This window comes from Lepisma saccharinum, chromosome 30 (assembly GCF_977018435.1).
Source record: "Lepisma saccharinum chromosome 30, izLepSacc3.1, whole genome shotgun sequence".
In the NCBI taxonomy this organism is placed as follows: Eukaryota; Metazoa; Arthropoda; class Insecta; order Zygentoma; family Lepismatidae; genus Lepisma; species Lepisma saccharinum.
Genome location: NC_139258.1, coordinates 37,217,776 through 37,289,864, shown reverse-complemented (window position 1 = coordinate 37,289,864; position 72,089 = coordinate 37,217,776). Strand labels below are relative to the sequence as shown.

Below are 72,089 nucleotides of genomic sequence, written 5' to 3'. Positions count from 1 at the left end.
TTAGGGGCGAACGTCCACCATGCCAAATTGCCCCCCACACCATCACACTGATGCCGCCATATTTCACCCTCTGCTTGACAAATCTGTCATCCAGCTGGCTCAAGGCAGGCCTCCACACCCAAATCCTCCCGCTATCACTGAATTGGCAATACAGGCTTTCATCAGAGAAGTTGAAAGTTCGCCAAAAGTTGTCGCCGTGCGATGTCATGCCCTTTGCCCACTTGCAACGTCTGTTGCTTAGGAATTTTGTGAGCGGTGTTTTCTTTTTTGTCACTCGTTTATAAAGCCCCTCCCTATGGAGATATCGCTGAATTGTTATTTTCGGAAGTTGTGCCGCTTGCGCGACGTCCGCCACACTGATTCCTGGATTTCTGAAGACGTCTCACTATCGCTCGTCTGACACGCGTCGATGGCCCTGGTCGGTCGGGTTTGTGCTATACACTTGTCTTAATGTCCTTTTTAAATTGTACAATCACCCTGTCACTGTTGCCAATGATATGGCCAAAGACGTACTAATCTGTCGTTGAGGTGCGCCACGGTCCCATTGCCCAATGATGCGCCCTCGTGTAAAGTCGCTAATATCCTTGGCGCCTGTCACACGTGGCATGGTCGACAGTCTCACTTCCTTCCTTCCTTCCTGATGTTTGCTCGAACTTGGAATGGAAAACATCATCAGTTTGAAGCACCATTGTGGTGACGACGTTCTGTCAGCAGGTGTCTATTTTATTCTGTCACCCTAGTGTATGTACCTTAAACAGGAAAATGTCAACGAATTATACAACTGACAGATTTTGCATAAGTTTTATGTAACATGTTTTTACATATTTGCCAGGATATTACATATTTTACATATTTGCTAATTTACTTTACATAAAACAACATATCTCGGCAATTTTTTTACCCATCTTTGATGTTTTTCCTTTGTTCTCGATCTCTGAAACATGATGAAGAAATTTTGTAGCTCATATGATGTCATATTTTCTAATCAATGAGACACATAGTGCTTACGTTCATCTAATATTGACTGCCAATTCGACAGACAGGCTGATAAAAAAAATGCGGGAACTGTTATTTATCGAAAGATGCTGGAGTCCTCCCCCCCTTTCTTCTGGTTATATATTTTCGTTTCCCTTTTGGGTTTAGGCTAAGCACCTAGAAACTTGACATCGGTGGACAACAAAGCTACTTTTCTGTACGTAACGAGTTACCCTTGTACAAAAGTAGCTATGTATTTTCATTCGATTGCTCTTTCTGTAGGTGCTTCTTTTTACAATTTGTTTCGAAAGTTACAAAGAGCTCTTACATATTACATATTATGCAATAATTTGCGATGTGAAAAGTAGAGAGAGAGAGAGAGAGAGAGAGAGAGAGAGAGAGAGAGAGAGAGAGAGAGAGAGAGAATAGTTGACAAAATTGGTTTCTTAAATATGTACCCATTGCTGTGCTTTTTTGAGTTTATAAATTTGATACAAATTTTAATTTGAACAACTTATGTCCTTACAATTAAGTTTAATATGTTAAAATAAAATAAATATCTAGCAGAATTCTTGAAATTGCTTGGATACTAGATTATTATTCTATGATACTACATATTTAGGTACATATTTTATCAATTATTGTTACATATTTATGTACATATTTTGTACTTTGATATTACATAAAAATCCGGGGTCCAGTTATCACTTCAGCACAGGCTTTCCTATCATTGTGGGGATATTTATACTATTTAAATAATGAAAGTACACAATTGAAAATCAATATTGGTAGAGGATACCCATCACTAACAAATGTAATAAAATGCAAGGCTATCACTAACAAATGTAATAAAATGCAAGGCTATCACTAACAAATGTAATAAAATACAAGGCTATCACTAACAAATGTAATAAAATACAAGGCTATCAGTAACAAATGTAATAAAATACAAGGCTATCACTAACAAATGTAATTAAATACAAGGCTATCACTAACAAATGTAATAAAATGCAAGGCTATCACTAACAAATGTAATAAAATACAAGGCTATCACTAACAAATGTAATTAAATACAAGGCTATCACTAACAAATGTAATTAAATACAAGGCTATCACTAACAAATGTAATAAAATACAAGGCTATCATTAACAAATGTAATTAAATACAAGGCTATCACTAACAAATGTAATAAAATACAAGGCTATCATTAACAAATGTAATTAAATACAAGGCTATCACTAACAAATGTAATAAAATACAAGGCTATCATTAACAAATGTAATTAAATACAAGGCTATCACTAACAAATGTAATAAAATACAAGGCTATCATTAACAAATGTAATAAAATAAAAGGCTATCACTAACAAATGTAATAAAATACAAGGCTATCATTAACAAATGTAATTAAGTACAAGGCTATCACTAACAAATGTAATAAAATACAAGGCTATCATTAACAAATGTAATAAAATACAAGGCTAACACTACCAAATGTAATAAAATACAACGCTACAAGTAATATCGACCGAAACTCTTTTATTAAATAAATCTGTTGGTTCAGTATTTCCATGTTTTCATTACTTCATAAAATCTAATATGTAACTTGATAGTTTATATCAATTTAAACTATATGGTTCCGGCTATGAGATGCAATTTGTAGAGGAGCTCTATGAGTTTTATGTAGTAAAAAACGTGTATTATTATTGTAAACAATATCACATTGTTTTGGAAAGTGAGAGCGGGGCATCAAAGAAAAAAACGATTCCCCGTACAATTTTTTGACGCGGATATTATTTTCATTATTTTAATGGTAGTTTCTACATGTGTTAAATGTTTGAGGACATGTTTGGAAGTACCCAGGCACTTTTGACACCCTCCGTGAGCACGCCTATGTCGTAGACTATCAGGAAACAAGGTTGTTTGTAAAAAAGAAACATTAGGGGAAGCAGGAAAAACATTTTTCACAAACACAGTTTTGGACAACTGGTTGGGTATAATGAGGTTCTCATAGGACACAATGTAAATTCGAGGTCTTTTTTTATAAATTTTGGCTAATTTGCGAAGATGGAGGCAAGTGATGATATGATGAAATTGATGAATGGACACTCACAAACATCCATGCCTAGGCCGGGATTCGAATCCGGGAAATCCGAGGTCTGATACAAAATTTTGTTACAAAATATTTTTGAAAGGTCAAAAGTCAAGTTGACCTTGAAAAATGCAATAAAATTACAAGATAGGAAGTAATTTTGTCTTTTTTGTTTTTAAAACGTCTACACTAACAATATAATCTCTCATACACAATTTAAAAACTTAATAAACAACATGTCACAGATTTGTCAACTAAACAACAATAATTGAAAACTGCTTTATAATAGTCTTCTATAACCATGAAATTGAAATGCGTGATATTGAAAATAGCAAGACAGCTAGTTCACAGTTCAAAATCAGAACAGAAGTTTGACAGACCCATCTATAGTAGGTAGTTTGGTGTTTTAAGTCCACTTTGTGCACAGTAAGGCTAATCGGGACTGGACCTACAGTTTATAGTGGGATCCGAACCACTATGTGCCTCCACCGGGTATCGAACCCGGGACCCCTTGATCACAAGGCGACGACGCTACCACTGCGCCATCGCGGAGGCTATAGTAGGTAGTTGTGTGATTATCAACGTCCATAGTACTTAAGAGTTAAGCCATGCATTTCTTTAGGAATCAACTTTGAAAATTGGACTTGTATGATAATCACATAAGAATTCCCCACCCTGAGGCCGTGTTACGTAGCAATTTTCATTTTCGCGCCGCGGCTGAACTTCGCCGCTCGGAAGACCCCATCGTGACACGAGGCAGTCAATGAAGATGAGGAATGGCCGGTGAAAGTATGTTAAGATCTTCTGTTCGTGACGGAACAATGAGAAAACTTGTTACGCAAACGCCGAACATAAAAGGTGTCAAACGAAGGAAAATATTTGCGAGGAGGGCGAGACGATTCGTTTGACACCCGCCGCCTTTGCGAATCGCAATGTTGCGTTATCAAACCGTCTGAAGAGGAAGATAACATTCTGTGGTGTGTGTACATTCACTTCCACTGGTAACTCAGTCCCTGGCCTTCCTTGCTTTCTCCTTCGCATTCATTTTTTTGTTTCCCAATTTGCTGCCTGTTGAATAATTTTCTTTTCAAGGCTTGAGTGAATGCTGCTACATTTAAAGTGCGTTTCCTCGTCGTTACAGGCTAGGCAAAGACTACTGTGAGATGTCGCCACAAATACAGGGTGATAAAAAATTACGCAACCTAGATTTTGCTCATTAGTAACCCGAAAATTTAAATTGATAATCAAAGAGTAAAAGTCAGTGTAAATTTGTGATTTCAGAAGTTTAGTTGTTATATCTTGGACCAGGGACGTATCTAGAAATATGTTTCAGGGGGGCGGGTTAGAACCAAGTGTTATCAGGAATAATAATAATAATATTTAAATTAAAATAATTATTAATCATATTAAATCAAATTAATACAATTACAATACATAAATTAATATTATATTATTATTAAACGATTAGGTAAAAAGACTATATAAGAATAGAGATATAACAGCACATATTCATTACGTAGCTTGCCTGTAGTTAAGATCGAATAATTTACATAAAAACAAGTGCCCTGGCAATGAAATTAATGTCAAATAGATTAATAATTAAACTCAACTCCAACCAACTCTCCAAAAGTTAATTCTGAATTCTGCAAGTGATTCGAATTGCAACATCGGTCATGAACTTTCAAAGAAATGGCCACATGCAGTTGGATTGCTACAGGTCTGAGCAAGATGCATATTCAAACAATTTACACTTCTTTGAATTCATGTTTCGAATGTTAGATGAGTTTGACTCCCAACAATTTTTAGAATCCACCACTTCTGAAGGTAGAAGGAGGGGCTCGAACTTCCAAATCCCCCTCCTCCAGTTAAGGCTATCATAGAGTCAGCTTAAACTCACCCCATGCAATTTCTGTATTAAAAGATTATCTGCTCCATTTCTCCAAACCACGATCTCACCACCTTAGGGTCCAATTTCGAGTTTTGGTCTGGGTGTTTCTTTGTGGGTCTATCTTATCTTCCATCATCATTAGTCGACATTGTAGCTATTAGTCGAAAGTGGCAGGACACTAACGTACTATAGGATATGTACAAATATAAGCTTAAAAATCATTAGAGTAGAGATTAGACTGTCTAAATTTGTCAAGTCAAGTCAGTGTCTTGGCTGGTTTGTTTGTATTCGAGTGTCAGCCTGTCACGGACGTAATGGCAGTGACACGATGCGCCGCAACCAAAACAATAACTACGCCACCCAAATATACTGTAGACAAATGAGGCACAGGCGAAGAAAAACGCACAACCACTGATCGGTCGCACGGCAGCTGCTTAACTGGACGCGACGAACGTCTCGACGCTACTGTCAACTCAACCTCTTTCACAGCGAGCGCGGCTCTGCTCGTCTTACCTACCTGCGAGACTTACTATGGCCGTTACGCGCGCTTATTCACGCATGAGGGTTGACCTTAGCTTAATGTAAGACGCAATTCATCTGCGTAACATATATATATGTATGTTCATATAACTATAACTGTGTGTTATTTCTCTCTCCACTATAGATAACCTTTCAGTAACACACACACACAGAGAGCTGCAAGTTATGGTAATCCTAGCCTGCCTCAATCTTCCAAATACCTTATGTTCTAATTTCACCTCGGCTAAAACTCAGGCGGCTAAATGGGATACTCTGACTCCTCTCAGGTACGGGCTTGGTGAATAAAGCATTGAGAACTTAAAGGTGTTGTTGGTGAATCATGAAATAAATGAACGACTATTCTCAAATTTTAAGATTGGCAACTGCATCTTCTGGGAGGTTACTTTGACCTTCTTTTTCATTCATTTTTATCCAGGAGATGGTTTATTTCCAATACATACGAAAGCTTACATTACACTCAAGTTACAATTTACAGTCCATGAATATCCTTAAATTTAAAAGAAATACAGAATCCCCTGTTCGTTAATATTCGATTCGATGAATCCAGAATTCTAATTTGCTGCATGTCTCCACGGGAAAAATCCAAATATGTATATGTGCAGGGAATAGTTACTTGTGTATGTGCGTCGCTAGGAGGAAGCCGTACCAGGGAAGAGAACCCTGTCGTTTTTGCAACCGTAGACGAAGCTTACGGCCTACCATTCAGTAGCAGACAAAAACTTTCGTACGTGCCCCTTCCTACAGTATTGCGACCAAAATGTGTCACGAGTGTCGATGTTAATACGGGCAGGATTTAAGCAGAATAGAATCTACTGGGCACCACTGAGCACTTGGGATCGAGAAACGTTAATAGGCAGAGCTTGCATCATGATACACGCCAATGATGACATTTCCATTGAAAAACGAGACATATTGCATTGCATGTCTAGTTTTGCTTCCTTGCCCAAATATGTCTACGTTGAATAAATTTTGAAGAAGGCCAAAATAAAGTTCGGAGATCTGAAATTCTATCATTTATCCGTAAGAATGAGAGTATATGGGTCAACAGTGACAAATACATGTCCAATAGGCAGGCGTCATTAACCTCAAAGGATTTCGGCCTATCCTAACCTGTCGTCCCATAACATTATAAATTTCGGAGTATAAATTGTGCTTGGCGAAATACAGGTATCTTTATTCCCAAGTGTCATTAGATGTTCATATCGTAGAGCCGACGCTGATGGAATGCGTGCAAACTAAGCTCCGCATTTACTTATATACCTTTCCAATCGATGCTCACTTGTTAAGCATTACATAATTTGCACAGCGCGACTTGCGACATTTCCAAAAACTAAATACTCATCAATGTCTATATTCACAATCTCAATATCAAAGTTGAACTAATTTCCACGTTGCAGCAAAACCAAATAAAATTGTATAAGGGGAACGATTCGCTTCTGTTAATAAAGACTAAACTCGAATCATTCCCCGTTGCAACTTGAACCTTATTGAATACATTAAACTTAAAAGAACAGATTCGATCTTCCCATTGTTGTTAAACGAAATCTATGTCAATCTAAATCATAAACATTTTTCTGCCGTGAAAGAACACAGATTTACATATTCAATATTAAAGATTCGGTCAGAAAATTAACATATAGATTATTACATTAGGCTGCGTTTACACTTATTGTTACAATAAAGAAAATATTAGTGGATTATATAAGTCTAGTAATAATCTTTCTATTTATCAAAAATTATGAAATATGAAATATTAAATATCAAATAATAAGAATTAACTAATATAAAATAACCCAGAATAATTAACGGCACATGGATATGAGCCGTGAGGTTCATATCAAGCCCTTCTTGGGCTCTGACTCATTACTTTCATTGCACTGACGACATTGCAGGATTTTCTTTATGTTATTTTCCTCCTCGCAACTGTTGCGGATTGAATTTCCTTGTTTTACACCTCATGGCAGGATGAGATGTAGCGATTCTAGATGTTCTTTTATTAGTCGTCCATCTTTGGCAGCTTATATATGTATTGCCGTGGATTTTGCAATCCAGTTTCACCAATGGTCGCATTGGGATGGTGTGGCTGAAGTGTCCAGAACTTTAGTTTGATTCGACGCATGAAGTCGAAGAGTGTTTCCTCTCTGATTTCAACGTTTGGAGTATATATGACTGTCACAGTAATAATCCTCAGTGTCTTGTTTTGTCAGGTCAGGACAGGAGTAATTATGGCGATTTTGTATTTTTGTTGATGTTTCGGGAATATTAGTTGCCCTGCCTTCCAGTTTTATTATTTGTGACCTTTTCCCCAGTCTTGGTTGCTTTATTTTGATATTTTCTCCTTTCGGCACTACTGTTGTGCTAATAGGGCATTGAGCATTGTATTACATTGTAGGAGTTATACAAGAATTAGATTTTTTAAATTTTGATTTGATGTTTAAGTCCACTTTATGCACAGTAAGGCAAATCGGACTGGACATGCAGTTTAAAGTGGGATCCGAAAAACTATGTGCTTCCACCGGGTATCGAATCCGGTACCCCTTGATTACAAGGCAACGACGCTACCACTGCGCCATCGGGGAGGCCCTATACTAGAATTAGAAAAAGTAGCTAGACCCGATCATTTCTATTATGTTGTATATATTTGCTTTTGTCTTTCTTCTGCCTTTGTCCTAAGCGGTTTACTCAATTTAGTGTGTATTGAACCTGATATTACGACGGCAACCCATCCAGAAAGATTTCGAATTGTTGTGCATTGAACGAGTGCTCCCTGGGCGATGGCAACAATGAGGGATTCAAATGGAACAATTAAAAGCTAAAACTATCGAGGCCTCGGTGGCGTAGGTGGCTCTGGTTGATCCCGTGCATGCTCTTGGGTGCAGCTTGCTTGTCCCGCGTGATAGCTACGTGCTTGACGGCGACTTGCCTACGCCCGGACACACGGAGGATCCCTCTGACTTGGAATTCGTCATCCGATGGCGGGCCTCACAAAGTTTTTCATTCATTATGTGAGGATGGATTGGCTCAGGATCTAGAGACAAAACTATGAACGGCAATTATTTCCGCCGAGGTCCAGGGTTCGAATCCCGGCCTGGGCTTGGATACTTTTTTTTTTTTTTTTTTTTTTTTTTTTTTTTTTTTTTTTTACAGATTCTCATTTTTCGTGTTCGTGAGGGTATTATTTATATTACAATAACTGCACCGTTAATACAGATTGTCTGCAAAGTACTCCTTCGTTAACATAAGACAGACACTGGATATTTTCGGAAAACAAAATCCATTTAATAAAATCAATACACAGGACAAAACTGGACAATGCTGGTCTCAGAAATATGGTTCATAAACTAATAATAATATTAATCCATGTCTCGACAACCCTGGAAGGGCCTGGGCCTATCTCCCGACTTTCAGTCTCCCTCCCATAGTCCTGCCTAGAGATGTGGAGTACTTGAACCGGTAATGGGGTGACATGTGGTCAGCACGTCGAACCCTCAGCCGTTATAGGAGATTTCTCAGACCGGATTACACTACTCACTCGACGATGGTGGGTTACCTCCGGTCCTATACACAGGCCGAGAACCCAGAGACTGAACCCAGGCTGTCTCGAATCACCCATGCCGTCCCTCAGTTGGGGTCCAAAGCACAGCGCCTTAGACCGCACGGCCACTGAGGAGGAGGACTGGTTCATAAATTATTGGTTATGAAATGCTGTGGCAAGAACTGACTGTACTTTCAGACATGTCTGCAACGTTGAAACAGAGAGACTCAGTTATTTTTCTGACAGGATATCCCTATTTAACACTAAACAGAGAAGATTTTCAGATTTTAACTTGAAATTTTGAAAACAAACAAGACTAAATAGATTGTAAAAGAAAAACGTAAGCCAGTAGTTCTTCACCCAAAATCTAACAGAGGAGTTTTCGTGCAGTGAAAACAAAACGATGAAGAAAATATCATCAAGTATTTTGTTGCGTTTCCTTACCTGTAATCATCTAGGTACTATCTTTACACATTCATGTACAAGGGTTGGATAAAAAGTTATGGCAACACTGGTATAATTGGTACTTGACTGTATTGGCAGAGAAGCACGTGTTACATTCCTTCAAAGTAATCGCCCCTCATCTCTACGACCTTCTGTCACACGTATGGAAGGCGTCGTACACCGTCAGCGCGTCCATCTCTGTCGATGTCCCGCAGTGACCGCCCTATAGCACGTATGATGGCTTCGCGCGTGTCGTAATCACACGGTCTCATACCGGTGAATACGGCGGATGTTCCAGTACCTCCCACTACCAGTTATGCAGGAGCGCCGTCACATTGTTCGCAGTGTGACACCTTGCATTGTCAAGCAGGATGATGGGACACCGTGCCGTCGCTTCCTTCTTAATGCGAGACGAAGGTGGTGTTGCAAGAAGGTGCAGAAGTAGGCTGCATTGACCGTCTGCCTGAGAGACATTGTTCTTCTTGCCTAAACATATTGTTAGGGTGCTTGCACTCTCGTCCTCTGCTTCAGAGCACTGCTGTTTTTGACTGAATAACATACAATCGCTCCCACTCACTATACTTCCTTGTCTGACATTCCTTTATCAGCCACGAAACGCTTGTGGCGCTGTAACTCACCCCTTTCACGGGACAGCAGTGTTGCCATTACTTTTTATCCAACCCTTGTATATACAAATAATTCTAGTCCAATAATACATACCATTAAAACAAACACAGATCAGTTACCCACATGCAGTATCATTCTTGGCCAGGTTGATCGGAAGAGTATTGGAAGGTTACGAACAATATATATATTTATCTATCTATCTATATATGTAATAGAATATAATAATACATAATAATCTATATGATTACAGGTTAGGAAATGCATCATCAAAATGCTAACACTGTTGTTTCCATGTTAAGAAAACATTCAAATGCTGACCAAGGAAAAATTTATTGTATAAAAAATATACACTAAAATCGTAATGTTTCCAGCCTTGAACAGGGTCTTCTTCAAACAAAGATTCACAGTAAATTCAATATTGTTAGAGGGTGGAAACGTTACGTTTCTAGTGTATATTTTTATACAAGAAAAAATTGTTTTATCAAAATGCTTGTTCATTTTTTCTTTATCATATATATGTAAAACTGTAAAAGAAAGAAGTAGTAGGTGAACATAAAGGTTTGCTTATGAGTTTTCAAATTAATAACAGGATTTTTAAATCACATCTTGAAATATACTGTGATTCATGTGATAAACACGTCAAAAAATATTGTTCAAGGTGCAGACTAATTTCCTGGTTCAGGTGACAGAGCAGCACCATTTGAAAATGGAGCAGACGTTTCCTGCGCGTTGCATTGGTAGAGATGATGCAATTGCTGAGGTCCTCTGAAGTCACAGTCACTGACATTTCTTGGTTGTAACGATTCTATTGACAAGCATTCTATCGAGATATTCTTATAGAGGAGAAAATATCCTTTTGCAGGATTCGTTGGAAGCAAACGTGCTAAAGGTAAAACGGAAAAATTATGGAAAGCATAAAATTTGGAAAAACTTGTGGTTCTTGTTGTTGTCCTAGATATCGAGTGTAAAAATGAATTAAAATTAGCTAGTACATTCTACGAATTAATGACCCACCCGAGAATGATTCTACACTTAAAATGGAAAAACGCAATTGATATTTTTCTTTAATATAATTAGTAGACAATTCGAAGCTTCTTAGGAGATGAATTTTCGCTATTGTTAATATGTCTCAGTAAACAATGCAGAGCCATCTATCCGAGAATGTTTGAATCATTGTTGCATGATACTCTGAAATTCATAAAGTACCTTATGCTCCCGAATAGGCACCACAGCAAAGTATTATCCAGTGGCACAGGAACGTTTTGCATTTGGGCTCTTCAAAGTTGAATTTCTGTGTGGGGTGTGTTTCTATGGATTTCAATTTAAACTGTATGCTTGTAGAAAGTAGACAAGTGAACTTGAAACAAATAAACACTGGCCATTTTATTTTAGAATAACTGAAAATTTTCAAAATAATATTTTCATAACTTTGTATTGCCAATAAAAAAAATACCGTATTACAAAGTAATTTTGAAAATTTAAACGGTTTTTTCATTGTACAAGGAATAGTCAAATGATTATATTAATTAGGTTTTGATTGATTTGGTGTTTTAATTCCAGTTTATGCACAATAAGGCTTATCGGAACTGGACCTACAGTTTAAAGTGGGTTCCGAACCACTGTGCAATGTGCCTCCACACGGTATCGAACCCGGAACCTCTTGATTACAAGGCGACGGCGCTACCACTGTAGTTTTTCGTATGTAGCGTTGCACAAGTTTGCTGCATTTTAACACAGACCTATCGATTTTCAACTTTGAGTTAATGCCTGTATACCTCAAGAAGAATAAGTCTTTGGGATCCATGTGCAATCACTTATGAGCCACTGCAAAGACCTTTCCACCCATCTTCTTGCGTGCTGAAGCCATTGTCGAACTTTCCCCTCCATTAGTAAACTTGATGGTGTGGTAAGCATGCACAGAGATATTGCATTTTCATTTGCCGAGACATTTCTGTCAGTTTTAGGCTGATAGAGTGCAAGAAATCACCCCTCTTCACTGATGCAAGTTAGGGATGGCAATATCCGGATTTTTTAAATTCCGGAATACGGATAGTAAAATCGGAGAATTCGGATTTCGAAGGGAATCCGGATTTTGAATGGAATTCGGATTTCGAATTCGATCCATCCTGGCTCACGCTTATTTTAAATGTTTAAATGTTTAAAAAGCACGTAACTAAGTCTACTGAATATGTTTGCAGCTAATCCCAACCTGAGAAATAGTTGGCTAACTGAAAAGCAATGTGATCAGTGTTGTTGCAGCAGTATTGTACAAAGTTCTTTGTTTCGGCCAAACATGCCCTCATTGCGCGATGTACCGTGCGTCCATTTCGATCTGCAGCCGAGAGATCGGGAGAAGCGTGGCGGGCGGCACTGACGGAGATGCCGACATTTGCGGCCTGAAATGCCCGCTTATTTTTATGGACATATGCAGACATTTATATAAATATTGCAAAACGAGCACTAACCTGTGTTATAAGAGTATGGTTTTAATTTTAGTAGCTTAGTGACTGTATGTGCCGATGATTTTGACACGCCCACCTCTTGTGAAACACGGCGTAGAGGTTTGTTTGGAGAACGTTCTAACGCTGCACCAATATCATCGAGTTTTGCTTCGGTTAGAATCCGTCGTTTTTGCTTAGGTGTTTTAAAATTTAACAATACAGTTTCTCGTAATTTAAGGACAAGATGTCTAACCGTATCTCTGTGTGGAGTTGAAACGCATGGGAATTTCTGTACAAATTACCTACACACGTCTCGACACGAGTTTGTTTTCACGTAGGTACGTGTCATACATAAAAAAATCTTTGTTCTAACGTGAATCTTGCGGCTGGCATTCCAGTCGTCTCACTGACACGTCACACATACACACTACAATAACACAAACAAGTAACTGCAAGTAACCAAGAATAACACTCTTGCGCACAGTACGAAATTAACACGCTCTTGGTTTACATTGCTCGCCACTATATTTACAACTCTGTCTTCATCTAGTCGCGAAGGAACAAAAAACTCGAGCTCGGAGATTTCGGATTGCAAGGAAGCTCACGAACACTATTGACTTTTAACGGTTTCTTCTACAACGTAATCTTGATACAGTGTTGCACATTCAAAACCTCCAAACGATTCCCATCGCTACAAAACTCTTTCAAGGATATAAACTTAAGCAGGACGTTACTGGTCAAAACTATGATTAAAATGTTTCATTATCTGTGGCTCTTAACATCGTTTCTAAAGCGTATTTTTTTGTGTATATAAGAGCAGAACTTGGATGAATTACAGAAGAACTTTTGCGTGTTATAACACAGGTTAGTGCTCGTTTTGCAATATTTATATAAATGTCTGCATATGTCTATAAAAATAAGCGGGCATTACAGGCCGCAAATGTCGGCATCTCCGTCAGCGCCGCCCGCCACGCTTCTCCCGATCTCTCGGCTGCAGATCGAAATGAACGCACGGTAGTAGTCTGTCGTAGCAGTTGCACAAGAGAGATATTTTGATAGATTGGACAATTTCGCTCTTCAGTTAATGCGCAAGCACTGTCTGACGCCGAAATGATATAATCATTTGCATCTGCTTCCTGAGATTACATGCTTCGGAGCTCAAACAATGAAATCGTATACAACATAAAATGTCATATACGTATATTTCTGCTTTCGACCAAACTTTTCTTGCTCTCATGCATGGATGGCGCGGGGAAGAAAGTGCGAAGGGGTTTTTCAGCACCCCTTAATTTTCGTCCGCACTAAAACTTTGTCGTCACTTTGAAGTAACACCGCTGTCATCGTAGACAACAGACATTGATCGTAATCTCAAAGAGAACCCACATTTGCTTGCCTCCATTAGAGGGAGGGGGAGGAGTCTCTACAATTATTTGTGACTGTTGTCTTTCTTCCACCATTATTATCATTTTTTTGTTAAAAAATTATTTTTCTCTTTTAAGACACAATATATGGTCATTGGCCTGCATAAACAAGCTTTGTTTGTTTAAAATGACAAAACATGCTCTTGTAGTGGCCAAAACAAACAAAACTGAAACACGTCACTAGTTGTCTTCAGTTTCATTGGCATATTTTCATAAAAGCCTATTAAATATTCATTGGTATTTGATGTAATTGTTAAAGAATGCATATTTTCTTTATTTTCAACATCACACCCCCAAGATTTCATTCCACTCACCCTCAGTACAACTACATGATTAACACTGGCGTCGCCGCTGCTCTCGTATCATATGTAAGTACAAAAAAAATATTCAGATTACATCTGATTGTTGCGGAACTGATCTCAAGTACCAACTTTTTGTTAACCTGTACCAATTATTTTATGGACAAAAATGGAAACATAAAGTAGTGCAATAATTTCATAAAAGAAGGGAAATCTACTAAATCTATATTACTAAGCGCAGTCGGCTTCTTTCATGCTGGGCGCCAGAAAATTTTGACCGGCTGGGCAGGAGCCAAGTACTGATATTCTGATAGGGTTGACAGATATAAAGTTTGAGTTTCACACACAGATATTCCCTTGCACTCTCCCGAATTCCTTTGTATTTCTTTCACCTTTTCTCATTGCTGTTGTACGTCTTATTTTTTCCTTACACCATTTTCTCCCCCCTCTCTCTGTGTTTTAAAAGACACATCTGCGTGCACGGATAATCCTTTCACCAAATCTGATTAAAATTCTCTCCATCCCCTCCAGTATAGAAAAAAATAGCGAAAGTAACAGATGTCGTCACCTGTTGTAAAGCCTCTTGGCTATCATTCCTATCTTTCCTGTCGGATCCCACTTTAAACTGTAGATCCAGTCCCGATTAGCCTTACTGTGCATAAAGTGGACTTAAAACACCAACTGAATCAATCTATCTTTCCTATGTGAATCTTGATATGGCCTCCCTACTTCCCTCATGTACGTGCGCCGTTCAGGTCAATCGGGGACTTTTTTTTTCCAGGTTTAAATAGACGCCTAGGCTGGAGGTTTTGTATGCAGTAGGAACTGGCAACTGTGTGCTGTTACTGGTAGGCGGCGCTCATTTCCCGCGTTTCTGCATAGATCGTTATTCAAGATGGCGGACAACAGTGTGAATGTCTACATGGAACAGCGTGTTGTGATGAAGTTTTTAGTGAACGAGGACAGAAAACCTGCAGAAATTTACAGAAGACTTCAGGCTCAGTACGGTGATGAGACACTCTGTCGCAGTAAGACATTTGAATGGTGTAAGCGCTTCAAAGATGGCCGTATCTCTATTACTGACGATCCCGGTCGTGGTGGATCATAGCCCACGGCAATCATTCCTGGAAACATTCAGCGCGTGGAGCAGCTGATCCTGGACAATCGTCGCATAACCTGTCGTGAAATTGCAAGGGTGTGTAATCTGTCGTTAGGAACAGTGAACACAATAATTCATGATCATTTGTTGTTCCGAAAAGTGAGTGCACGGTGGGTCCCAAAGCAGCTGTCCGCTTTTGACCGACACAGAAGAGTTGAAGTCTGCAGAGAACTCAAGGACCGCTATGACATGGAAGGCCAGGATTTTCTGAATCGCATCATGACATGTGATGAAACATGGGTTCACCATTTCACTCCAGAATCCAAAAGAGCATCGATGCAGTGGAAGCATACGGAATCACCACCTCCCAAGAAATTTCGAACAGTTGCGTGTGCTGGTAAAGTGATGGCAAGTGTCTTTTGGGATAAACAGGGGATTATTCACGTTGATTTTTTACCCCATGGTGTCACTATCAACAGTGAGTATTACTGCCGTGTTCTGCGTGATGTGCATAAGAGTTTACGGAAGAAACGTCCGGGTTTCTTCACAAAGGGTGTTCTCTTTTTGCAAGACAATGCACGACCGCATACCGCTCAACACACATTCCAAACATTCCAGGAAATCGGCTGGGAGATATTACCACCCCACCTATAGTCCTGACTTAGCGCCAATTGATTTTCACCTGTTTGGACCCCTGAAGGAATTCCTTGGAGGAAAACATTTCAACACTGATGATGAAGTGAAGAATGCTGTCCTACAATGGTTCCGCCGTAGTGATAAATCTTTCTATGCTGAAGCATTCCAGTCGTTAGTTAAACGCTGGGATGAGTGTATAACTGTAGCAGGAGGTTATGTGGAAAAATAAATCCAGTTACCACACTTTGAAATTTGTTCTTCTATTTTTTTTAAAAAAAAGTCCCCGATTGACTTGAACGACCTAGTATGTGTCCCTTCCCTGATGCCCTTCAATTGGTCAGCATGTACTTCGATTTGTACGCACAGGGGATATTTTATATTATCCCTTTAAATTAAGAAGAAATTTATCCTAGTCCATATTTTATTAGTTAAACGACATAATTGATTTTATTTATTTGTTGTATTTCACTTAACTTTTCTTTCACTTTTGGATAATCACAAAGATGACGATGAATTGTGTGATAAGATGAAGCACACGAAGGGACAATCACAAACACACATGGGCAGATCACGAAACCACAAAAAAGCTCCACGTAGGATTGTACTGACTGTGAGTCCAGACGCCATGGAATAGAATAGAATTTATTTCAAGTATGAGCCTTTACAGCTATACATACCATAGTACACTTTCCCTACACCCTTCCTCCTCTTAGACTGCTTCCACCTTCACACTATTTCATTTCAACTCTTTCCCTATACTTGCACTGTTACCTGAGTGATTCCTAAATTTTCTCACATTTATTTACTAATTTATTTATTTAGCAACCCTCCCCCTTTCACACATGTTCGCTATCCCCACTGAGCTCCTTTGTTCTCTTTGCCCAGGCATAGTGTAGGAAAGTTCCCAGATTCCTTATTTGCGCCTCCCCCCCCCCTCTCGGTCTCTCCCTCCTAATAACGCTTGTCATTATATTCTCAATGTTAGCTTCATTTATTTCCCTGATATATTTTTGTCTTGCCTCCCCTGTTTTTTTGCACTGGAGGAGAATGTGAAATTTCGTCTCGTCTTCGCCGCATAGCGGGCATTCTACGCTCCCGTCCTCCCGTTTTAGTTTAACTTGTGCCCATCCCCCAGTCTGAACCAGGCCAATCCTGACCTTTCTTTTGCCCCACACAAATCCACGTAGTTTCTCCTTCCCCATTCTCGATCCGTATCAACTATTTTTGCTGATGCCAAAGATATTTTTGCGTTGCATTCTGCCAAAATTTTCTGTTTGTTAATGTTTTCCAGTCTGGCACGAATGGACCCTTGCATCTGCATATTAATTCTCCCCTCTATTCCCTCTTCCCACACCCATCCCACCCCTATATTGTATAATTCCGTCTTTATTTTTGTTACCCATTGCCTCCCATTACCCCCCCCCCCCTATCTGTGATTGTACACAGAGTTTCTTCAGATTTCCCCCCTCCATGGTGATCAGTTTTTCCCAGTATTTAATGCTCCTCACTTTGGCATCCACTTCCTCTCTTAATTTTCCCATTTCCCTAAGTGCCCCACATGTTGCCGTACCCCTCCCTACTCCTAGCCCTTGTTTTAGGAATCTAGACTGTACGACGTGCACGGTTTCCCCTCCCTCCCAGACCCATAATTCGATGCCATAGAATAGTGTTGCCTTAACTGTGGCCTCGTAGACCCCCTCCAGAATTTTGATTGGAATATTTTGTACTTTGTATTTTATTTTTCTTGTTTTTTCTAACGCAAAAATTGCTTTACATTTATTCCTGTGTACTTGCCTTGCCCACCTGCCCGTCATTGTCATCACCATGCCTAAATAATCGTACTGTTTCACCCTATCCTTCCAGAACCTGTGTTGCCTCCGTAATTCTTCTTGCTACGAAATTAGAATTGCCTCCGATATCCGGATTCAATCCGAAATCCGGATTCCCTCCGAAATCCTGATTTTATCCGAAATCAAGATTTCCTCCGAAATCCTGATAGTAGCCTACATTTTCCGAATTAAGATTTCAAATTTTTCAGATTTTTGGCCATCCCTAGTACAAGTGTATATAGGAGGCGCCATCATGTTTTGAAGCTCACTTCAGTAGTGTTGCAGCCTTGAGCATAGACTCTCTGATTAGGGGTGGGGGGGGGGGAGATGAAAATCCAGCTGGGAAAAGACAAACCCCATTCCATCTCAAAGGCGTACCCAGGATTTTTTTAGAGCGGGGGTAGGGGGTTGATCCGAAAATGCAGAACAAAGAGAAGCGCCGAAAATGCTGTTGTATTAGTTGAGTTAGGTTATTGTACGCCAATTTTCTGCCACTTTGGCTAATTGTGTAATCGTGATCAGTTGTCAGTGATGACTGAAGATATGATGAAATTGATGAAAGAGCACTCACAAAGAACACACATGCCCAGACCGGGATTCGAACCATGGACCCCTGGCTACTTAGTGTGATAGTCGCTCTGCCACAGCAGTCGGCGAAATGCTGTTGAAGTATTAGATGCGACCAGCAATGCTAATGCAAGGAGCTAAAGGTATAATTGCAGAGTTGAAAATTATGACCCAAAGTAACGGAAAAAAATCAACTAAACCTAGGACCACTTGAATACAATTGCGCAGTCAAAAGAAATATTGTGCACGTATATGAAGATATCTTCAACAAGAATAAACGTTTATCGACTTCTCTTTGATATCCAATCTTAAAATGTTAGAACCTCTTCAGTTGCTTTCACCCTGAAGGAGTGAAATCTATGTTCCTCAATCTCCACAGGCTCTTAGGTGTTAATTGCTTGCAACTTCCGCAATTTGGAAACTACTCATACTGTTTCTAGCAGATGTACGTGAAGTTTACACGCAAAAGTCGGTCAGTAAACAAAAACCAGGATATATGTTGAACAAATGAAAGATTGTTCCATAGGGTTCTCAACACATGCGAATTGAAAGTTACACTTCCAACACGAATCCAAACATAAATAAAAATAACCATGTTTTATATATGTTTAAATATATAATAATTGTGTAAAGAGTTGGAAGTTAAGATTATAACGAGACAAATAATACATCACATCATGAAACGAGTCTGCCTGTTCAACGGTTTATGTAGATAAGATCAACTTTTCTTGTACAGTGTAGGAACTATATTAGTGATTTGTTTAAGAGACAATTTGGAATAAGCCAGTTATTTGATAGTTGCCATTGCGATGAAGATATCTAACTCTCTAGAGATAGCGCACCTTGTTAGGGAGATTTCACACGAAAGCAAGAATTTCTCCAATCGAACTCAGGTTTGTTCGACGTGTTAAGTCGCTATTGATTAGTTCGTTCCTGAGCGACGTGTGTCGCTTGTCGCTTCGGTCTGAAATCTTCCTTACACGTTTCTGCCCAGAGCACTTCAAATATTGCTTTTCCCTGGTGGTTTAAAATACACAAATGACTCAAATACCAAATAATGGAAACTAATCCGCCTGGTCACTTCCTGACTATGTACAGGGTGAGCGAAAAGTCCCATTACCCCTTACGTATGTGAGTCTGAGCTGTGGTAGGGGTTCATAGTGATACTTAGTGGTTGTAGTTCTAAGTGGTAGTAGTAGTTGTGTGCAGATAGTGATGCACCTCTCACGATTTGTCTACATTTGAATATTTCAATGAAGTGTTTCGTAGCAGATGGATTGGACGTGGTTCTCCAGTTACCAGCACCTCTGAACTGGCCTCTTAGAAGTCCTGATCTTTCATCGTGTGATAATGCATTGTGGGGTTATATCAAACAGCAAGTTACCGGCACGCGTTACCACACAACTAACGAACTATAAGAAGCCGTTCGGCATGCTGCGTCGAATTTCACACGTACCTGGAGGCTCATAATTCTCTGTTATGAAAATGTCCACACAGACATTCTGGACGAAATTGTTGTCTGTAACCTCCTCAGCTAACATGTCTAGTCTCTTATCATACTCTATTGACTTCAGATCCATAACCTTCTCTCGTCGTAAAATACATAGGGGGTAATGGGACTTTTGGCTCACCCTGTATTAGTGGAAAATGGAATGAGGTTGAATATCATCTGACCAATAGCTAGGGTTATCAGATCACTAGAAGCTCCAAAATACAGGACGAAAGCACACTAAATAATTTACGAGCGATTGTCATGAAGTATTATTATCTATAAGGACGAATTGATGGAGGAAGAAATAAAACTTTGAACAGGTTAGCTCTTCCCTAACCCTGCCCAGATTCACAAACATCTGCCACTCCTGGCAATAAGCAATTTTCAGATTGAGCTTGTAACGGCGACATCGCCCCTTTACCATCCCGTACTAGCAAGCAAGAGACAAAACATCGATAAATGTTTTTTGGTCTTTGGGCTCATGTATGTACGGAATTTAATGGAATATTGATCGTGATTGCCCACCACTTTGTAGTAGTAATTGCTAGCAGTGCTCTGGAACAACAGTTCCGAAAACAGACATTCCCACGTTATGGTAGAAGGTAAAGATTTGAATTAACTCACTTCCCAGATCATTGCTACCTTTATCATATTTGTTCAACTAATGTAAGATAATGGAACTCATGGGGTCGACTTTTTGACATAGTTCTGTTCAGTTGCTTATGATAGGATAGGATTTTTATGACCTAAAAATCACCAAAGTATACAAAATAAAATATGCTCTTATGACCTAAAACTTTACAAAATATGCACTATAATTTGAAAAATATGCCCTTATAACTGGACTGATTCAAACATCAATATCTAACATATGCTGAGATATTTTCACATACGTACTTTTTAGTTCACTTTATGCCATGAGTTGCAATGAACAATAAATACTTTCTGTAAATTTTCAAAATAAAATTGAAAACGTTTTTCTGAAGTCCAAAAAAACCCTCGAGTGAACACTTCGAAAATGACTGTATATTTCTTGAAAATGCTAAAATATACTGAATATGATCAAAAATTTAAAATATGCCCTTAATTAGGTTCTTCATAATATGAATTTCTATATGTTTAGGAAACACATCACCCTTACCAAGAAAATATGCTGTCATGACAATTTTAGCCCTACTCATGACATACTTATATATTTATGATTGTCAAAGAAAACAACGTTCCATTATTGAATATTCTAGACTTAGAAATATAGACGATAGCAACATACATAAAGTTGTCCAACTAATAAGTAAGATTATTTGTGTACTTTGCAATAGGTATAGTGTTATTGATTAGCAACCGTTTCATCAATACTAGTGACAATCTTCTCATCAGCAGACAGAAAAATACATTAATTGTTATGCAAGTCAACCACTCATGGCATTATGCAATTGTTTGCCAATGTGAGTTTTATCTCGAGCCACTTACAGCTTTCTACAGTTCGAGTGTTTGAGTAAACTAACTTCATCGTTGAAAACATTCTCTTCTTTCTCCTTGAGAAGTGAAAATCCTAACTTGTAAACAGTCTTAGATAACCAGAGGCTTACAATACCTTTCACCGATTTGGATAAGATTGCTTTTCACAAGTTCAAGAGTCATCTATCTAACAGCGAATTTGCAATTTGGTTTGCAATTGTGTAAATTGCATGAAGTACAAGACATACCTCCGAAGAATCGAGAAGAGGAAGTTGATAATAAAGTAAAGTAAAGTGTTCCCCTGTGCTTAGCACCACGCCATGAAGGCGTATAGGGGGTGTGGGGGTAACGCCCCACACTTTCTTGATCCGGTCGTGAGTGGGGGTGATGTGATCAGCACCACGCCCCTGACCGTCTTTACCCCCCAGGGTTTCCCCCAGGTAACCATGTTATTCGACGCTGGGCGGGCGCCGGAGCCGCTTCCACCGTTAGAAAAGTTCCCGGATTTGAACCGGCCGGGGATCGAACCCGGGACCTTTAGCATGGTAGACGCTTACCGACTGAGCCACCGCGGCCACGGAAGTTGATAATATTAGTGATAAATCGCCTGTTCTTAAAATGAAAATAATGCAATATAAGAAAGATAAAAGTTAAGAAATAAAAAGCACAGAAAAAGTATAAAGAGAAAATGATACAACATTGTTACCAATTAATTAAATACAGTTTGCAAATTTCTGTTGCTAAGGAAAGATGGGTATTGAAAATATTAACTATGGGAAAGGTTGTTATGAGAAGAAGGTAAAAAGGTTATAGCTATGGTCAGGAAATTGTGTCTACAACTTGACAAGTTTAAAAACAAGACACTGCAAATAGCTGTTGCGCATTTCACACCACATTTCCCCACTCTATTCTCCGCAGCGATGTTGGTTCGCAGTGTTGCAACCTGGAGGGAGCGGAATGGTCTGAGGATTTTCAACGAAATTTATATTCGCTTTTTCCTGGACTGTTTTCTACCTGTCGGAGTACAGAAATTCAGCTCACCTTTCGCCAACGACTCTTTTCCTTCTTTTAAAACTTGGCCTCCCCGATGGCGCAATGGTAGCGTAGTCGCCTTGTAAGCAAGTTGTCCCGGGGTTCGATTCCCGGTGGAGGCACATAGTTGCTCGGATCCCACTTTAAACTGTAGGTTCAGTCCCGATTAGCCATACTGTGCATGAAGTAGACTTAAAACAACAAATCAATCCAATCCAATTCTTTTAAAACTTGAGAAACCATCCATTTAGATACTCCCGTGGCGGCGCTTGTGGACTCGACAACATTATACTTAAGTTTATGTAACTCCTTATGATTTCGCAAATATGTTGCAACATTGTAAACAATTTATCTGGCCTGTCCTCTAAGGGCAGATTGTGGATTTCGTTGGACCCAACATGATTTGATTTTTGCATTTCAAAAATATGCAGCCAAGAGTAAAGAGCAAGAACATTTCAATGCTTTAAAAAATAACACAGGCAAGTATGTTATCAGATTGCCTTCTCGTAGCGATTGTTGTACGATAAACAAAAGTACCCCACCCCACTCAGCTTTAAAAACAAGCCAGGCCACTGCTCGATGTCGCATTCAAAATTAAGTCATTCGCCCAGTAGTTTCTCTTCGTTACAAACCTTAACGCGCGTGCGTAATACTACAGTTTTATGATCCAGCGCACCGCACGCATTTTCAAAGACCGGATTAAATCAAATGAACCACTGATAAACTGATATGAGCCGGCATCGTCAATCTACACAGTTCATATTTGTTTTAGCTTAATTTTGCTGAGTTGGCCCCACTCGTACTCTCAAGGCCAGACTAGTACGTAGAAGAGTGGTAGGGAGGATGACGTAATAGGAAGTGCTCCGCAGCGATCTGCGCATATCGGGACTTAACTTGTCAGGCTATAGTAGCCTTCCTTAGCTACGATGGATGCTTAAATGGTTTCAAAAGTTTATCATGATTAGTTGCTTTGCTACCTTAGGGGGCAATGATTGATTGATTTATCGATTTGGTGTATTAAGTCCACTTTATGCATAGTAAGGCTAATCGGGACTGGACATACAGTTTAAAGTGGGATCCGAAACCACAAAGTGCCAACACCGGGTATCGAACCGAGATTACAAGACGACGACGCTACCACCGCGCCATCTGGGAGGTCCCGATAGGGTGGCAATGGACGATAAGGATGTAGAGAGGGAATTTCATTCTCTGGTTGTACGATATTTCGTAAGTTGCTGCAGTGGCATTTTCTAAAAATTTGACCTGGTATACATCATTAATTTCGTAGGTATGATATATAGCTATTTACGAGCTATATATAGACAATAGAATAGACCAGCAACACCTGAACCTCGCCCAGCAATAAAGTCAATTGAATTCAATTCAATTCAACTAAAGTACCAACGCAGGCATACAAGTAAAACAAAAACAGAAGTCTAAGAACTTCAAATTTTCCGGTAGGGTCTATGTTTTTCATAAAATTTCCCCTTTTACCTAAAATTGGACCTGGGTTCCCTTTCACCAAGTGAAATAAATTTTGCTTAATTTAGCAACACTGCCTCTGCCAAGCGCGGCACAGAAAACAGGAAGGAAAAAGCAGTGTTCTCCCTCCCGCTAACGCTGATTTCAGCTGTGGAAATGACTACGTCATGCAGGTTGCGTTTGTTTAAATTCATCCATTTCTGCTTCGGCTCTGTCGTCCTCCCCGCGTAAATCGGAGAAACCCAGTCGTCAGAAGGGTACGATGAAGAATAATCAGTGCTGTATATAAACATGTCTTTAAGTTTAGTTTAAATAAGTGACTTAAATTCTGGTTTAGAAGCTTGTTGTATTAGTTTGCATAATATATAATGAGCAATTACCCATATATAAAAGCTAAGTGTAATGCAAAAATTTTGTTAACTGGCGAGAACACGTTAACATGGATAACATGCCACTGATTTGCTGTAGTGGGTAGAGGGACGTATAATAAGTTCTTTGCCGGGTTACATATGTTGACGATCATGAGTTTAATGGAAACCTTCTGGTTTCGTCATTCACATATTAAACGTTCATGCATAGCTAACTCATTCTCTAGCCTTCTTAAACGCAAGGTTTATGACTGGAGCAACAGACGCCTTCCATCTGTCCCTATCATGGACAAGATCAATCCAATCTTTTCCATTCTTACCGATTTCCTTCAGGTCGATCTCAACGTTATGCCTGCATCTTCGTCTTGGCCTTCCTACAGGCATCTTACCATCAGGTTTCGCAACAAGAATCCTGTAAACTCTTCCTTCCTCTCCCATTCGTGCCACATGGTCTGTCCTATTGATATAATTATTCCAATAATATTCAGACATGAAGTTCATGTATAAAGCTCGAGTAAATATTCTTTGAATGTTAGTAACAATAGTTCCACATTATCATGAAATGTTAATTGGACATTATTCATTGTTCAGTGCCTTAAACTATACGTTCCACGTGAAAACATTCCTTCTCTCGTCTTTAGAAAAGCAAATTTATTTTTGCCAGTGTTATTAGGTTAATATTTCCAACTGCATTAACAGGCACACTACATAAAACTGTTTATATTCGCTTGGAAAACTGACATAGACATTGCCGCAATATGTTAGAGGTGCGTTACGACATAACTTCTCCATAAATCGTAAAGAAAATTACATGTGTCTGAATCCATTCAACACAAAAGCGCTGTTGCGCCGAATCGTAAACTTAGTGTTCGGGTGAGTATCGGGTTGTAACAATTATGATTTTTTGCGGTAGTTCTTTCGGTTCAGGGTCGAGTTCACTTTCCCTTTCAAGTTATAACCATACACAATCTGACCTGAATGTGAAGTCGAACAGAGATAAAACATTTTTTTGAAGGACACTTGTGAGAAATATCCTTCAGCTATGCAAAGCGATTCATGTAGATTGCTGTTCTTGATTTCTTACTTGGCTTTTCTGCCACTTTTGGCTAATCGCTAAGTGATGATGTGATGAAATTGATGTGGGACACTCACAAGGAACACCCATGACCATAGGTGTGCACATACTCTCTGATTAAGATGGCAAAAGCATTGATGAAAGTTCAGTCGGAGAAAAAAAACACCTCATTCCATCTCACTGTTTTATTGCATTGTTGGGCACTAAACAGGTGCGTATATAGTTAGTGCCCGGACCCACCGGAAATTACTCTATTAGAAGAATTCCAGCTTCTATGGCACAAAAGTTCTCCGTTTCCTTCCCCCTTTATTTTCCTTCTCTGTGGTTCAGGCTAATTTACCAAATAAACATGATTTCGCACAGCAGATTCAAAACAATTACACATAATTTATTCATTTGCACTGCGTTCCCATATTCTGCGACCACACAGGTGTAACACAACTACGCTAACGAATAAAATGTGTGAGTCTTAATAACAAGTAATTTGCTGGAGAACGAAGTGAGATAATAAACTCGCCGTAGTTGGTGGGAACTTTCGTCGTCTTGAAAATACTTTATTTTTTAAAGAGAATAATATTGTTTACAGTGGCGGCGATTGGATTCCAAAACTGGGGGGGCAAAGGTAGTTTACTTTTCTTTCGTAGATAAGGTTTAGCACATATTTTGCCACTTTAGTAAAAGTGGCAAAATATGGGGGGGCAGCTGATCCCCCTCGCCCCCCCCTAATCGCCGTCACTGATTGTTTAATAACGGTAATAAGATTTCTCTACACTAAATTTCTAAGTTACAGTATTAGGAGGGGCAACTGTCCCCTCTTGCCCCCCCCGCCGTGTCCCCACCCAGGCAGGGATTTAACCCCGCGACCCCTGGCGTCGCGGCGCACTGTGATAATCATTCCGCCACGCATGTCGGTGCTGGCGAAATCAGAACTCCATATTCAAAGTGCTCGCTTCACAAGTATCATGTTTGTATAACAGTTTTCCGAATATGCCAAAACCTGATTTAGCAACAGGAAATTACTTTCAAGGTCTTATTACATGGATAGGCTTGTTTTTTGACAGATGAAGAGAAAGTAGGTAGTATGATATGATTTAGGCTTTCAACAAGGAACGGGTTATGGCAGGAGCCACAGGAAGCACATGGAACTCCTGTTATGGCAATTATCCAATTGCATTATCTCTGAAACTAGCCCCTATTTGTGAGCAGTTTGTCCCAATTTTATTTGATATTAAAAGAAATAAATCGATAAATGTCACTTTACGTAAGTAAGTTACTTCTCACACACCACCTTACAAATTACAGGTATTATATCAACCATTAACATAACGTAAGAACATTAATATTTCGATAAAATGCACAGGAAAAATTCTTTATTCTTTACAAGTAACACTATTATACAAACGAAAATATATCAATAACTTATTGCAATGCCTTTCGATTAAAGGACTGTTGCAATAGTCCCTTCCCCAAATTGCAAATTTCGGACATCATGCTTTGATGCTTTATTGAACAGTTGACATTCTTCAATAAACGTTTCATCCTCAACTTTGAAATCTATTGCTTGATCACACGGATATTCAAATAGCAAAGTTAATATCTTCTAATCCAAAATCATTTAAAATTAATTACAAAAAAGTTTCAAGCAGGAAAATTTACAAGAGAGAAATAATCATTCTTGCTTTGTATTGTTTTGGGTGAAGCACTTCTAAATTGCTAATTGGGTGTTATATTATTGTATAGTATAGTTTAGTAAATTGTAGTACATTATATTTGTGTATGTGCTCTACCTGTGTTATGTCTCACTGTATTATATTATGTTTTTCTTTTTTTTTCTTTTTTTTATTGGCAACCTTCTGTAAAAGGAGATAATTTCTCTGTTGAAGGAAATAAATAAATAAATAAATTATGAATCTTCCCAACCTTCCCTTACCATCTGAATAATGAAAAGTTTAACGTTTTCTGTTTTCTAGGATTTTCGTTATATTTTCCTCTATAGAATCGACAGTTACTCAGTCTTGTCTCACTTCTGTTACCGAGAAAGAACCAATAAATAAATTATGTAATTTATAAATAGTTTCGTTTGAAATAGAGCTTATAGCATGATATTTTGTAAATAAAATATCCTTTCATAATATTTTTGGTGCAATGACTTACTTGAGCACCTTAAGAATTTCTTGGTGCTGCAAGATTCCTTTCTGCTTCAAATGGTTAACATTTTTTTTGACAATTCTTTAATTGAAACCAGTCAACAACATTAGTTCGTCGTGTGATAACCAGTAACTTTAATTTATCAAATTTACGGCCCGTTTCGCCTTATTGCGTTTTCACCCCCACCCCCAAATACAATTTCGCGTGATTTATGTGACACTAACTTTCTAAGGCGAAACGGGACATCCCATTTCGCCTTACACACAAAAAATTTCGCACCAGGGGATATTATCGCCACGACATGAAGGGTCATTATTATTAATGTAATAAAACACCATGCTACATTGATATACCGTGGATTTATCGCGTGCTTCTTGGACTCATACGAAGAAACTAACCTAACCTAACCTAACAAACCTTCGGCGAGTATCGCAAGGGCTGGATGTCAGTCGGGCGAGATCAAGGACGGACCAGGGACACCCTGGCGAAGAGCGTTGGTGGTCCTTAGAAGGGCCACTTGGTCCGACTGAGAACCGCACGAGGGTGATTGGGCGAGATCGGTGCTCCTGGGGGTCGTGGTGGGGAGCCAAGGCAGGCAACGTCACAAGTTCTGCGCCCCATTATGAATTACCCTTCAAGTCGATAATATTCCCACGTGGGAATTTTTTTGTGTGTAAGGCGAAACAGGATACAGCGAAATGGGATGTCCCGTTTCGCCTTAGAAATCATTTGAAATTGTATTGGTAGAGGTGAAAACGAAATAAGGCGAAATGGGATAAGGCGAAACGGGAGGACACGGAGGAAATAATTTATTCTTAGGAATATGGCTGACTCTTAAAAAGTGCCAGTAAATTGGAAATACGTGACTCCATCTTACTGCTAAGGATTGGAAGTCGATCTCACCCCACATAGAGCTCTTGGGAGGAGTCTATTTAAACAAAACTAAAAACTTCAATTTTGGAATTACATTCATCTGGTTCTCATACAACTTTTCAGCCATACTGAACGTTCATGTACAGATTCATTTTCTTGTTTAATGCTCAAATAATATCCACATAGACAAAGGAAATACCCAATGCAAGGTCCACGTCTCCATCGCTTTTTTGTACAAAGGTTACAAAATCTCGGTGGCGTGACTTTTCGGACACTCTGTGTAAGAGTTGATATTTGAATGCACTTGTAAAGAGAACACGTGCATGACAACTAGCAGACACTTACATATGGTATAAGCTGAAAAAAAATAGTTACTTCCTAATTTTCCAGGGAGGGGCTACTGATTCATCTGTACTCTCTCCTTGCAGATGCTCACGGTAAGGGGTGCTTTGATGTGTTCATGTTTGTATAAAATTATAAAACAGGTCTTTAATATGAGCTTAAACAACAGTTGGTATCACTGATGATACACCTCCTTTCATTAAAGTTTTAGATTTTGAATGAAGGGGTTCAATGTTCAAGTCACTACAGTGCTCAGTAATTCACATTCACATGAAAATGTAGACCATGTTCATATTAGTCACTTTAAATGAGTTACACCTTACAACAAATATTGTCAGAGTAATGATTACAACAGAATATTCGTGTAAGGAAACACATTGCTGGTTGAGCTTGTAACACGAGCATATAACTTTCACAGTATCATCTTGTAGACTTTTAGTCTGAAGCTGTTCGCGTTGTTGTAGACACGTGGTTTCACCATTCATTAGCTCACGTGTCAGGGACAAGCTCTGCTCGTGTTATGTAAAATGTTACATGAATGAACAGTGCTAAATCTTGCCATTGCAATCGTTAATAGCAAATTAGATAACTTCCTGAAAAGTCGCATAAATTGTGGAAAACGTTGAGCAGACACTTACTTCTTTGTGAATTCAATGCGTGTTGTCGCTATAAGAAGTTTCGTTCGCTATGTATCAAAATTTCTCTTTTGAAGTTGTCTTACTTCTTTCTTCTTGTGTCGAATTCCGAGGCGTCGATTTTGCGTAACTTCAAGGCAAGGAAGCAACGGGAACTTTGGCATTTTGCTTCGTTGATAAGATTGTAAATCGTCGTGGTGAAATAAGCCACTTTGGTTTGGTGTCTCTTTAAATCTTCGGTCGGGATCGAAAGTTTTTGCGTTTAAGGCTTGACGTGTTGAAGAGGTTGGCGGGAGTCTTCATATCCCCTCGAGATGGACCTCTCCAGAATTTCGACACATCACGTCTTGGCATCACAGTCGAAGAACAATGCTTTGAAATCACTTCCCCAAACAACACAGAAACGAAACATTCATTTGGAAACGTTTGTGAAGCAGATATTGCCATATTGTTCTTGGCTTGATTCTCAGCGAAGGCACATTAAACATTTGGATATCGCCAGGGTTGCCCAATCCCCAAGGCCTATGGCGCCCCCCCCCACAATCATGTCATAAACCCTAATCTCTATAAAGTATTTAATTACGACAGCGTGTTTATTGAAAGTAACTTCTTTTTACTTCACACTGGTCCTCCCCTAATCAGGGTTTCACGTATAAATTGAAGGCCTAATATGTAAGAGGTGGACATTGCCCCCCCCCCGATAATACATATTACCTGTTACAATTCCCTTGGTAGTATATAAATTGCTATTGATATAGCAGCAATGGTGTTCACAAAGTGAAATTTGCAGCACAAAAATCCCCCCCCCCAAAAAAAAAATCTGTGGACGCAACGTGTGTCCACAAACACGCCTGTGGCACCCTTCCCCAAAATACTTCATTTTCTTCATCTAATGGATTAAATATGGTGCACCTAAGCTGTAAGCTTTTTCACATATATTTTATAGTATGATATAAATGTTGAATTTTATATTATTTTAAGAAAAACCCTCCTCCAAAAAAATTGATGGCGCGGTGTACACCATAATCCCCCCCTGTGGACACCCCTGGATATCACTTCAAACTGAGTTAAATAGGTCCAATCGCAATTAGCCTATATGTGAACAAAGTAAACTTACAACAAGTTTTGCCATTTTCTTTCTGTTTATCTAGTTCTAAACGTTTTTGAAAGGAAGCATCATTCAGAAATAATAAGGTGTTGGCGACCATAATCACAGCATGGATAATCAATCACCTATGACGTTTTATAACTGCACGTAGTTACAATGTCCACTAAAACTTATAATATTGAAAGTATCGTAACGAATTTACAGTGTTTCGAGCTTATTTGAGCTGTAAAAAGTACGCTTCAAATAATGTACTTTCAAGTTTACAATCTAACTAATATGTATTTGTTAAAGTTTGAAATTGGAAATTTACAAGCTTTGCTCTGCCCCTTCTCTACCGTTATGCGTGGCCTTGCTTCAAAGATAGCCCGGGACAGAGTATACAGTAAATATATTTACCTATATAGGCGTGTATATGCCTGTTTTACACTACGTAGAATAGCCGCACTTCCCCCACCCCTGTAGGTTCTGTTGTATGACGTCACTGCGCAGAAGATTTCAAAGATAAGAAACCTTTATTAATCTCAGTGAGGTGTCTATTGGGGGTTATGAGACCTAATTTAATTTAAGGGGTATATAAGAACTCATAATATTTATGCAAGTTCAAGCACGCTTCGTGCGCTGGTTTCTATAGTAACAGAAATTATATTGATGCAAAGCTAACTATAGGTGCTACTGCACTATATTCATGCACTGTGTGTGTGTGTATATATATATATACACACACACTCATTGCTTTTGTTGAAGGGCTTCCGCGATGACGTACTAGTTGCCTTTTGAATGAAGGGGCCGCCACTTCTAATCCCGACGGAGGTACATTGCAGAGTGGTTTGGATCTCACTTTAAACTGTAGGCCCAGTACCCATGAGCATTTCTGTACAAAAGTTGAACTTAAAAATAAAACTCAAACTCATTCCTTTTGTTAATAATAACGATTGTTTATTAGTTTTATTCATTCTAATGAAAAATATGCCATTGCGGCGTACTGTTGCACACAGTCCTTTAATTTTCCACAAACTATCTTTTTCTCTCGAAAGAAGAATATGTAGGCCTATCTAATGTTTGACTGTTACGTTTATGAAACATTCTTACCTTACCTTATATTTTGGCATACACAGGAGCTATACTATACAGAAACTTAAGTGAAAATGCAGTTGGAAGAGCAATTGCACGGTATGCCAGAGACATTCCTGATCGAACCTTTAGTTTTCGCAAATTTCGACGTAATATATTTCTCACTATATAATAATGTTATGATTAGAATTTTGGAGGCATGTATGTACTGAAGGTATAATATTGCGTTACAACTTTCTTTTCAGTTGGCACAGCAAACATCCAACGAAAATTAAATACTTTCCGAATTCATGTTGGTGTCAGGAACTTGGACCTCTGCGTTTCTTATATTGAGTTGCACAGATATTTTACGAAAGGTGTTATTATCCTGTTCTGAAAATAAACACACTTCCCATTTAGAGGCAGTGATTAAAAAAAAAAAATGAAATTCCAATTGACTTGTTCCTTGTCACCTCATTTTATGTAATCGGATAATACCTCAAGGCCACGCATTGTTTCTCTATCACGGATAAACTGTAACATTGAATGTTTTTTCTAATTTGGTTTCGAATAATCTAAACAAACATTGACTTTCAAAAATCTTCCAATTTCATAACTCCGGAAATGTCGAACCCTATAGCTGGGCCATACAATAAATATAATTATAGGCCATGGCTCAGATTTACCGTTTCTAAGCTAATTGTCACTAAAAAGACTTTCTTGAAGTTCGTGTCCAGTGTTGCCAACAGCACGAGAGAAAAACGGGCTAAATCGCACCCAAAATGGAGCTAAAATTCACATCAAAGGGGCTAGATTTACAAAGGTGCGGCTGCGTACTGAAAAAATCTGGTTCTTAATTCTTGGGTGTTTTGGTGCAAAATTTCTGAAACTCAAGAACCACAACTAATCAACTGTCAAGATGAGGAGCATAAGCTCAACAAAATTAAATTTTCTTACCTTAAATAACCTTAAAAAAATTATTTCCCCCGTAAATTGTAGTGCAGTAGATTACACAAAAGCATTACACATTTTCGGCATATTCCTCCTTCATATATATGCACACTCACACACACACACACACGGCCGCACGCACGAACTAGTCTCTGGTCGAGCCTCACTGTTACAAACGATTCGTCGATTCCGCACCGCATTTCTGTGAACTTTCAAGGACCAGATGGAATACAACTGAACAAAGATTTGCATTTTCTGGAATCCACGCTATCCGTAATTCGGCTCGGGCTACACAGCATACCAAAACCAGAAACAAGGGGATAAAGTGACAATGTGCACTTGCTACCTGCTCCCCAAGAGGGGTCGCAGGATGAGCTTGCGGTTAAGTGAACTCTTCTTTGCATTTTACTTTACTGAAAATACCAAAAAACATTTCATTACTGAAAGGGCTAGATTTGTAGCAAGATTTCCCTCTATAGGGCTAAAAAGCCCCTTGGGGCTTTTGCTGAATTTTGGGGTTGAGTACGTACTCAAAAGGGCCAGTTCTGGCCCCAAAAGGGCCAACTTGGCAACACTGTTCGTGTCACACCAGTATCCTTATTACGAGCACGAACTTCCGATTCCTCCTCTCTGATGGGCGTTGTTGATTGCCGTTGTGACGTAAGCTCAGAGACCTACGTGTAAAAGATCTCCAATTTACGCTGTTTTCAGGAGAAAGCATTTTTGGAGGTTTTCTTTGAATATCGCTCAGCTCTAGGGCGAAACGACGTTGCATCAGCCATTTAATTACGAATCCGTGATATTTCCTCCGAGTCTTACCGCTTCAATCCTGCGGTGACATGTGTCGGAGTTTATTTGCTTTTTCTGCAAGCCAGAGTGACGTGTGCACGTGTGTTTATGACTTTAGACCGCTGATTATCTTCGATTGAAAAGGAATGTGATTGATGAATGAATGTAAGATCAAATTTTTAAAAGAGTGTATCTCTTCTTCCTTCACTGTTAAAACTACTTATTCAAAAATGAATAAGAAATACTCAACTTTGACTAAACCAATCTGCCACTCAAAATACTTACCTGAACTTAGACAAAAGTGGCTACATGCATTTAATTATTTCATTTGAGTGTGTTAGGCCTATATGGTCTATACTGCGTTTGTTAGAACCTATCCCGTTTCCCGCGCTAGCGATCGCTCGACAGTTTCGGTGCCAATGAGAAACGAGGAAAAAATCGTCTGCTGGGCAGCGAGGAGTCAATGGAAGCCAGAAGAGAGGCGCTTACGTAGACGCTGTTGCGACGTTGCGTATTTTAATTGGCTGCCTATCTTTGACTTTCCCCAGCACGGAGAAAAGCCAGCGATCAGCTAGCGCGGGAACCGGGACAGGTTGTAACAAACGCGGTATAATACGAGAATCCAATTCAGTCAGTTTTTGAGTAACGTTTTTCAAATACCACACTTGAGCTATTTTCTTGATATTTTAATTTTTAAAAACATACAGAGTGTCTAAGCAGTGGCGGCGAATAGGGGAGCAAAGGGGGCAGTTGCCCCTCACTTTTCGCCACTTTTGCCCCCGCACTATGTTAAATCTTATCTACAAAGGGAATTTTACTGTGTTTGCCCCTCCCCCAGTTTTGGCACCTTGCTCCCGGTTTTGGGACCCAATCGTGTCTAAGTTACCCCTGATGGTTGATATCTTATTATATACTTACATATATATATAATTAAATGAACAAAATGGAGATAAACACTAGATGGAATACACAGTTGTGACTTCACCTTGCTTGTGGATATGTCAATGTTTGACCCGGTGGTTTCGATACCCGGTTGAGGCACATAGTGGCTTGGATCCCACATTAAACTCTAGGTACAGTCCTGATTAACCTTACTGTATATCAAGTGGACTTAAAAGACCAACTCAACTCAACCCCCACCCACACATATATACACGTATATACACATCCACACACACACACACACACACACCCACACACATAATTCTCAAGAGCCAAATATCACGTAAGGGGTGAAATAACCCGAGGTGGGGTTATTCGTTCCCTTTGAAATACCAACCTTGTTACGTTTTACTTTATTCTAGGTAAGTTATAACTCGCAGAGCGTGCTGCGTGCAAGTGGCGGGTAGTAAGAAGGTTGTTAAGTGTGATTAAATACCATACTAGTCCAGCTATCATAAGGCCAGCTTTAGACGGAAGCATTTCCTTTTACATTTTTACTAGCATAAATGCTATTTTTATTTATTTATTTATTACGCCTTGTCTATCATGGCGAAGTTAAGGGTTTGTAGCCCTTTCTACCACTCAACCATGTTTATATCGAAATTTTAGCATATGAAAATTAGAAAATAACATTGAAAACATTACATACAAAGGTAAATATTGAAAACAAATGTAAATGCTTCCAAATATTTTATAGTAGATAGTAGAAAATTTCGGTTAGCTTTTGCGATTACAATGTATAATATATACAGGACGAAAGGCACGTAGAGTTACACCATCTATGGTGAGTGCACGGTGTTCACATTGAAACAACTAAAATATTCTTACATAATTGTAATGTATACGTTATAAAGTATGTATTTAAGCAGCGCCATTGATTTGTACCTAATACCGTTTTATAGGAAACGTTATTCATCTCGCTTGAATAGTTATCGGCTTCTTAAAGTGTGAAGTGATGTATTGCTTACAGCTCAGGCGACCGCCATTATATTTGCACTCGTGACCTAGAAGTCGCTTCTGATTGGTTACGCTACGAAAAATGCTACGGAAATAGGACGGATCATATCCTTGAGAATTTGCATAGAGTATGCCATGGCATCTAAAGTGCCATAACATTTTTCACTTTACACGGTAACATTTTGGTCATGGCATAAATGTTAAGGATAATGATTTCGTTTAAAGCGGGCCTAAATTCTAAAACATGTCAAAGTTATCTTAATTTATGGTAAATAGCATTATTCCCCCCTTGACAAATGAAGTTAATTTATTCTGCCTTTAAACGTCTAAAAATAATAATTGTCAATTAACATCAGAATAAACAGTTAAAAGCTGATATTTATAAAGTAAAAACAAGCCATTCACCCACCACAAGAGATAGTTGTTAATCCAACACTGGCAGAAATCAGGGATCACTTCTCTACCAAAACGTTGAAGGAACGTTTCATATCTCTCAATATAACCACTGCCTCTCTTCTCAGATTTACTAACCTAAAAAATATGACCCCGTCCATAAAGATGAGCTCATAGTTGCTCATATCTTGAAATTAGCATTGCAGCAATCGAATATATTAATCAATAGTTCCCATCCATTTCCATGACATTAAAGGGAGGTTGCCCTTTTAACAAGTTTCTATCTTGTAACCCTAATGGTACCGATAGGCCACTTTAGATAAATTGTTGTCTTATGCAGCCGTGCAGACGGACAAGTTGAGCTAGTATTTGATAGATCTATTAATCCACCTGAAAGTTCTTTTTTATAGCTATAGTACTACTTAAAGTACACACAGACGGACGGACGAACGGGCACGACAGTTTATTTCCCCCCAAAAGAGTCTACCTGAAGAACATGTGCGCTCGCCATGAATCCAAGATCAAGGAGCACACGATTACTACGGTGTGTGAAGAGGAAGCCGACAGGAATTTCTATTATTAATTATTATCAGAGCTCGGAAATTGATGAACTAAAAAGTGACCAACAGAATTGTAGGGATAGCTGATGTCTTGTCCAGATTACCTGTGTCATCTTTAGTGAATGAAGAAGAGGATTTACCTATTTATTTTTTGGATAATGAGACATTGATGAGTGAAGATCCTTTAAGAGTTTGAGGAAGTAATTGAAGCAATGAAACAGGATGAAACATTGTTACTAGCATATGAATACACAGTGAAGGATTGGAGGAATATAGCACGTAACGAAGCTGATGGAGAATTGAAAATTTATTCTCAGAATAAAAATGTCTTAAATTGCAATAATGGAATGTTATGCCATGGTGAGCGAATTGTAGTGCCAAAATTATTGAGAAATAAGGTTCTACAAGACTTGCACAAATTTCATTCTAGAGTTGTGAAGTCCAAACATGTTGCAAGAAAGTACTTTTGGTGGCCGAGCATGAACCAGGATATAGAGAATTATGTTCTGTCGTGCGATGTGTGCAGAAGACATTCAAGAGCACCAAATAAACAAGAGCATCTTTCATGGAAGCCCGAAAATGAACCATTTCACAGAGTACACATACAGGGTGGCTCAATAAGTCACTTAACACCTCCAGTACAAGGCCACTGCAGCGCGCAACATGGAAATGGTGACGACCAATCGTTATCAGGCCAAGGGGGAACCACACTGACGCCACCCACACGGTCGGCGGTCATCTTGATGTCCGCCATCTTGAATTCTACTTCAGAAATTTAAATGGGAAGGGGGTCGTGCGAAATATCAAAATGGGCTAGAATTTCACCAGGAAAACAACTGTGACATTTGTTTTCACCTAACTTTAAATTTAAGGGCGATTTCCGCATGGGAGAGTGACACGTCCTTTCCTTTTTGCTTAAATGTTTATTGTTCAAATAATCGTTAGTATGTGATTATGTGGTATTTATTGTTAGACCAATCACTGAAAATGTCCGGATATTGACTTACCGGTATGTACATATCTTGTAGTATTGGTTGGCATGGGAATTACGATTGCGTTTTGTCTTTACATAAAAGTTTAAAAGAGTGATGATGTGAATTGATCGTGTCAAGAGTAGCATATTTCCTTTTTCACTGATCTGAACGAAAATGCCACTAACACGTGAGGAACGGATTGCCATCATATTGATGTCAGGGGAGAGAAGTACGCGTGACATTGCCGCAGACTTCAATAACCGCAATCCTGCAAGACAACCGGTGTCACATGTGGCCGTCAGCCAGTTGCTGGCAAAGTTTCAAGATACTGGATCTGTGGATGACAAGCCGCGACATGGACGTCAGAAAACATCCACGGATGAGGGTACTGCTGTAGCGGTGTTGGCATCAGTTGCAAAGTACCCAACCCGTAGCACACGGAGACTGGAAAACTGTGTCAGCAGGGGTTCAATTCAAAGGATTGTACGTGACCACCACTGGCATCCGTATAAGATACAGCTGCAGCAGCACCTTAGTGAGGACGATCCAGACAGGCGTTTGCAGTTTTGTGAGTGGGCTATAGCACAACTGCAACGTGACACTGCCGTCGGTAGCAAGATTCTGTTCAGTGATGGAGCTAATTTTTATGTGTCGGAAGAGGTGAATAAGCAAAATCTGCGGTACTGGTCACCCGAAAATCCACATTGGACAGATCCCAGCAAGGTGACGGGAGGCGGAAAACTAATGGTGTGGTGTGGTACTTGGGGGTTCCCGACTTGTTGGTCCATTTTTCATTGAGGGCAACTTAAATGCAGATGGCTACTTGCTTCTGCTACGGGAGCAGATCTTACCATCCTTACTGTCCGAGGATGGGAGCTATCCTGAATGGTTCCAGCAAGATGGTGCTCCACCGCACTATGGGATGATAGTCCGTCAGTACCTGGATCAACAATTCCCTCACCACTGGATTGGTCGCCGAGGGACTGTGGAATGGCCTGCACGCTCACCTGACCTGACACCATTGGACTTTTACCTCTGGGGACACCTGAAAGCCATGGTGTATGCTACGAAAATCAGGGATCTGGCCCACTTGCGCACACGCATTGTGGATGCCTGTACTGCAATAACTCCTGAGGTTATTCAGAATGTGGTAAGGTCATGGGAGAGACGATTACACGTGTGTGTTGCGCAAGAGGGACGTCATATTGAGCATGTGTTATAACTTTGTGGTATTGTTAACTCTGCAACAATGGACATTTCCACTCATTTTTTTTTACAACAATTTTAAAAACTACACCCTGGAAAAATGACCCCTGCAAGTTCTCGCGTTTCTCTGCGTTCAGTTTAAGGCAGAAACGAGACTTCCAAAGTTGGGAGGCTAGCGTTGCGCTGAAAACACGCCGCCGCCATGTTACTACGTCACTCCTTAGGGAGAGCTCGTTTGTCGTCTGCTTCGAGCGTCCAGTTCCGGATGGGTAGCCCACGGTGAGCGAACACGTGCAGCAGTTTTACAAATCTGTACCGATTTAAATAATGGAAGAAGGAGCGATAGGAGAAAGGAAAGCTATGCTTTGTAATGATCATTCTTCTATGAAATATCCGTGCTGCTCACGTGCAAGATGAATGAAAGGGTTCAGCTGCGTGTGTGTTCTCAGGCCATGCGAAAAATATTGCTTATAAAATTGGTTGCTGACCAGAGACTCAAAAATATTTTTTAAACTTATATTTATCGATATTTAAAGTAACCTATGTAGTGCAAAATAGGAATTTTCACATTCTTCACTTTATTTATAAAGCCTATTTAACTTTCTTTTCCATAAAGCAATTTCAATTTGTGTTCCAATTTTGTTGCGCAAATTATGATCAAATATTTTTGTGCAGATAAGAGAAAATACACTGAGAAGATTACATTAGTTGCACAGTACATATATATACTTAGTTTATGTATAATTATTACAAGGAAATAATGTGTATAACCATGGGCGTATTTAAGGGGGAATCAACGGGTCCAACCCCTCTCTTTTTTTGGTTCACTAAAATTACCAGTTTCCTTGTTCTATCCGCTTGTTCATAAAAAATTCCTTCGGACTTATTTCATTCTCTTAAATTAGAGACGTATAGGACGGGATACGGATGGGAAGGATATTTCGTAATTCCACTCACCAGATGGGACTGCAGACCAATATCTGCAATTTCCTGATAGTTTCGGAATTTCTGCGATAACAAACTGCATTGAGACTATCAAATCAGTTATTTTTTCCCCCTCGAATCATATTAAAGAAATTTGGTTCTTAAAAACGTAGTGACACAAGATGAACAGAAAAGTATCAATACTTCGTGACTACAAACACACAACTTTGTCGGGTCCAACATCCCCTCCCCCCATGCTCCCCAACAAAGCTTCCGGCCAGCAGTGTCCTGGATTTTCACTTACGAAATAAAGCAACCCTAATCATACCAAAAGTTGATCCATCCCTCCCCCTCGTGAACTATATATACGCCCATGTGTATAACAATATCCCATACTGAAATGGTACGATATAATTATTTTGAATTTTGTACTGCGAAAAAAGCCGCCTCATCTCGTTACCCCGAACGCATTAATTGGTTGGTTCACAACTTCACCACTAAGGATCCTATCGAGACGAGACATGGCAGCCTTGGTCTCGTTCTCGTTGAGAGTTGTAAATGTCTGTCTCGTGTTTATTTGTAAATGTCTCATTGACAGTCTCGTCTCAATTTATAAACATCCATCTCGGTTTGGGAGGGCAATTCTCGTTCTCGTCTCAAGTCTAGAAAAATATAGAATTAACAACGTATAAATGTCCAACTATTATGTTTGCTGCTAGTCGCACCGGCAGAGGCTTATCATTATAAATACAAAGAAAACCTTTCTTAATATATTTTATTATTATTATTATTATTATTATTATTATTTTTTGACTCCTCGTTTCGACGGTAAAGCCCTCGAAAACTAAATATTATCCTGCTTATATATGCAAACCAAACTGCAGATTCAGAATTACCAGGAATGAACTGGCGTTGTAATTATTATACACAAAATTCATGATTTATCTGAGGAAGTCGCATGTTCCAGGTTTGACTCTCGACCTGAGCATGACTGTTTCCTTGTGAGTGACATTTCATTGAACTGGAAATTGTTACATGGGAGGATGTTTGCTCGAGACTTTGGGGACATCTAGGGCGATGCTTCTATTGTTAATGTTAGTGTTGCTCACGAGACGAGGCATGTTCCGTCTCGTCTCATAAAAGGAGATGGGACAAGTGAATGTTTTCGAAATGAGATGGGACAGAAGAAAAACTTCGTCTCTTATCATGGCAGGTTGGGTGATACTTAGATTGTGCAGTTGGTGGTAGTGTGTGTGTGTGGGGGGGGGGGGGGGGATGTACTCCTGCACCCCGACTTCGAATACAGCTTGTAGTTATAGTTATTCATCTTCATTGTAGCGATTAGCCAAAAGTGGGAAGAAATGTGATGTTAGAGATGAAAATTAATAAATAAATAAATTATAATAAATTAACCATGCGTTCTCATCGTTGCGGTTAAACAAAGTGAACGGAAAAGCGACGTAAAAGTAGGCTAAATACAAAAATTTGCAATATATATATTAACTGAAGAAAACTGTTATTTACTGCAGGAAATTGAAAGACTACACGTACCTTTTTATACCGTATCACCTCTTATATTGCAGACATTGGCGTGTAAACCAGTGTGTTCTAAAAGTATTATCTTAAAATTTGTGAAGAAAATATTATGACGAAAATAACTGTAATTCCAGAAAAGGCATTCCTATAATATTAAGTTCTTGCCAGTCAGAGCTAACCTATGTATTCGCAATGAGCAAGGCTGTTCACGTGTTCAGCCATTGACTGTTACAAGGTTTGCTTTGTCACCCGAATGGGAAAACCCTCTACCGAGTAGCTGAATTATAGTAAATACTACTATGCTGCTAGGGCATAATTCATCTTCAAGAAATGGAGCACAGATTTTTGCACTGGAAGTTGTAAGATACTTGTTTTACACAGTAGCAAGTGAAATTTCTGTCGCTTCCGCGTCTCATCCTAAGTTGTCGGGACGAGCAGATGCCCCGCCTGCACGCATTTCTAAGTGATGACGTCAGAGGACCTCCTGTCTGTGGAGAGGACGTTTTCAAATCCGTGACGTAGTAGGTGAATTTCAGCGGTGTTTGAAGGCGTGTTTCTCGAGAACCGAAACAAATATCGCCGAGATATTTTGCACATCTCATGTTTGTGTCATTATCCGTAAAATGAATGGATTTAAAACGTTTTTCATGTCAAAGTGGAAATGTCCATTAAAGTTAGGTGAAAACAAATGTCACAGTTGTTTTCCTGGTGAAATTCTAGCCCATTTTGATATGTCGCACGATCCCCCTTCCCATTTAAATTTCTGAAGTTGAATTCAAGATGGCGGGCATCAAGATGGCTGCCGACCATGCGGGTGACGTCAATGTGGTTCCCCCTTGGCCAGGCAACGATTGGTCATCGCCATTTTCACGTTCCGTGCCGCAGTGGCCTTGTACTGGGGGTGTTAAGTGACTTATTGAGCCACCCTGTAGATCATTTTTTCTTCCATGGATATAAATTTCTTATTTTAGTGGATGCATTTAGTAAATACGTATATGTTTGGCAAGTTGTTCATTTAACGGCTGAAGAAACTGTTGAGAAGTTGACGTAGCTGTCGTTGTTTTTGTAAAACCCTTTCACGGCAAAAGCGCATTGTTCACGGGTCCACGTTGCCATTTCGACTAAACCCCGATATCAGTGTCAATGACAAAGGTTTGTTGTCCAGATGGCACAACTCCCGTTTTCTGATTCCTTACGTAACTTGCTATTTCCAGGGTTGCAAAATCGCCCGTTTCACTGCCGCACCTGTTATTTTTTTAAATATTGTGGCTAATATTACTTTAAAACCATAGATTAAAGCGATAATAGAGGCCACCAAGGGAGCCTCAAAATAGGCTTCACACATAGAATTTTAAGTTTGCTGGAGGAAAAATAAATTTACCACAATAAATTATTTAATCCATTGCCAAACATTTCAGTTAAAATAATTTTGTACTTTTCCATCGACCGTATTTTCGATTAATGGCGAACTTGCTAAAAGGACCATGTCAGGAAATTTAAATGTGTAAATTATGCTAGTAAATGCATTTAAAATTCACAAAACTACAAGGGAGGAGAAAAAAGATTCAAAAATGAAGAAAAATGCAGTGAAAACGGCAAGAAATACTGAAATATGATCTAATAGTCAAAAAAGGCCAAAAAATGCAAAAAAATGCAAAATGAAAGTAATATTTTCTGGCTCCAAGGGAAGGGAAACGGACTGATATCATGTTTAGCATTGTTTTCAAGGTCAGAAGAAAGTATGATTTATCATCAACTTGCGAGCCCTATTCATTATATTATTTCTATTTGTATAGATAAATTTCATATCGATTTTTCAAACTATTTGTTATCGAATGTTTTATAACATATTTATCGGAAACACTGCAACATTTGAACATGTGTTTATGCTAACAATTTTGACAATTTGTGGCTACATTTTGAACCCCAGTGAACCTTCTTGATTTTGTCAATAAGGTAAAGTTTTCATAGTCTTTCACTGAAGTTCGTTGCGGGTAATTTTCAGTAGAGATATTGATTTGTCTTGAAAATTCGTTCCAGTTAAAAAAATTTTAATAGCATGTGCGTGTTGGTCTTTCCGGAAGATTTCTAGATATAAGCGTTGTATCTATATTTGAATCAAATGAGATCAAAATTGGAAGATGATTACTATTACAGTGGAACCTTGATAACTCGAACTTGAATAGGGGGGGGGGGGGGAGAGAAATCGAAGTAGCAAGGATTTCGTCTTACCAAGGTTCGAGTTATTGAGGGCCAAAATCGCCGACTTCGAGTTATAGTGGACTAAGCACATTAACAATGATGGTTACATACACGGCAGGGTGGGGGAGTTCAAGTCCCGACACGATTGTTGATCACCTGACATTGTACGTACGCACTTTACACTTCGACTTATTGAGGTCCGTGCGACTAAAACTTCGAGTTATAGAGGTGATTATTTAACTTCGACTCATAGAGGTTTTTCATAGTCTACCTTCGAGTCATTGAGCTCGAACGGCATCCCATAAACTGTAAAAAAAATCGTCTTATCAAGGTTTTATTCGAGTTATTGAGGTAAAATTAGTATTGAGTGTTATGGACAATTCAAGGGGATTACAAAAAATTCGACTTATTAAGGAATTCGAGATGCTGAGGTTCGAGTTATCAAAGTTCCACTGAAAATGGATCTTGTAGAACTCTCCAGTTAATATCAGCAGCAATATTCTCTGTCACGAGTGTTATGTCAGGGGCACTTGGATTTTCATTTGGCCTAGAGATATGTATATAGGAGTGCCGTCATTTAGTATTGTTACATTTGACGCTTGAAGATAACCACACAGAGATTCCCCTGATGTATCTGAAACATAACAACCCCACAATTGGTGATGTGCGTTAATATCCCCTCCGATTATAATGGAATTAATTGCAGTTGAAATTGTAAAATTATGAAATGTGAAACAAATGTTACTGATGCATAGATGAAAAGCTAAAACCAAATATATATTTATACAAAAAAATAATAAAACTTCTTGATTCTTGTATAAATCTTGCTTTCTCTTACTCATTTCAGACTGAGTTAAAAACGGAACAAAGGTAAGCTGACAGGAATATTGTATCAGGACCGCTATTCCAGTTTTCCGAGATTACAACAGGAAAAGCTAATCATACCAATATCCGGGACAATATAGGAACTGGAAATGATTTGTACCCACTTTTGTCAAGCTTCGCCATGACACTGAAAAATAGATACGGAGAAAGGAAACGCTTATTAGTCAACTTCTGCAGTAAAATCGAGTTAAAAATTTGTTACAAGGACGTCTGGATATTGATAACTAGTTTGTCAGTATTTAGGAGACAGAGTTACAAAATCATACAGAAATTAGTCTTGTAGTAATGAAATGCTTCCCACTCTTCCTTCCTGTAATCCATCGGAACAAGTTGATGCAATGTGCTTTCGTAATTACCTATAAAATATACCACACAAAAACTTGAGCTGTCGGAAGAATCTGGTTTGTGCTTTATTGGCAACTTTTGTCCATAACCTCGTTGGAAGTGACGCTGTGTTAAGCGGCCTGTTCGATCGACTTTGATGACCCAGTTACGTAAGTACACCTGATACAAGAAACGGTAGAAGCAGTGAAAGTGTGTATTTTCGGCGGGTGAAGCAGTTGCGCAACGAAAGGGAAGGATGGGAAGAACAAGAATGTAGCATTTGTGGTCCGGCTTCCTGAATGAGGATAACCCGAGTTTATCGGAAGGGTTGGGCGACTCAGATGTGGCTCAATGTCAGCTGCGAGACGCGACGGAAACTCTCACTTCTGACCAAGATATTTGTGGTGAAGGTTACACTCATTAATTTCACCTTCCACTTGCATAATTGGGGCATTTGGTTGGAATATTACGAGAAGAAGCAATAAAGAAATGAAACCTTTCTACACTCCTAAAAAAAAAGAAAGTTTGGAATATTATTATATTAGGCAATAGGCGATAGGCACGGTGGCATATGTCGGCGAAAGACCAGAACGTCCACCAGACGTCTTCAAAGCAACCTCACTTTACTTCAAATAAAGTTCCGAAAGATCAGTTTTCCCCCTTACAATTATATATCAAGTCCACGTGGAGTCCAGCAAATCCTCCCCTGAAAAGAGCATGAAGAAAAAAAAAATTGGTTGGACCACCAAAGGGAATGATTTAGGGAAAGAAAATCCGGTGAAGAAGAAGATTCCAAATGATTGACGACATCAAAATAGTTGGATCCTACGCTGCTACGAGGGTCACTATTTATATTTTGAGCCTAACAATGAAAAAACAGGAATTTGGCATTGAAAACTGCTTTATTGTTTTTCGAAGTATTCTCCTTTATGGTCAATACACTTTTGCATTCGTTCGAACCATTTGTCAAAGCAGTTTTTCCAATCTTCTTGAGACACCTCCATAATATGGTTTTTGAACGCATCAACGGCGTCTTCCGCCGACGAAAATCGTTGTCCACGGAATTTATTCTTGTACATTCGGGAACAAGAAGAAGTCATTGGGTGCCAAATCAGGACTGTACGGCGGATGACCCACCAATTCGATTTTTTGACTGTTTATAAAGTCGGTTGTTAGACGAGATGTGTGACAGCTGGAATTGTCTTGATGAAGAATGATACGACGGCGTTTGTTTGTTTTCCGTATTTGACCGAACACCTCTGGCAAATAAATTGTTGTGTACCATTCAGAGTTGACCGTTCTACGTTCCTCTAAAGGCACAGTTGCCACATGACCAGTTTTCCCGAAAAAACAGGCGACCATTTGTTTCGATGTACTTCTAGCGTGAACAACTTTTGTTGGATTGGGTTCATCTTGAAACACCCATACAATCGTAATATTTTATATATGCTGGTGGAACTAATGCCTATGGTTGCCTCAATCTCACAGTATGTCACATGACGATATTGCAGTATTAGGTTTTGCACAGCATCAATGTTTTCTTGAACAACAACTGATTTTGGACGACCTTCAGGAATCTCGTCGGTGAGAGAATGGTGGCCACGATTAGATTCGTTATACCAGCGTTTCACATGGCAAAGGATGGGGCTTCATCGCCAAATGTGGAAGTAAGTTGATCGATGCACTCTTGTCTTGATAATCCACGTCGAAAATCGTAAAAAATCATCGCACGAAAATGTTCACGAGTTAATTCCATTTTATTGTTGTCGCGCAATCTCCAAGGCAACATAAACAACACAAATGAAGCTATTGACAAAACATTTGAAGTACGTTATGGTCAATAATGCCAGACGATTCCGTGCAAACGTCAAAGCGCACCTAACTTCAATCAGTGTTGCCAAGGCTCAAAATATAAATAGTGGCCCTCGTACAAAGCGAAGACCTGAAGATCGAACAGCATGGAGGTTGCAAGGAATGACCTGTCCCTGGGCAGAAAACAATGAATGAATGAATGAATACAACTTATCATCATTAATAAGAAATAATACCCAAATATTGCATGAGTGTCACACACATAGTTTACAATTCACTAAAACTCACAAAAAAACATAATAATTTTTCATTAATGCTATTTTGTTTATAGAAGTGTAGTTGTTCATTTAATAATTACCCAAATTACCATCATTACCAACCAATTGTACTGGCATGAGTGTCTCGAATAACACGCATTCAAAGACGTGCCTGATAGGCCTACTTAGTGCATTTTGCGTCCTATTTACATTGCATTTATGATTCTATGAACAAAAGTAATTCAGAAATATTGGGAACACCCTAGGAAACAATGTAATTTATTTAATTTTTAAAGAAAATTTGCAAAGTTCAAAAATCGAAAAAAGATGGGTGGTTGGCCCGACAGACCTCTCCCCCCCCCCTTGGGTAAGCAAGGGCTAATGGTGAGGTGACTAACATACTCAATGGTACACTCCTATTTTTAGCACTGTCATAGTCAGGCATGTGCTCGCCTGGACCGGCCCCTCCCGAAATGTTGCCAAATTGCACTGCTCTACAATGAAATATTTTACATAAATGCATAAATTTTATGGTGCTGAATTAAAAATTGACATTAACCTTTGTTGATTAGCTCTTGTTTTTATGTAATACCAGGAACTGTAACTGAAATATGTATCATATGTCCTACATGTACAAACCTTAATTTATACAAAACCCAATATCATCAAACTACATTAATCCAAAATCACTTATAAGTTGATAGACTAACAAGCTAATCATATTTGTGAAACTTGGTCCCTTACATTAAAAGATGAACATAAATTAAGAGTATTTGAAAATGAAATCCTTAGAAAAATATTTCTACTTAAAAGGGTTTGAGGACACAGGTGAGTGGAGAAGGTTACATAATTTACAACTGCATAATATGTATTCATGTCCATATACAGGGTGGCCCATGGGATATAGCACATTATCATTTGGCAACCGTGCTAAGACATGGGCACCCTCGAACATCTACTTCATGTAATCTTACTAACAATGGTATGCCATTCATTACAGGATGGAACGTTTGTCAGTCCAGATCTGCATTGAGGCAGTGGAGGAGTTTGCACGTGTGAGGAGCATCGCAGCTGTCCAATGCACTATGCACTGTGGAAGAGACCGCCACTTCCCTGTTCCAGACAGAAGGACAATTTCCTGGAGGAAATTTCATCAATCTGGTTCGGTAATCAATGTGAAGCCTGCAGGGCCTGAAAGGACTTCTCGAATGCCAGAGAATATCGAATGTGCACGTGTAGCTCTGCAACAAAGCCCAAAGCGAACAGTTCATCGTCATTCCAGAACATTGCAATTTCTCCCACACATACCTCCAAAGGATTGTTAAACAGGATTCAAAGTTTCATCCTTACAAAGTGCAAATGGCTCAACAATTACGGCCGGTAGATAAAGTGAGCAGGTGGAGATTCTGCACAACTGTTTTGGACAGAATTAACCATGATGATGCAATACTGCCCCATCTTGTGATGTCTGATGAGGCAAATTTTTATCTTAATGGTTTTGTGAATAAACAAAACTTCCGCTATTACTCTGACTCTAACCCACAACTGATTCATGTATGGTCCCAGGGTAGCCCAAAGGTCAATGTCTGGTGTGCAATTGGACTCTTCAGTGGAATCATTGGACCATATTTGTTTTTAAGTAAACGGGCGTGCAGTGAGTGTTAATGCTGTTCAATATGTGGACATGATTAACAATTTCTTCATTCCCCAACTACAGGGACAAGGTCTTCGAGACACGACATGGTTTCAGCAAGATGGTGCTATGCCCCATACGGCCTGTATTTCCATGACTGAACTGAGGTGCCACTTTCCACATCGATTAATCTCACGATTTGGTATATTGAATAGCCTGTGAGATCACCCGATCTCTTCGCCCCTGATTTTTTATTTGGGGTTACCTAAAGAACAAAGTGTTTTCACGCCAACTCCATAATATTGATGAGTTGAAAGCTGCAATCCAGGAAGAGATTGCGGTCATCCCTCCCGAAATGATTCAGAATGTCATGAGAAGCTTTCACAAAAACATCTTCAGCAATGCATCGTTGCAGATGGAGGTCTTTTGGGTGATGTTATTTTAAAAAAATAGTGTTTGTCAAATAAGTTTCAAAGTGTGATTATAAGTAATGGCAATATGTGTACAACTGATATGTATGTCTGCTGTTGATGTAAATATATACTACACATATTTATAAAAGTTTTATATTGTACTATATCCCGTGGGCCACCCTGGATTATTAGAATAATTAAATCAAGAAGACTTAGGTGGGCAGGCCACTTTATGCACAGTAAGGCTAATCGAGACTGGACCTACAGTTTAAAATGGAATTCGAACCACCATGTGCCTCCATCGGGCATTGGGTTTAAGAAGGCTAGGGAGTTAGTTATATGACTAATCATATTTTTCGTGCATACTAAATCATACCACTCGCTTCCTTGAATGGCATAATATGTGCTACCCAACTCTAAGGCTATGACTAGATGTTTTTTATGGCAAATAATCAATGGAGTTTTGCCACCACTGTAGAGTTAGGCAACAGTCTAATGCTATGCAGGGAAGTGAGTATTTAAGAATGTAAGCATCCCATTTGTTTTGCAAGTGACTGTACATTTTTTTATTTGTTTTTTTATTTTAGTACATTTTAAAATTGTAACATGGTTTTCCCTGCCATGTTTAAATGAGTTTAACAATTTTCCAACACACATTTTGTGGAATATTGAGCACTACTTCAAACGTTCTTGTGTTCTAGTCTTCTATAAGCTGTATTAAAACGTTAGATCTGTCAGACCAAGCACAGATCACTGCACTACCTATCAAGCCATGCAATGGATATTTACAAACCACATTTGGCCTCACAATAAATTATGTATATATCAGAAAACAAACCTCTCTATTGTTTAGTTTTCAGTACGTTGGCCCAACGTAAAACCACGCATTGGCCCAAAGTTGGAACCAGAACCAAAATTACCGTTGGCCAACATTATGTTCTTGCGTTGGGAAAACCGTTGGCCAACCACTTTCGGTTACTTGGGAAAAATATTCTTATACGTTTGTCTTCTAGTCTTCTATAAGCTGTATTAAAACGTTTGATATGTCAGACCAACCACAGGTCACTGCACTACCTGTCAAGTCATGCAATGGATATTTACAAACCCTCCATCGGTCGCACCTGATAAAGCAACAAGACTGGCGCCAGGATTAATCATCCAGGGATGCTGAGGGGGTGTGGAATAAAATTTAGGGGTGTGATGTAAAAAAAAAACACAAACCATGCATGCATGTTTTAGCCATTAAATCAAATACGAATTAGCTTTCAGTAGGTATATATAATAGTATGCCAATGGATTAGAATAACACTAGCGACTTGCTTCATTTTTGCACAACAACAACATGTTTAGAAATTTGAAAAGAACAGCTTGTTCAAAGGAGGCCAATTACATACATGGGCAACCAAGGAATTTTTCCATGGAGAGACAAGCAAGGTATTTTTTCATTCATTAACCTTCAATGAAAATATAGCACTATTTTCAGTTAAAAGCTATTTTTTAAAAATGTATAATCATTAAAAATGTAAATGATAAGGAAAATGAGGTGGGATACGAGGAAAGAATCTAGGAAAGGAAAGACGGAGAAGGAAAGCGGAGAATAGAGAAGAATGGAAGCTGATTGTGAAGGAGGCCAAGAACCTCCATGGGCTGTAGTGCCAAGTAGTATTGTACAACAAATCTTCAGACTAGGGACCTCCAAAAGTATACTCCACATGGATATCCAAATGGGGAAATATTTTACCTCTTGAATATTTTACCTTGGTAAAATCTATGATCTCATGTTGCTGTTCATTAACACTGATTTCTTTCAGAACAGAGTTGTCAAATCCACACCTCATCTGCTACTAGTCAGTGGATCCTCTTTGAACTAGGTAAGGAGAGCATTAACTTTACCCACATACATAAAGATATTTTTACCAGCAAAAACAACATACGATATAGCCATACAAATAAAAATGATGTACACAAATTAAAAATGTGATGCAAAAAATTTTGAACAGGCAGACAGAAGAATTAATAAAATAATATTGGCAGATTCAAAAGTATTTGCAAATTTTCCCTATTTAAATCTACCCCAACTTTAAAAAAAAAACCACTTAACAACATGCTGTGTATGTGGTATGGTTGGGTATCTTTAGACCACCAATTGCATAGATGTGTAAAATGAAAGTATACTTCATATATAAAAGATTCTGTCTAATATTTTTATATGGGGAGCATTTAGTCTGTGTAAAATGTCTGCTTCTATGTAGGAGGGTGTGTTGAAAGTTCATGGCGGGACCCATAAGGAATGCACTGGGAATGATGAAATTTTACAATTACTCAACGTACTCCTCTCGAAGCTCAATGCACTTCCTGGTACACGCCATAACTTTTGCAGATCACTTAAAAAATAAGTTTGAAATTTGCTTCTCACACCAACATTCTGCTTCAGTGTTCCTGATTTGAAGCAAAATAGTGTTCAGGAGTATTTTGAGTTGGGGTAAGAGAAGGTAGTCTGACGGGGTAAGGGGCATAAGGAGGATAATCAAGACACTGAATGCCCAAGTCACATTTTTTTTTTCCTACAGCGTTGCTGCTTCATAATTTCCTTCAGTCGGATGAGTTATGATGTGTAGTACTCTGAATTGACTTTCTGGCTATTGGGTAAGTAATCTATAAGTAACATTTATCCAGAAAAATGAAGCAAATATTCCCTGCAGACTTTTTGTGCTTTGAACTTCTTGGGGCAAGGTGAACCAGAGTGCCACCATTACACCAACTGGTGCTTTACCTCCTGATCATTATTATTAGAGCCCGGAAGTTTGGCAAAATGCCTCTTTTTATCTACTGCATATATTGATAAAATTTTTCCGGATATATGTTTCTTATGTTGTTTCGAATGTTTTAGAAGCCTTTTCATTTTGCCTATTTGGGACCCCACTGCCTATTTTTAATTATAATGCCTTTTTGCCTTTTTCAATGAAATTTGAACATTTTTTTAAAAAAATGTGTATATAAATTATTTTTCTCCCAAAAAACGTTGTTGGCATTTATTTTTCTTCCGTTTATTATGTGAATAATTTTCACCTTATTTAAGTAATATTGAACTCACGCATGTTCCAACATTACTGAAGGAGAAAAGTGTGAGAAAAAAGTATTTCATGCTGAGTCAGGATATTGCCTTTCGGTTAATATTTCTTGTGCATGATTGACTGCTGAAGTGGACAGGTTGATTTCGAACACAATGAAAATATTTCTGAAATCTCCCTCTCGAACCCGAAAATTTCAGGAAGTTGCGATTGAGCTTAGTTTACCTCAGCAACCAGTCTTGACGAGATAGGGAACCTGGATATCAGCAGCTATATATTATGCTAACAACCTTCAAAAAATCAGTGAGGTGATCGATGACTTGAAACAATTGAAAACAATTTGTGATATTCTAAAAGTTGAAAATGCTGTTACCAAAATGAGTCCAGCTACATTAGCTTGTTATATGTATGCTCCAATAACTTTTGTCGAAGTAGAAAGATCATTTTCTATTATGAAAAATATTCTCTCTGACAGACGACTATCAATGAATGTTGAGAACTTAAAAAGCACCTTGTAGTTATGTGCAATCAAGACGGAGAAAATTGAAATGCTCTTCCCAATTTAGATTTTAACATTTTGCCAGAAATTGTAGATAAAAGTAAGCGACTTCTAAATGTGCCTTCTTTCGGTTTATTTTGCCTTTTTTCATTTTTAGTGCCTATTTACCACATTATAAATGCCTTTTTGCCTGCCTATTTTAACGAAAATAAATGCCTGAACTTCCGGGCTCTAATTATTATATAACCAGGTTTTGTCCATGGTAACGAATCTTGACAGGAATTATTCAATGTGTTTAAAATGGGATATGATTTTCCTGGATGCCTCTATCCTTTCATGCCCTTGGTTGGTGGACAGATTTTGGCACCAATTTTCCTCAAAGTTGGCTCATGCCCAAATCATAATGAATTATAACACCATTGCATTTGCATGAAATGCTAAGAGTCTCTGAAATATGGTTTGCTGATATGTGGCGGACTGTAAAAATCAGGTTATGAATTTGATCAATGATTTGTGGAACAGTCACTGTTTTTGGTCTTCCTGTAGAGCGGATATCATTTACTGAGAATTCACCACATTTAAAGTGTGCCTTCCGTTTGTTCACAGATACGTAAGGAACAGCAGGGTCATACAGGGTGTTGCCCATTTCCCCATGGATATCCTTCAGAGACTTGCCCTGAAGTCTTCATAACAGCCCTGGTTTCTGTGTTCGCAAGTCTTGCTTGCTGGGCAGACAAGCTCATTTCATACGACTTAAAAAAATGAAAGGCTTCAATTAATACTCTGGCTTTTGGTACTTGAAGATACAAGGATATGAACTTTCAAGATATAATATGACCTTCCTTCAAATCCTTTGGGAGCATGGTCGAGCCACGAACTTTACAGCACCCCGATCATATATACAACTAAAAGAAGAAGTACTACTACTACTACTACTACTACTACTACTACTACACTACTACTACTACTACCAACTAAAGGTTAAAAGATTAACATGGAAGCCCATCTCTATTCTCGGTGGCTTAATCCCATTTTTTAAAAAAAATTATCCAGCCATCTTCCAAGTTTCCATCATCCCTATTGAGTTTATTCCTATTATCTGCGCATATATAGGCTGCCTCATACACATTCCTATTCAATTTATTGTTAATTTTCCTGATGACTTCTCTTTTGGCGATCTTATGCCCATTAACTAATACATGTTCAGATAATCCTGTCTTGGGTATACCCTCGTTTACATCTTTATTGTGCACACCCCACCTAATTTGCATACTCCTCCCGGTCTGTCTCACGTATTCCTTTCCGCATTCACATACTATCCTGTACACTCCCTTTTGCTCTTCAGGGTTATCGCGCCTATCTCCCCTCCCCTTCTTATAAGACGTGAAGTGTTTTTCAATGTTCCGAGATGTTCTCACCGCACATTTTATCCCGTATACCCTCACGGATTTTTCAATTTTCTCGGAAACACCCTTAAAATACGGAATCCTGACAAAATACGTGTTCTTTTCATATTTTACTACCTCTGTTTTATCTTCATTTTCCTCTTTACCATTTTGTGATAGTTCTTGTCGAAACGTAGTTCGACAAATCTCATGCTCACACACGTAAATTACTGATTTTTAATCTTTTAACCTTTAGTTGATATTCGATTGTGAGCAATTAGCATATTACCAGTATGTACTACTACTACTACTACTACTACTACTACTACTATATACTACTAGTATTACTACTACTACTACTCATAACCTATGGATTACATCACTTGAGGTCCAAGGCATACCTACTGACTGCTGGCCTCACTCACACATGCCTCATCAGAAGTGGACGATCATCCAACCAGATATAGGGTGACGTGTGTTCAGCACGATGAAACTCCATTCTTTGTTGTAGGTTTTCATGATCAGGTTACGCTACTCTTTCATAACTCCCCAATTTCGTGATGATTGTGGGTGTCCACCAGTCACACACACTGTCCAAAATCTCAGGAGAGAAGTTCTTACCCAGGAGACTTGAATTAGCACTAGCTTAAGCTGAAAGCTAGCACATAGTCACAGTGCAGGACTGCTTATATATACTAGAATTCATAATCTTCCCACTTCATACAGACTTAGGACTGTCAGATACTCTTTGCAGTTTTGGTAATTTGTGTTTTATACTCAAAATAATTGCTCTATTCTTGGTGTTTACCAGTAAACATCTACATTCACCACATATTGAAATCAAATACAAGGAATTACATCATCTAGTATGAGGATATTAGGATTTGATAACTAAAATAACTAATACATGCATTCATAAATGCAATTAAATCAGCTGTTCATAATTGTGGTGAAGGTAGCTTACATAATGAGAAAATAAATAACTGCAAGTAGCATCTGGCGTGGTTAAGAATTATGATTTCATAAATTAAGACACTACACTTTTTTTTAGAATGCAAAAACCAAAAAACACACAGGAACACTGATGTGAGAGAAATGTTTTCCATGAATCAAGCAAAATGTTTTTTAATTCAAAAATGTAAAAAAAACAAAATACAATCATGTTTTAAATTACGAACTTCCACTTTGGGTAAAAATAATTCATTATATAAAATTGTGTCATTTGAATTTTAAAAAAAATATCTGTTTTCAATATTAGTTGACTTTATTATGTTAAATGTTCATTTCTAAAACACAATTATTTTTTTACATATCATTTTATAAATATAAAAAAAATAAGCTGAAAGGAGTGAAAGCAAATTACATATATAATGACACAAAATCTTAAAATCATTTGAAATTTGAGAATCTTTTCTTATCTAATGTCCCCTAAAAAATACAAAATATATTTTCATTCAAAAAAGTTTCTCTTTTGAACTTAAAAGTGGATCTCCTGAAATTAAAATCCTGTGGGAATTAAATCTATAACATGTTCTAATATAACTTGAAATTTGTTTAAATAAATTTAATTACTTAATTAAAAGAATTAACGCTATTAAATTATCTAACACCTTGTAACTTACCTCTCCTGTCCATATTATGAGATAAAACGAAAATCCTACTTGTAGAGGTGATGAGTTGCCTATTAAGGTGTAAAAATTAGTTATTTAAAAATATATTAGAAATTTATGGTAACCAGAATATTTCCCATAAAACTCTGACATATTCTGTGTTGATGGGTTGACCTGGAACGCTCTTCAGGGATTGATCTGCAAAAGAGAAAATATTGTAGCAAGCAGAATAAGCTGATAAATGGTAACATGGCTGCCTGAGATGAAAGGACAGCACAGGATTTTGCGACACTGCTAACCCCCAGATTAACTTCCAGTGTTCATCTAGAGATCGGCTATTATGCCCCTTCCCACCAATCCCTGAGAGTAGACCCTGCTCTCAAGGTGAGCACTGGTTGTATCGAGAGGTTAAGCAGCTTGCAGGTAACCCTTTCCAGCAGACATATCACCATCTTTGGGAAAATAAAGAAAGAAAAGTAGAATAAAAAACTCACCAAAATTCCCGACAACATCTAGGAGATCCTCTACGAAGCAAATCTGTAAAGAGAAAGAAAACTTGTAATAAACAGAAAAAATGGTAATATGTCTGACTGAGAGGAAAGGATAGCACAGGATCTTGCAACACTGTCAACCCCTAGATTACCTTTTAGTGTCCATCTAGAGATCGGCTACTATGCCCCTTCCCACCAGTCCCTGGGAGTAGACCCCACTCTCAGGGTGAAATTGGTTGTATCAAAAGGTTAAGCAGCTCGCAGGCAACTGCACAGTACCATCTTTGTGAAAATAAAATATTATATGAAATAGATTGAAAATACTCACCAAAATTCCTCCTGAAAGGAACTGCATGGTATATCTCAGAAGTAAACCTGCAAAACAGAAAGGACTTGTTTGCAAACACAAAGATATTTGTACATATCATTAAACATTTGATATTATAACCTATTTTAGGCAAGAATATTATTTTGTAAATTTGTATTATTCCATGTAGATTATCACCTTAATTTGTAAAGAGCTCATAGGTTGATAGTAAACTTATTCTCTTTGTTCATCTATGACGTAAATTAAAGTAAATCAACATAAAAAATGTAGACTACATATCTTCTTCACATAATGAATAACATATTTAAACTAATTATAGTGTAAGTAAAATTACTTATCTTCATCTTCTTATCCATTATTTCAACAGTTGTTTTCATCTGGAAAGTCCTGCAGATCCTAACCCTCCAACCGAATAACCTCATTTAGGCTCATCCATTCTGTATGTAAAGAAAAGAAAGAAAATGCTTCTGGAGCTTCTAATGTAGAAACATACGAGGGTGGATCATTAAGTATTGCACAACAAATTTCTTCCCGCAATGTTATTGTGGCTGGGACGTTGAAATTTTACAGATGTATGGTTTGAAGTTCGCGCTAGAGACGGCATTTGTTCGATCAGGTATAACTCTTGCAGCAGAAGCGCGAAGTACTTAACAAAGATGGCACACATGTTATTGTCGTCAACGTGTGAAAAGCAAAGAGCTGTAGTTCGTTTTTTTGTAGGCGAAAGGACAAAACCCTAGTGAAATTCTCAGGGAAATGTTGGGCGTGTATGGGGAAGACTGTTTGGACCGTAGCAACATCTTCAGGTGGTGCACATTCTTTCAAGGAGGCCATGTGAACCTTGTTGACTCGTCACGTTCCGGGCGACCAGTAACAGCTGCAACGGAACGGAATGTTACAGCCATTGAGCAGGCAATTCTCAACGACCGGCAGATCCATCTCAGAACCTTGTCAGGGCGGTTCAACATTTCAGACTTCCATCTGTTTGGACCAATGAAGAAATTCCTAGGTGGCCAACGCTTCAATCTCGATGAAGAAGTGCAATCGGTTGTGCGCAGATGGCTGTATTCCCAATTAACGGAGTTCTATGAACAGGGTATATTGAAACTAGTGCCACGATGGAAAAAATGTGTTGAAAGACTTGGCTCTTATGTTGAAATGTAGCTAAAAGATGTGGTTTCAATGTGTATAATTTATGTTGTCTTACCTATTAAACATCTTTTTTTAAAAAAATTGTTGTGCGATACTTAATGATCAACCCTCGTATTTCATTCAAAAAAGAATGCAAGCAGTTAATGTGAACATGTGTTCTATTGCACTTTTTTTTCCAGTTATCTCTCTGTGTGTGGCATAATTTTAGCCTTGATTACAAGATGATGACATTACCACTACACCATCCGTGAAGCCCCTTCATTTTTGTTTTTATATTGTTTTTGTTTTGTTGGTATTTTAAGTTCATTGCATTTTGGAGTCATAACTCTAAATTTGTATCTGTGGTTTGAAAATGTCGCTCTGAAGTTTAAACTTCATGAAAATACCTAGAATTACCTAATGTTTCAGAAATGTATCGTGAGTGGACAAAACAGATATACTACTGACCAGCCAGTGTAATAGATAGTATTAGCAAATATGTAGCAACATTTAGTGCCTAAGGCATTTTGAGAAATGCTGCCCATGCGTTTGTTTGTCAATAAGTGTTGCTTATATAGATAATATAGTAATTTTATTAAATGTGCTAAAGCACAATCAATTGTTTTTTTTACCCTTGATGTAAACTGAAATGTGTAACTCTTACATTTCGTTTATAAATTTCCATGTAGAAGAAAATTGTGATGTTAAGGGTATACATGTATGCATGTTCATGAATTATAATAATTTAGTGTTACTTTGTCAGCTTTAAAATAGATCAACTTGATGTGCTACTGCATAAGGAAAAAAAAAAACAATCTAAACAAGTAAAGATAAAACAATCTAAAAATTGGAGCTATATATAATAAGGGTAATAATTTCTAAAAATAGGTGTAGTTTGTTCCCTAGTAAATCTAGTAAATAACCTAATTGCATCAGCGAAAGGCTGCAAAATACCACAAACCCCAACCCTGTTAGGACCTCTTCAAATTTGAATATACAGTAGACTCGCGATTATCCGAGCTAATTGGGACCGAGACTACCTCGGATACGGAAAAATTCGGATAATCTTGAGATAATGTGCTAATAGGTCGTAAATGATGAAACAACACTTAAAACTGTATAGTAATTATTTATTACTAGTGCAACATAAATGAGAAGATTACTTTTTCAAAAAGTCTTTCAAAGTTTTTTGGACACACATTTTCCGTTTGCCACTCATACTACATTACTGGCTTAGAATAGGCCTACACAGATTTAAACACCACCGTAACAATCGGATACACCGACAATGTAACGAACACGTGCAGCGCGGACGGTGACTTGACTCCAACTTACTAGTAGAAAACAAACAGGGGGTGCGTTATGAAGCACGATGTTAACCACTCCCTCGGTTAATCCAGAGCCTCGGTTAATCGGTACTCGGTTAATCGCGAGTCTACTGTATCCTAAAACCCTATACTCAAGCAAGGTAAAAACAAAATACATAGAATTAATATAGTAAAGGAAACAATTCTAATAAATAAATCTAATATAAATTACTACAAGAAAGTATTAACTTCATTTTTGAATCCTAAATTCAATGGACTTTTCTGCCATTACAGTAATTATTATCAATCGTTATATTATATATAATATAAATATTTGATCCTTTTCACTAAAACATTTAAAATATTAATAGATAGAAACCAGGTTGGCTCACGCCGGTTTGAACTCAGATCATGTAAGAAATTAAAGGTCGAACAGACCATCAAATTTGAAATTCTACACCCAAATGATATCTTAATTCAACATCAAGGTCGCAACCCCTTCTGTTGATATGATCTGTCAAGAAAGATTATGCTGTTATGCCTAAGGTAACTTATTCTTTCAATCATTAATAATGGATCCAAACAACAAAAACCATTGAGTATTTAATAAAGAAGATGATATTTTGCTGATATTGATAAAGTATCAATTAAACTCACCTATAGAGGTAAGCGACATTCTACCAATCCGATTTAAAATTGTAAATGTCCTTCAAGGCTCTGATTCCTTAATTAATGTACATACTCAGGTGGTATGGGCATCTGACTGTCACGTGAGAGACCCAGGTTTGGTTCTTGGGGTGGGTGATTTAACGTTGGAATTTGTCTGATTTACCCCACCTTTAATAAACATGTACTTAGGGGACAAAGGTGCATGAAGTATTCAAAAGGTGCTCACCACACAATGTTTATGGCCATAGAGCATCTGATTATTTTCTTCACTGTTTTGGAGTCTTTTGCTCATTAAACCAATGGTAGCATATACACTATACATGCACACGAATACTTTCATAGAATAATTTGTAGCAAGTGGAAATATATATAATTGCACCAATATATACACACACAACACCACACTGAACAAAAATATGAGTGCTATTTTAAAATTATACAAGGGTAGCAGGGTCGTCTTTTTGTCTTTAGTTGTTTATGTGTGTGTGTCTGTTGTCCTCATATGTATTTTTTACTTCATAATTCAGATTTTGTTTTCTTATGAGGTAAGTACGAGGGGTGGTCATAAAGTTTTAATTATCACCTCGAAAAAATCAAGCTGCGAGCATGAAACTTGGTGATAGTGTTAGTCCTTCTCTACATATTCACCCTTCAATGCGACGCATTTTTCCCAACGATGGATGACTTGACAGATACCTTGGTTGTAGAAGTCTGCATTTTGGAAGTTCAGGAAACGTTCCACCTCGAAAATCACCTCGTCGTCATTCTGGAAATGCCTGCCATGCAATGGTTTCTTCATCCGAGGAAAGAGGAAGAAGTCACTGGGTGCCATGTTAGGAGAATACGGGGGGTGAGGCAAAATTTGATAGCCCAAAGAAGCAGCATGTGTGACTGTGTCCTGTGCAGAATGAGCTTTGGTGTTGTTGTGGAGCAAAAATACCCCTTTGGACAGCTTCCCGCTACGCTTAGTCTTCACAGCCTCCCATAACCTCGTCAGGAGATTCCGGTAGTATGCTCCTGTGATGGTTTGCCCCTTACGAACATAATCTGTTAGCACCACATCATGACAGTCCCAAAAAACACTCAGCATCACCTTGCCCGATGATGGTTGGGTCTTCGCCTTTTTCGGCGGTGGTAAATCCACATGTTTCCATTGCTTGCTTTGCTCCTTTGTCTCGGGGTCATAGTGATACACCCAGCACTCGTCCATGGTGATTAGGCGGCTAAAGAAGTCATCTGGATTGGCCTGACACAGCTGCGACATTTCCGCTGCTGCCTCGGTTCGGCGAGCTTTTTGAATGGGTGTGAGCAGTCGCGGTTCCCTGCGAGCGGCGACCTTTGTCATGTTCAAAATGCCATGGAAGATGTTGAAAACTGATCCATTACTGATTTTCACTTTTCCACTATCGCCTCGATTGTGATACGCCGGTCTTCGAGCACCAGGGCCTCCACTTGTCTTGAGATTCCCAGTTCTTCACAGAGAGATGGTCTGCCACTTCGTTCCTCGTCATTCAGACTTGTTTGACCACACTGGAAGCGTCTGCGCCACCTAACCACCGTGTCATATGATGGTGCATTACAGCCGTAAATTTTCACCAACTCAGCATGGATTGTTGCAGCGTTGTTCCCCTTCAAATGCAGAAAACTAATTACCGCACGATACTCCACTTTATCAATGGGTGCGCCATTTTCTTTTGGCGGCTCTAGCGGCGTGCTACGGTACTGTGGCACGGGGATTTCAATGTGTACCAGGACTGCAGACATGTACCTGCAAACACACAAAATATTAATTGCATAACTTTATTTTTTCGAGGTGATAATTAAAACTTTATGACTACCCCTCGTATGAGATAATACAACTTGGATTCTAGGGATCTGAAAGGACACTGGAAGAGGAGTTGAGGATTTGATAAATACTTTTAATAATATTTTACAATGGAAAAATATATGTTGTGCTTGTTAGGTGCTACACAAAAACACACTGGAGAGAGACACTCATTTTAATATTATGAAAATTACTTTATTCTCAAAATATTTCTGTGTGTTTGTTTTCTGGAGATATTTAAAATTTTATTTTATCTTTATTTAAATCACTTCTGCTTTTTGTATTTTGAATTTTAGTTACTCTTTCCATTCTTTTTAAGCAGTTTTGGATTCAGATTTTCTTTTATTGAGCTTAGCATAAGAAAATAATCATTTGGTCTCAACAATGCATTCTCTGTTGCTAGGATACCTGTGAAAATTTTTATCTCTATTGAAGAAGTTAGTTTTATTGAAAACAAGGCATTAAGAAATGTAAACCTCTTGTTCAATTAAACCTACACAGTGCTGCTCCTCATGGGACTTGGAAAGATCAACATTCATAAATTCCATACAGGAAGTATTTTCAGATTTTCATTAATCGTAATCATACTGCCTGGGCATAATAGATTCTAACTTTTTGAATAATTATATTGCCAATTATACCTTAAGTTTAAGAGCAAATTTCACAAAACTTATTAAAAAAATATTAATTTTGCATTACAATTTCTAAGACTCACCTGCTCTCTTGAATGGTGGATCAAAAATATTCTTACATGTGGTTGGAGTCACAAATCCTAGTAGAGGTCTTGAAAAACTTTTGTTCATACATGGACAGTCACTTTTGGACTGGGAGTACAGCTGAAAGCAGGATCTAAACTACTGGAATGGTACCTCACTGGGAAATAAAGCCAGGATCTCTAGTTTACAAGGTAGTAGCAAATGCCTTGGAAGAAGCCCACAAATTGTTCAATCTGGTAACTTTATCCACCTAAAATAATGTTTCCTAATTGGTTCGTTACTATGGGTGTTTCAGAAGTTTGAGACCACTGAAGCAAGAGGACAAAACATTTTAAAAAATGTCTACAAACAGGTGTTCATGAAGGCTGCGTCAAAATTTAAAAGAATAAAGAGATGGTATGGTGCTTTTTAAAGAATAAGAGTGAGTACAATTTCTGAGTGTCATGAGTAGAGTCCGTCACTTTATGTTATAACATGTTTGTTTTTTATTTGGCATTGGATCGAATACTGTAGTGAGATGTTTACGTTTCTGATGAAAATCAGCCGAAATAGACAAACTTGATAAGGCATATTTTGACATATTCAACCAATTGTGTGTTTTTACAACATATTTCTTCAATTCTCTCAAAATAAGAGATAATTTTGTAATAGTCTTGCATATAAGCGGTTATTTTGTAATATATTATTTGTACCTTTAGCACAACGGATGGTTTATATTATCTATGGCGGGATGAGGAAATTACAGATGAAGAAATTAAAAACAGATGCTGTCTTTCTTACCAACTAGTACAGAACAATAATAGCCCCCTTGTTTTATCACACCGACAATTGATAGCCATGTGATCATCATTTAGGAGAAACGTTCTCCACCATTGTTGTGTGGGCACCAGAACCACATGTCAGGAAGTGAACAAGTTTCAATTCTTCTAATTTCTTTACCTTTTTTTCCCTTCTCACAACGATATCAAAAGTAAAAATAACATTCGGTACATTACAGCTCCTATTGATTTTCCAGAGCAGTACTGATTATGCTTTAGTTTCCACAAAGGTGTAAATTAAATCTAACATAATAGTAAATGATACAGAGGATAATTGCAGTGAACCTCACTATGTTTTCAGTATTTTCCCACCACATTCTATGGCTAAAGGAATTCTGACTTCAATTAATCTCACCCCCATCTTAGTCAATCTTTCCTGGAAGATACTGACATCTCATATAATGATAGATTTGTAAAGTACTGTTGTGCATATTTTTTGCTTTATTGGGAGTATTTCTGCATTTTTCTGACATATTTTGATTTTCTTATGACATATTCTTCAATTTTTGTGACATAATTACATACATATTTTACAGTTGTATAGTACATAAAGTCCTGGGCCTAGTAATGAGATACTAAAAGGGAAATATTCTAGTTTTCTTTTACTTTTAACCACGGTTATTTAAAAGAGATTTACCAACGTTTCAGAGGCTACATCTGCCTCCGTCTTCAGGGTAGCGTGTCTAAATGGTCTAGAGGTCCTTGTGACCGACAGATGCGGTGGAGCCTAGGCCACCTAGAATAATCTTGCAAGGCAACCATTTAGACATGCTACCCTGAAGACGGAGGCAGATGTAGCCTCCGAAACGCTGGTAAATCTCTTTTAAATAACACTGGGTTAAAAGTCCAAAAATACTAGAATGAATAAATCACCACTGATTAGCTACATAAAAGGGAAATAATATTTAGGAAGGATCCAAAGTAATTGGATAGGAAAACTGATTCTAGCATTTAAGTTGTTCTAAGGGTTACTAGACCACTATCAGAAAAAGTACAGCACTCTCCCAAGACTTAGGATGTGAAGAATATGCATTATCCCATTACCTGCAGATCTACATATAGACACTCTAAAAGTGTTCCTTTTTTGCAGTGCATCTGTATAGATGGCATTTCAAATTAACGGTTTTTGTATTGTGGCAAGTCATTTTTAAAGATACCACTGTTTTGTGTCTTTATTAGTCTATGTGGGCAAACAATCCCTTGTTGATGCTTTGTCGGTTCTTGATTTTTTCTTTTTGTGATGCGAGTGTTTCCTATATTTTACAATTTGCAGCAGAGTCTATTTATAGATTGCTTTCCTTAGCTTCATTATGTGGTAAGTCTTTTCATAGTTATTATTACAATGAACAAATATATAAACGAATTTGTGGTTCCTTCTGTGTGTAGATGATATCTTTTTGTAAGCACTTCCCTTCAACATTGCCACAGGGAAGCAGTTAATAGGAAAAACTGCCAAATAATGTAAAATTAACACCTCTTCAGTTAAAAAGTAATGGCATTTAAAAATAATTCAATAAGTACATTTATGTCAGTCTCCATCATGGAGTGGTCAGTGTAAAAATACTAAAAAACCAGAGATCTAGGGTTCAAACTGTGGATAAGGCTTGGATGTGTTTGTCTTAATCCATTCCATTATTTCATAATGATTAACCTGAGAGGTAGAAAAGTAACATGAACTAATGAAATTAGAGAAGAGAGAATACTAACGAACTGTTCATCACTTGGAAGGTTTCATCAGAGAAAGGATTCACTTTTCAATGATTCCTCTATACCAAGTCATAGAGTAATAAATTTTATGAAAGACATATCTTTTTAATGCAAATTATGTGATGCTCAAAATATAGGACATTTACAATATTGATCAAATTATTTCCTGATGCCAGACATAAGACTAAAATGAAAAAAAAAAAGATCGTCTGGCAACCCTGCTTGATCTCGAATTTGGAATGACATTTATATGTTCCAAAATAATAAATAACGCAATAAATACATTGCTTGCTTCGAAATTAGACATCTCTCTAGACAATGTATATCAATAAAAATCATGTTAAAAACCGATTTTATTGAAATATTGGGTTGGATAGATATATTGTGTGTAATACCTCTATTACTGAGTAAAATACAGTGGCTAACTTTGACTTCAAGGACATGGCAATAAAATTACCTTTGCTTCATATGGAACAGATATGGTCATAGAGTTTACATCTAGTGGGCAGATCCAGATGAAAATGTATCTGGACGTTAGTAATTGGGATATCAGATACTTATTTAGTCATTTCCTACATATCTGAATTATTAGTCATCTAGGTTATCAATTGGATTATCTTGATATGAATAATTAGAATATTCCAAACTTCCAGATTATCTGTTGCCTTCATAGTGTATACTGAAAAATATTAATTCCAGATATCTGTCGTCCAGAATTTTTGGTAATCTCTCATTAAAATGAAATTATTTCAATGAAGAATTGAATCTGCTATTGTATCTTTCCTGCATATTTTGTCATTTTTTGATTTTCCTTTCTTTTTATCTCAGTCTGAAGTAGAACATTTATTTGTAAGGGTAGAATGATATAAATTTTCAAGAATACTATGCTTTGATTATCTTTACTTTCAAACTCTTCTTTCAATTTCAGGTGGAGGACATCCAGTACACTTGCCATGAGTTGTCTACTTGTAATCTTAGGCATAAGATTTTCAGTTACTAAGATATTTTTTATTAATAATTTGCCATAGTAATTCTATTTATTCAGTATTTTTTGATACTGTATGTAGTTTATTAAAGCACAGTGAAAGTATTCTGTGAGGCAGGAGGTTGAAAAAAAACACAGTACTATTTGCAAGCGGACATTAAATTTTGCTTTCAAAACTATCACATATTACAAATTTAATGCATTGACCTCATACAATTTAATTTGATGATTGATAAAGAAATAGGTTAATAACTATTATAGAGATTTGGGACAGTGTAAATCACATAAACAGTAAGTCTACACTCTGTCCCGGTAATCTCTGGAGCATCAAATGAAAACATGCCTCTGCACAAGTGGGGACTTGACCAGCGAATGTATGAGAGGGAAAGTGAGTGTAGGGAGGGGGAATCAAGACTGCAGCTATGTGCACTGCTTTCTCCCCTTCTCTACTGTTGTGCAAGGCCTTGCTTCACAGATTCCCCAAGATGGAGTGTATTAATTACCTGTAAGTGATGCAAAGTTACATTTAAATTTGTTTCTGTATCGCTGATGGACATAATTTTATCCTAAAGATTCATAGATACAAAATATTAACCCTTGAAAAATGCAACTGCTATGTTACCCAAAAAGAAATCATTCATGTGTTTGATTTATAGCCAATCATAAGGAATGACAAGAATTTATACACACTTAAGCTAATTTAAGTTCAGTAAAAATTGTCTCAATTGTATCATTCACCCTGTAATGTTAAAAGGTTTTGAATCTCGATGAATATATATATAAAAATTTAAATGGAGGAGTTGAACATTGTTCTTCAAGATATTAGTATCACTTAATATTGTAACGGAAGGATAAAATTATGGTACAGTTTATAGAATTTGGATGTAAGCACCAGATAACACTTCAAGTACCATTGCAGATTGAAATGCATGATAAAATATCACATGTGGGTACAAACATTTTACAATAAAGAACAAGTGAAAAGGTAAACATTTGCCTCCATTAACACAGGGTTCCTAGTTGCAGCTGATCATGACTTACAGAAATAAATCAATAATACCGTGCGTTCATTTCGATCTGCAGCCGAGAGATCGGGAGAAGCGTGGCGGGCGGCGCTGACGGAGATGCCGACATTTGCGGCCTGTAATGCCCGCTTATTTTTATAGACATATGCAGACATTTATATAAATATTGCAAAACGATCACTAACCTGTGTTATAACACGCAAAATTTCTTCTGTAATTCATCCAAGTTCTGCTCTTATATACACAAAAAAATATGCTTTAGAAACGATGTTAAGAGCCACAGATAATACAACATTTTAATCATAGTTTTGACCAGTAACGTCCTGCTTAAGTTTATATCCTTGAAAGAGTTTTGTGCCGATGGGGATCGTTTGGAGGTTTTGAATGTGCAACACTGTATCAAGATTACGCTGTAGAAGAAACCGTTAAAAGTCAATAGTGTTCGTGAGCTTCCTTGCAATCCGAAATCTCCGAGCTCGAGTTTTTTGTTCCTTCGCGACTAGATGAAGACAGAGTTGTAATATAGTGGCGAGCAATGTAAACCAAGAGCGTGTTAATTTCGTACTGTGCGCAAGAGTGTTATTCTTGGTTACTTGCAGTTACTTGTTTGTGTTATTGTAGTGTGTATGTGTGAAGTGTCAGTGAGACGATTGGAATGCCAGCCGCAAGATTCACGTTAGAACAAAGATTTTTTTATGTATGACACGTACCTACGTGAAAACAAACTCGTGTCGAGACGTGTGTAGGTAATTTGTACAGAAATTCCCATGCGTTTCAACTCCACACAGAGATACGGTTAGACATCTTGTCCTTAAATTACGAGAAACTGTATCGTTAAATTTTAAAACACCTAAGCAAAAACGACGGATTCTAACCGAAGCAAAACTCGATGATATTGGTGCAGCGTTAGAACGTTCTCCAAACAAACCTCTACGCCGTGTTTCACAAGAGGTGGGCGTGTCAAAATCATCGGCACATACAGTCACTAAGCTACTAAAATTAAAACCATACTCTTATAACACAGGTTAGTGCTCGTTTTGCAATATTTATATAAATGTCTGCATATGTCCATAAAAATAAGCGGGCATTTCAGGCCGCAAATGTCGGCATCTCCGTCAGTGCCGCCCGCCACGCTTCTCCCGATCTCTCGGCTGCAGATCGAAATGGACGCACGGTACATGCTACCTCAATCAGTTGTTTATGTATAGCTTGCTGCATTTACTCTAGTTAGGTCTGATTTGATACCGATACTAATACTCTTACTGATTCCATTGATAATTACACAGATAATAGAAAATTGTAACAACAGGAAGCAGTTCACATAACATTTATATATTATTATATATTTTTACATGGAAATTATTCTGTATCAGTCTAACAGAATTTACTCTCTTCATGAGATAATCATTTAATTACAAAATCCATTTATACTCACACTGTTTTTTCATAAATAGTGAAAAATGATGCACTATATAATTTCCACAATATTGAGATTCCACTCAAGTGCAACTAAGCATTTTAGCATAAGAATATATAATATATACATAATATAATGTAATATATCAATGGATAATGGATAATGTATTTGACATTCTAGGAAAACACAGCAATTGAAATACAAACTGATATGTATTGATGCTACCAATTTTCAAAATTATACTGTACTTCTATTTTTATGTTTGCTATAATGTTTCCCACAATCTATTCCTCATCAAGGATTTAGATGTGGATTCTTTTGTGACTCTGGGTGAAATGATAACAACTCGTAAAAAGAGGTAGGCAAAATTTAAAGAAAATGAGACTGAAATTATGCATTGTAAGCTTTTTTGTTGTTACATATTCAGAGTCTATATTTTCCAAATAAATTTTCATTTGCATGACAATCATTCACTATGAAAATATTACTGTCTAATGTTCTAAATTATCATAAAAAATTTGGTTTTGGGAAGAAATTACTTTCTATCAAACACCAAAAATTCTGTTTTTCCAGTTTTATATCTAATTAAGCTTCTTGTTACCTTAACTCACAAAATTCTATCAAGATAGTGAACATCCTGTGCTCTTCCAGATATTTTAATTCCCTAGTTAGTCTCTTCTCTCATTGTGTTGACAGAACATTTCTACGAATTCTATTGCAGCAATAGAACCTGCTGCATGCAGCAGATAGTGAGACAAACTAATCATTTAGTTTGTGTTACACGAGTGACAAATGAGAAATTCATAATTTCTTGTCTATCAACATTGGATGAGTTTACATGTAACAAAATAATTAGGACCTTCACCTCAGATTTGATTCAACGTGGGAAGGCAATTTTTTGGTGTTCATCCCAAAATTCTGAGAGTAATTGGAGGAAGAACTTGAAATAAACTTTAGTCAAGTCTGAATTAGAAATCCAATTACCAGTGGTAATGGGGCTCAATGTGCTGAACATACATCCACAACAAGAAGCTGTTCGTTAAGTCTTGGCCAGGAAAGAGGTATTTGCTATGCATTTACATACTATAATTTCTCAATTGCTAATTGATTGATTGATTGATTTGGTGTTTAAGTTCACTTTATGCACAGTAAGGCTAATTGGGACTGGACCTACAGTTTAAAGTAGGATCTGAACCACTATGTGCCTCTAATGGGTATTGAACCTGTGACCCCTTGCTTACAAGGCAACAAGGCAACCACTGTGCCCTCAATTGCTAATTGGTCATGTCACAGTTGACATTTGGAGAGTGACAGAATCACATCTGGTGATATACTCACACCCATAGCTCTTGATAGGTCATGTCGACATTCATATCTTGACCTTCCTAGTTGATTTTTCCTACTGAATATCTGTAAATTTGATAGCTGCAAAGACTGACCTTGTAAGACATCTTGATCATCAAGGTACTACAATACATCATCAGCTTGGTTCTATTCCGTGACTCCTACATATTTTCTGGTGTGAACTCGTCCATATTTATGGAAGTATGTAACTTCTTCTTAGGTTCTGTGAGGAGGGAAACCAATATGCAGATATACGAGACCCAACTCCATTATCAAGAAAGGACTTCAAGTTCTGGCTGGAATTTTGGTGAGTAGTTTTAATATTTTGTTATTTCTGTTTTTCAGGGTGTCTGTCCGACAAGAAGATAGAGACCTGTTAACGTCTGGATGCTTCCAGCGCTCACCTTGAGAGCGGGATCTACTATCAGGGTTGGTGGGTAGGGGAATAGTAGCCGATCTCTAGATGAACACTGGGAATAGTTCATCTGGGGGTTGGCAGTGTTGCAATGTCTTCTTCTCAGACAGACACTTTGCCATTTTTAACTTTATTCTCTTTATTAAAGTTTGCTTTCTCTTTTCAGGTTAATTTCTGCCTCTGGGACTATCTTCGAGTTCTGGGTGAAATTTTGGTGAGTTTTTTAATATTTTGTTATTTTTATTTCAGGGTGTCTCTCGGACAAAAAGATGGTGACCTGTTAACGTCTGGATGCTTCCAGCGCTCACCTTGAGAGCGGGGCCTACTATCAGGGTTGGTGGGTAGGGGAATAGTAGCCGATCTCTAGATGAACACTGGGAATAGTTCATCTGGGGGTTGGCAGTGTTGCAATTTCTTCTTCTCAGACAGACATGTTGCCATTTTTAACTTTATTCTCTTTATTAAAGTTTGCTTTCTCCTTTCAGGTTAATTTCTGCCTCTGCGACTATCTTCGAGTTCTGGGTGAAATTTTGGTGAGTATTTTTAATATTTTGTTATTTTTATTTCAGGGTGTCTGTCCGACAAAAAGATGGTGACCTGTTAACGTCTGGATGCTTCCAGCGCTCACCTTGAGAGCGGGGCCTACTATCAGGGTTGGTGGGTAGGGGAATAGTAGCCGATCTCTAGATGAACACTGGGAATAGTTCATCTGGGGGTTGGCAGTGTTGCAATGTCTTCTTCTCAGACAGACACTTTGCCATTTTTAACTTTATTCTCTTTATTAAAGTTTGCTTTCTCTTTTCAGGTTAATTTCTGCCGCTACGACTATCTTCGAGTTCTGGGTGAAATTTTGGTGAGTTTTTTAATATTTTGTTATTTTTATTTCAGGGTGTCTGTCCGACAAAAAGATGGTGACCTGTTAACGTCTGGATGCTTCCAGCGCTCACCTTGAGAGCGGGGCCTACTATCAGGGTTGGTGGGTAGGGGAATAGTAGCCGATCTCTAGATGAACACTGGGTATAGTTCATCTGGGGGTTGGCAGTGTTGCAATGTCTTCTTCTCAGACAGACATGTTGCCATTTTTAACTTTATTCTCTTTATTAAAGTTTGCTTTCTCCTTTCAGGTTAATTTCTGCCTCTGCGACTATCTTCGAGTTCTGGGTGAAATTTTGGTGAGTTTTTTAATATTTTGTTATTTTTATTTCAGGGTGTCTGTCCGACAAAAAGATGGTGACCTGTTAACGTCTGGATGCTTCCAGCGCTCACCTTGAGAGCGGGGCCTACTATCAGGGTTGGTGGGTAGGGGAATAGTAGCCGATCTCTAGATGAACACTGGGAATAGTTCATCTGGGGGTTGGCAGTGTTGCAATTTCTTCTTCTCAGACAGACATGTTGCCATTTTTAACTTTATTCTCTTTATTAAAGTTTGCTTTCTCCTTTCAGGTTAATTTCTGCCTCTGCGACTATCTTCGAGTTCTGGGTGAAATTTTGGTGAGTTTTTTAATATTTTGTTATTTTTATTTCAGGGTGTCTGTCCGACAAAAAGATGGTGACCTGTTAACGTCTGGATGCTTCCAGCGCTCACCTTGAGAGCGGGGCCTACTATCAGGGTTGGTGGGTAGGGGAATAGTAGGCGATCTCTAGATGAACACTGGGAATAGTTCATCTGGGGGTTGGCAGTGTTGCAATTTCTTCTTCTCAGACAGACATGTTGCCATTTTTAACTTTATTCTCTTTATTAAAGTTTGCTTTCTCCTTTCAGGTTAATTTCTGCCTCTGCGACTATCTTCGAGTTCTGGGTGAAATTTTGGTGAGTATTTTTAATATTTTGTTATTTTTATTTCAGGGTGTCTGTCCGACAAAAAGATGGTGACCTGTTAACGTCTGGATGCTTCCAGCGCTCACCTTGAGAGCGGGGCCTACTATCAGGGTTGGTGGGTAGGGGAATAGTAGCCGATCTCTAGATGAACACTGGGAATAGTTCATCTGGGGGTTGGCAGTGTTGCAATGTCTTCTTCTCAGACAGACATGTTGCCATTTTTAACTTTATTCTCTTTATTAAAGTTTGCTTTCTCCTTTCAGGTTAATTTCTGCCTCTGCGACTATCTTCGAGTTCTGGGTGAAATTTTGGTGAGTTTTTTAATATTTTGTTATTTTTATTTCAGGGTGTCTGTCCGACAAAAAGATGGTGACCTGTTAACGTCTGGATGCTTCCAGCGCTCACCTTGAGAGCGGGGCCTACTATCAGGGTTGGTGGGTAGGGGAATAGTAGCCGATCTCTAGATGAACACTGGGAATAGTTCATCTGGGGGTTGGCAGTGTTGCAATTTCTTCTTCTCAGACAGACATGTTGCCATTTTTAACTTTATTCTCTTTATTAAAGTTTGCTTTCTCCTTTCAGGTTAATTTCTGCCTCTGCGACTATCTTCGAGTTCTGGGTGAAATTTTGGTGAGTTTTTTAATATTTTGTTATTTTTATTTCAGGGTGTCTGTCCGACAAAAAGATGGTGACCTGTTAACGTCTGGATGCTTCCAGCGCTCACCTTGAGAGCGGGGCCTACTATCAGGGTTGGTGGGTAGGGGAATAGTAGGCGATCTCTAGATGAACACTGGGAATAGTTCATCTGGGGGTTGGCAGTGTTGCAATTTCTTCTTCTCAGACAGACATGTTGCCATTTTTAACTTTATTCTCTTTATTAAAGTTTGCTTTCTCCTTTCAGGTTAATTTCTGCCTCTGCGACTATCTTCGAGTTCTGGGTGAAATTTTGGTGAGTTTTTTAATATTTTGTTATTTTTATTTCAGGGTGTCTGTCCGACAAAAAGATGGTGACCTGTTAACGTCTGGATGCTTCCAGCGCTCACCTTGAGAGCGGGGCCTACTATCAGGGTTGGTGGGTAGGGGAATAGTAGGCGATCTCTAGATGAACACTGGGAATAGTTCATCTGGGGGTTGGCAGTGTTGCAATTTCTTCTTCTCAGACAGACATGTTGCCATTTTTAACTTTATTCTCTTTATTAAAGTTTGCTTTCTCCTTTCAGGTTAATTTCTGCCTCTGCGACTATCTTCGAGTTCTGGGTGAAATTTTGGTGAGTTTTTTAATATTTTGTTATTTTTATTTCAGGGTGTCTGTC

At 38.2% G+C, this 72,089-nt stretch overlaps 2 protein-coding genes across 2 annotated transcripts; one reads left to right on the top strand and one right to left on the bottom strand.

Moving 5' to 3' along the window:
- The first annotated feature begins 15,610 nt into the window (after positions 1-15,610).
- Positions 15,611-47,209, top strand: LOC145981937 (uncharacterized). The gene is made up of 3 exons (XM_083115432.1): positions 15,611-15,758; positions 37,838-38,172; positions 47,169-47,209. The coding sequence occupies exons 1-3, from the start codon at positions 15,611-15,613 to the stop codon at positions 47,199-47,201; spliced, it is 516 nt and encodes a 171-aa protein (XP_082971558.1). The 3' UTR covers positions 47,202-47,209.
- A 12,121-nt stretch (positions 47,210-59,330) lies between these two features.
- Positions 59,331-60,050, bottom strand: LOC145981936 (histone-lysine N-methyltransferase SETMAR-like). Its single transcript, XM_083115431.1, has one exon. The coding sequence runs from the start codon at positions 60,048-60,050 to the stop codon at positions 59,331-59,333; it is 720 nt and encodes a 239-aa protein (XP_082971557.1).
- Between the last annotated feature and the right edge of the window lie 12,039 nt (positions 60,051-72,089).

Excerpts from the sequence above, each read along its gene's own strand:
- LOC145981937 (XM_083115432.1), top strand. The coding sequence starts at position 15,611 with ATGGAAGGCCAGGATTTTCTGAATCGCATCATGACATGTGATGAAACA. Across the intron at positions 15,759-37,837 it reads TCGAACAGTTGCGTGTGCTG|ATGGCTACTTGCTTCTGCTA; the intron begins GTAAAGTGATGG and ends ACTTAAATGCAG. Across the intron at positions 38,173-47,168 it reads CTGAGGTTATTCAGAATGTG|GATGGAACGTTTGTCAGTCC; the intron begins GTAAGGTCATGG and ends CATTCATTACAG.
- LOC145981936 (XM_083115431.1), bottom strand. The coding sequence starts at position 60,050 with ATGACAAAGGTCGCCGCTCGCAGGGAACCGCGACTGCTCACACCCATT.